The sequence below is a fragment of the Rhinatrema bivittatum genome, chromosome 19 (assembly GCF_901001135.1).
Source record: "Rhinatrema bivittatum chromosome 19, aRhiBiv1.1, whole genome shotgun sequence".
Classification (NCBI taxonomy): domain Eukaryota; kingdom Metazoa; phylum Chordata; class Amphibia; order Gymnophiona; family Rhinatrematidae; genus Rhinatrema; species Rhinatrema bivittatum.
In genome coordinates, this window is record NC_042633.1 from 26637445 (window position 1) to 26701080 (window position 63636).

Genomic DNA, 63636 nt, shown 5'->3' on the forward strand with positions numbered 1-63636 from the left:
TCTGCATCTTGTCATTCCTTGTGGCAGGTCTGAAAGGGCTGGGAACTGTCGGAGGACTGTTCAATAACCAACACCATGTGTTGGCCCCAGAAGCATGCAGGTCCGGCAGAGGGTCAGACCGTCCGTCTCCACCCATGCTGGGACACGCCTCGCCAACCCTCGGTGCTGCCTTGGAGTTCTCTGGTGTCGTGCCGAGGCCCAAGGGCACACAATCCCCTCAAGATGGGATTGCTCTCCTAGCGCTCCCCTTCTGTAACAGTTTCTCTGATTCTTATATTTCTCTCTTGTTCTCTCTCATGTTCTTGTGCTGCATCTGTTACTCTTGCTTTCCTTCACTTATTCTTCTTCTTCTCTCTTTCTCACTTGTTCTCATGCTGCATCTGTTTCTCTTGTTTTCTATCTTATCTTTCTCTCCCTTATATGTTCTCATGATACATCTGTTTCTCTTGTTCTCCATCACTGATTTTTATTTTTCTCTCTCATACTGCTTCTCTTTCTCTTTCTCTTGCTTTATATCACTGATTCTAATCTTTCTATCTCTCTCATACATGTTCTCATGCTGCATCTCTGTTTCTCTTGCCCTCTATCACTGATTATCTTTCTCTCATGCTCACATGTTCTCTTGCAGTATAACTTTTTATCTTGTTTTCTATCTTATCTTTTTCTCCCTCATTTGTGCTCATGCTCTATTTCTCTCATTTTCTATCACTAATTCTTCTCTTCCTTTCTCATGCTGCATCTGTTTCTCATATTTTCTATCACTGATTCCTAGACTTCTTTCTATCTCTCTTGTATGTTCTCATGCAGCATCTTTTTTTCTAGGTTTCTATCACTGATTCTTATCTTTCTTTCTCCTGCATGTTCTCATGATGCTTATCTGTTTCTTTTGCTTTCTACTAATGATTCTCAATTTTCTCTTTATCTCTCTTGTATGTTCTTATGCTGTCTCCGTTTCTCTTGTTTTCTATCATTGATTGTTATGTTTCTCTCTCATACATGTTCTCATTCTCCATCTCTGTTTCTTTTGCTTTCTAACACTGATTCTTATTTTTCTCTGTGTTGCATATTCTTGTACTGCATCTTTGTTTCTGTTTTCCATCACTATCTTTCTCTCTTGCATTTTCCCATGCTGTATCTTTTTTTCTCTTATTTTCTATCACTGATTCTTATTGCTCATAGAAACATAGAAATGACTGCAGGTAAGGAACAAATGGTCCATCCAGTCTGCACAGTAAGCTTATGGTAGTGTCTGCTGTGCCGTGTAGGTTACCTCATGCTTATCAGTTTCCCAGACCATAAAAGTCAGGATTCTTGTTGGTTGCTGTTTGAATCCAATTCTCTGTTATGCTTTGCCATTGAAGCAGAGAGCAATGTTTGAGTTGCATCAAAGTATCAGTCTTATTGGTTAAGGGTAATAACCACTGCATCAGCAAGTTACCCACATACTTGTTTCCCCAGACGGTAAAAGTTGGAGCCCTCATTGGTTGCTATACAAATCCAGTTCCCCTTTTCACCCTACTGTTGAAGCAGAGAGCAATGATGGAGTTGCATCAACAGTATTAAGGTTTATTGGTTAAGGGTAATAACCACCACACCATCAAGTTACCCCCATGCACTCTTTTCTTCATTTCCATCTTTTAGCCTTTACGGATTCACAGTATTTATCCCATGTCCTTTTGAATTCTTTCACTGTTTTTGTCTTCACCACCTCCTCCAGAAGGGCAATCCAGGCATCCACCACCCTCTCCATGAAGAAATATTTTCCAACGTTGGTTCTGAGACATCCTCCCTGGAGTTTCATTTCATTACCTCATGCTATATCTGTTTCTCTTTCTTTCTAACACAGATGATTATTGTTCTCTCTTTATCTCACATGTTTGCTGTATCTGGTTCTATTGTTTTCTATCACTGATTCTTTTCTTTCCCTCTCTCGCTCTCACAAGTTCTCATGCTGCATCTCTGTTTCTCTTGTTTTATATCACTGGTTCTTATAATCTTTCTCTCTCGCATGTTGTCATGCTGCATCTTGCTTCTTAAGTTTTACTCTTTCTTTTCGCACTTTTTCTTTGCTGCATCTTTAATTCTCTTGTTTTCTATTATTGATTCTTATCTTTATATCTCTCTAGCAACTTCTCATGCTGAATCTGTTTCTCTTGTTTTCTATCACTGATCTTATCTTTCTCTTTCACTCTCATTCTTATGCTGTATCTTTTTCTCTTGCTTTCTATTAATGATGTTACAGTCCCAGGCCGCACTCCAGTCCCCCTCCCTACCTCTGAGCCGCTCCGAACAGCCACGACATTCTTGAGGCCTGTTCAGGCCTGGCTGGCTCCTTCTTGTGGTGCTCCCTCTGTGAGGGAGACGCCACCGACGTTCTCCGGCGGGCCCTGCCCCCTAGGTGCGAGCGCGCATGCAGGGGCTTTACATTTAAAGGGGCCAGCGCGAGAAAGATGGCTCCACCCCCTGGAGGACATCAGATGCCGACAGGGATTTAAACCCTGCAGCTTGACTTACACCTTGCCTTGCAATGAGGTTCTCTCTTTCTGAGGTTGCTAGTTGCTGTCTTTGGTCCTTGATCCTGCGTGTCCCTCATTCCTGCTCCAGCCCATCCCTGCCTGCTCCTGTTCCTGGCTCCTGACTTCGGCTCATCCTCTGGTATCCTGCTTGCTGCCTGTCTCGACCCTTGGTTCATCATTGGTCTCTGCTGTCTTCCACCTGCCCTGTTCCACGTCCTGCCTGTCTGCTGCCTGTCTTGATCCGGACTGCTCTGTCTTCACTCCTTCTGGGAGACCTCGCCTAAGTCCAAGCGGCTCAGGTCCTCAAGGGCTCCTCCCGGGAGGATCTCGGGCTTCCAGTGGTGAAGATTCGGTTGTTCTCCTGACTTGATCCGCCTCCCGGCTATGACCTCCGCTGTGGGCCTTCTCACAGTGTGCCTTCATCATCCCAAGCCGGCTCAAGGGTCCACGAACTCAACAGTTTGCAAGGCCATGGACCCGACGGACCTTGCCGGCTTTCAGACCATCCCCGGTATCGCCCAACGGCTACAACAGCAGCAACTGCTTAGATGTCCTGACGGCGACAGTAGAGAGACTGGCAAGCCGTTTGGATTCCACACCCCCGGTAGCACCTCCTGCTTCCGTTTCGATGCCTAGCCCCGGACCTGCGGCCTCCATGCAGCTCCGCCCAGGTACTCTGGTGACACCAAACAGTGCCGTGGGCTCCTTAACCAATGTTACGTACGGTTTACATTACTACCAACACAGTTTCCGTCGGATCTGGTGAAAACCACCTGTATCATATCCTTGTTGGATGGGAAGGCTCTGGGCCTCGCCACTATGGGAACTTAGTGATCCTATCCTTGGAAACTTGCAACAATTTGTGTCTACATTTAAACAGATCTTCAATGAGCCAGCTCGTAAATCCACAGCAGTTGCCGAATTGTTGCGGCTACGCCAAGGCTCTCGTTCTCTTGCCGAATACGCGGTCGAATTCCGCACATTGGCAACCGAACTAGACTGGAGGGAGGGCAGTCTCCATGGTATATTCTTGGAAGGATTGTCCTCGCGCTTAAGGATGAGCTAGTGGCAAGGGACCTTCCAGATGACCTAGACGACATGATAGACCTGGCAGGAAGGGTCGACCGCCGACTCCAACAATGATTCTGAGAAGGGAGATCAGTCTGAAGACCAGTTAACCTAGCACCCACATTCTCTCTACCTATGTCTTCTTCCTCCACTTCTTCGGGCAGCCAAGGGGTGGAGCCTATGCAGTTGGGGCGAAGCTCTCTTTCTCAGGAGGAACGGAGACATCGACGCTCGCTAGGCCTCTGCGGGAACAAGGGGCACTTCCTAGCCCAATGTGGTGAATGGCCAGAAAACGCCAGGACCTAGGTATCATCGGGGAGCTGACCCTAGGTAGGTCCAATCCCGCTCCTCAATCTACCGTACCGGTTACCCTCGAATACCCTGGTAGTTCCTTCACCACGTTGGCTTTCCTTGACTCTGGAGCCAGAGGAAACTTTATTCTCGCCGACCTCGTTCGGCAATTACAGCTTGCCGTACTACCTCATTTCCCTCCACACCAAATCTCTTCAATTCACGGAACTCCCCTCCTGGGGAACATCTCTACCAGCACTAAGCCTCAAACTCTTCGCACTGGTCTCCTGCACACCAAAGAAATCTCATTCCTTGTACTAGAGAAGGCCATTCATCCTATTGTCTTGGGCCTACCTTCTGTCCAGAAACACTCTCCAGTTATCCACTGGGATACCCTCCAAATCGCATCCTGGAGCCCATCCTGTTTTGCTTCCTGCTTGGCCACTGTTCCGTGCCCCTGTGTCCCGCTCTTGTCCACATCTCTGACCATACCCAGACACTATCTGGACTACATGGACGTTTTCTCTAAAGAAAAGGCTGAACTCCTCCCAGAACATCGGCCCTTTGATTGCGCCATAGATTTGCTGCCGGTTATACACCCCCTAGGGGGCATGTATATCCCTTATCACTTCCTGAAACCCAAGCTATGTCCAACTACATCCAAGAAAACTTAGATCGTGGCTTCATCCGACCGTCCACGTCTTCCACTAGAGCCGGATTCTGCGAGGGAGATGTCGCCGACGTTCTCCGGTGGGCCCCGCCCCCTAGGCGAAAGGGACCAGTGTGGGAAAGATGGCACCGCCCCCGGAAGGACGTCAGACGCCGGCAGGGATTTAAACCCTGCAGCTTGACTTACACCTTGCCTTGCAACAAGGTTCTCTCTTTCTGAGTTTGCTAGTTGCTATCTTCGGTCCTTGATCCTGCGTGTCCCTCGTTCCTGCTCAGCCCATCCCTGCCTGCTCCTGTTCCTGGCTCGTCTTCCCGGCTCCTGACTTCGGCTCGTCCTCTGGTATCCTGCTTGCTGCCTGTCTCGACCCTTGGCTCGTCATTGGTCTCTGCTGTCTGCCGCCTGCCCTGACTCCTGGTCTGTTCCACATCCTGCCTGTCTGCTGCCTGTCTTGATCTGGACTGCTCCGTCTTCACTCCTTCCGGGAGACCTCGCCTAAGTCCAAGCGGCTCGGGTCCTCACGGGCTCCTCGTGGGGGGACCTCGGGCTTCTAGTGGTGAAGTTACTGTTGGTCCCTTGGCTCCAACCTCTCCTCTGCTTCACAACATCAGGACAACTCTTCGGACTCTCATCTTCAGGAGACCGCATATAAGTCCAAGCGGCTCGGATCCTGAAGGGCTCCTCCCAGGAGGATCTCGGGCTTCCAGTGGTGAAGATTCAGTTGTTCTCCTGACTTGATCCGCCTCCCGGCTACGACCTCCTCTGTGGGCCTTCTCACAGTGCGCCTTCATCATCCTTAGCCGGCTCAAGGGTCCACGAACTCAACAAATGATTCCTAATTTTCTCCCTCTCTCTCATATTTTCTCATGCTGCATCTGTTTCTCTTTTTTTTCTATCACTAATTCATATCTCTCTCACACATGAATGTATGATGCATTATTTATTTTATCTGAGTTCATGATTTTATTTTGAACATGTTTTTTTTTATGAATGTTTATGTTTTTTTTATTCATCGCCTAAGACCTTTTAAGTGTTAGGCGATTCATAGATTTTAATAAATGTAAATGTTCCCATTCTGCATGTTTCTCTTGTTTTATATCACTGACCCTTTACTTTCTCTCTCTCTCATGTTCTCATGCTGCATCTCTATTTATCTTTTTTTCTATCACTGACCCTTATCTTTCTCTCTCATGTACTCATACTGCATCTCCTCTTTTCTATCACTGATTTTTATCTTTTGCTCTCTCTCCCTCACTTGTTCTCATGCTGCATCTTTATCTTGCTATCACTGATTCTTATTTTTTCTCTCTCTCCCTCACATGTTCTCATGTTGCTTCTCTGTTTATCTCACTTTCTATCTTTGATTCTTATATTTCTCTCTTGTATGCTCTCATGCTGCAACTCTTTCTCTTGCTCTCTATCACTGAAATTTATCTTTGTTTCTCTTTTGTTCTCATGTAGTGTTATGGTTATCGATGTTTGGGTGGATCCTTGGACACTGTGGCAGCTGACCACGCCCAGGGGGGGCAGTCCTGTGAGGGACCACAGTGTCAGGCTAGACTCTGGACACACAAACACAGATTTGAATCTTTTATTAAATAGTTTTGGAAACCACCAAAGGTGGCAGTAGTGAGTAGTGGATGTTGAGCCCGGCTGGGCAGGTCTCCCACGGAACGCTGGAACAGCGAATCCTCTGCTAGGCTGTGCTGTAGTGGAAAGAGACTGAGAGTTATGAGTACACAATGAGAAGCATTCAGAGTCCCAGGTAGAATTAGGAGAAGCTCCAAGACAGGGAGAGTAGGCTCTCGAGGAGCAAGTACCTGATCCCTTAGAGCAGAGAGACTCAACTGTATTGTACTCGCGTAGCAGTAACAGAGATTCCACTAGACGAGAGGTCTGGCACCGGAACAGAGGGCAGGCCCTTGAGGAGTGAGTACCTGATCCCTTAGAGCAGGGAGACTCAACTGTATTGTACTCGCGTAGCAGTAACAGAGATTCCACTAGACGAGAGGTCTGGCACTGGAACAGAGCGCAGGCCCTTGAGGAGCGAGTACCTGGTTCCAGTGAAGCAGTACTGTGGAATAGATGGTAGTTGTATTCACAGATGAAACTGTTAGTGAAGTCTTCCGAGTAGAAAGGTTTGAAGATGCAGGCAGCGACTCAGGGAACATGGGCCCTCGGAGTGAGTACCGGTTTCCTGATAGCACCTGAAAGAAGCAGAAGAGGCCCCCGAGGAGCGGGTACCCCGTTAGCAACCCCGAAGGGTGTAAGAGTTCCAGATAGTGCTAGAGTGGCAGAGCAGCTTCGGGACGGACAGCGAATCCCATCCGTAAGGTTACAATTGCTAACTCGATGAGCTAGCAAATACTGTAGGCTTAAATATCCGGGCAGCGTGACGTCATATCAGGGGGACGCCCCTGAGGTTCGTGCCAATGTGGAAATAAAGATGAGGGCGGCGTGCGCGCGCACCCTAAGGTAGCTTGGAGGAGCATGGTGGGAGGCAGCACCAAAGCCGGTCCGGGGGCGCCAGAGAGGATGGCAAACAGACGCCGCGGCAGCTAGTAGTCCGAGGTGAGCGGGAGCCGCAAATCGTGAGAGGTAGGCGGGGCGAAGCAGTCGAAGACCGACGGTCGCAACATGTAGCACCAGTTTTACTTTTTCTATCACTGATTTCTCTCTCACATGTTCTCATGCATCATCTTTTTCTCTTCTTTTCTATCGCTGATTCTTATCTCTCACTTTCTCTCACATGTTCTCATGCTGCATCATTTTCTCCTGCCTTCTATCCGATTCCTAGCTTTCTTTTTCACATTTTGCTGCATCTTTTTCTCTTATTTTGTCACTGATTCTTATCTTTCTGTTTTGCATGTTCTCATGCTGCATCTCTGTTTCTATTGTTTTCTATCACTGATTCTTTCTCTTTTTTCTCTGCCACGTTCTAATGCTGCATTTGTTTCTCTTGTTTTCTATTTTCTCTCTCCCTCCCTCAAAAGTTCTCATGCTGCAACTGTTTCCCTTGCTTTATCACTGATTCTTATCTTGTTTTCTCTCACTTGTTCTCATATTGCATTGGTTTTACTTATTCTATCACTGATTTCTTTCTCTTGCATGTTCTCATTCTGCTTCTCTGTTTCTCTTGTTTTCTATCACCAATTATTCTTTCTCTTGAATATTCTCATACTGCATTTTTCTCTTGCTTCCTATCAATGATTCTTAACTTTCTGTCTCTCTCTCTCATCTGCTGAATCTCTTTCTCTTCCTTTCTATCACTGATTCTTATCATTCTCCCTTGTATGCTCTCATGTTACATCTCTATTTTTCTTGCTTTTTGATTATTTTTTTCTCTTGCATATTCTCATGCTGTATCTGTTTCTCTTGCTTTCTATCACAGATTCTTATCTTTCTCTCTCGCATATGTTCTCATGCTGAATCTTTTTTTCTTGCTTTCTATCACTGACTCTTATTTGTGTTTCTCACACTCCTTCAGGTTCTCATACTGCATCTTTTTCTCTTCCTATCACCGATACTTGTTTATTATCTGTCTCTCTCTCTCTCACGTTCTCATGTATTTATCTTGTTTTCTGTTACTGATTCTTATATTTCTCTTTCTCTATTGTATGTTTATTTATTTATTTATTATTTAAGTTTTTTATATACCAACATTCAAGACAGTGGTCCCATCATGCTGGTTCACAAGAAACAGGGGTGAAATTATAATAAACTTTACCATTTAAACAATAGTGCAGAAAAGCAGTTACATATAACAAGGAAAACAATAACTTGGAATGAGAAGGGAAATGAAGATTAGAAAGTTATATATATGTATAAATAACATTGTGAGAGGTGGCTATTAACGCTAATACTAGCGGAGCTTGTTGCATGAAGGGAGTTAGATGGGGTTGGAGTTAGGAAAGGCCTGCGTGAACAGCCACGTTTTGAGTCTTTTCTTGAATGTTGAGATGTTGGGTTCCATTCTAAGATCCGGGGGAATGGAGTTCCATAATGTTGGACCGGCTGTGGAGAATGCCCGATCTCTAAGCGTGATGTGTCTGGTAGTCTTGGCTGGAGGTACTTGAAGTGATCCTTTGTAAGCATCTCTTGTCGGTCTTGTGGAATGGTGTAATCGGAGGGGAATATGGAGATCGATTGGGGCTAATTGATGGATGTTTTTGAAAATGGTGAGAATGGCCTTGTAGATTATTCTGAAGTGGATGGGCAGCCAATGGAGGTCCATCAAGATAGGTGTTATGTGTTCTCTTCTCCTGGTGTTGGTGAGTATACGGGCGGAGGCGTTTTGTACCATTTGTAATGGTTTGGTGTGTGATGAAGGGAGACCAAGCATGATGGTGTTGCAATAGTCCAGCTTTGCGAAAATGATTGATTGTAGGATCGTTCTGAAGTCATGTGTGTGGAAGAGAGGTCGTATTCTTTTCAGCACTTGGAGCTTGTAAAAGCAGTCTCTAGCGGTTTTGTTGATGTTAGCTTTCAGGTTTAGGTGATTGTCAATTTGAACTCCTAGATCTCTCACTTGTGTAGTGCTTGGTACTGTAGGATGAGTGTATGTGATGGAGCTGTTTTCTGGAGTGATGAGTAGAAGTTCCGTTTTTGATGAATTTAGTATCAGGTTGAGACTTGTAAGAAGTTGTTTGATATTTTGGAGGCAGGATTCCCAGTGCAACATTGTTTTTGCGAGCGATTCTTCGATGGGGATCAGGACCTGAATATCGTCAGCGTAGAGAAAATGTTTGAGATTGAGGTCAGTGAGAAGTTTACATAAGGGTAACAGATAAATGTTAAACAAGGTAGGAGACAGGGATGAGCCCTGAGGGACTCCTACGGCTGCGGGGTGTAGAGAGGATTCTTTATTATGAATCTTGACCTTATAACCTCTGTTGCTGAGGAAGGTTCTGAACCATGATAGGGCAGTGCCTGAGATACCTATGGCTGATAATTGGTTGATGAGAAGGGAGTGATTGACTGTATCAAATGCAGACGAGAGGTCGAGTAGTATCAGAAGGAAGGCTTGTCCTTTGTCTAAGCCTAGGATGATGTGGTCAGTCATAGAGATGAGGAGGGCTTCCGTGCTTAAGGTTTTACGGAATCCGTATTGTGATGGAAATAGAAGGTTGTTGTCTTCAATGTGGTTTGAGAGTCGTGAGTTTACCAATTTTTCCATTATCTTGGCTATGAATGGGAGGTTAGCTATCGGTCTGAAATTGTTAGGATCGTTTGGGTCGAGATTTGGTTTTTTGAGAAGGGGTTTGAGTGAGGCAAGTTTGAGGTTGTCCAGATAGAGTCCTTGTGTGAGGGAGCAATTTATGATGTCTGCCAGGGATTTGGAGATAGATTCTGGAATTCCTAGTAGTAGTTTGGTTGGGATGTGATCCGAGGGGTGAGAGGATGGTTTCATTTTCCTTAGAATTCCTTGGATCTCAGCGGATGAAGTTGTGTCAAGTTCTTCTAACCGAGTGTAGTTGATTGAGGGTTGAGGAGTGGTTAGTGGAACGGTGGGGTTCGTGGGGAGCTGCGATAGGAGAGTATTGATTTTGTTGTTGAAGAAAAGAGCAAGTTCTTCTGCTTTTGATTGAGCTTGGTCATATGTAATCTCTTGTTGGTTTACTTGTGTGAGGTTGGCTACATAGCTGAAGAGGGCTTTGGCATCAAAAACAAGGTCGTGTATCTTCGAGGCGTAGTAGTCCCTCTTGGATCTTAGGGTGCTTGATTTGTATTGATGCAGAGATGATTTGTAGATTGAAAGGGTGATGGTTCCTGGGTTTTTGCGCCATTTAGCCTCATTTTGTCTTAGTTGGAGTTTGAGATTTCTTAATTCTGCTGAGAACCATGGCTGTCTTTTGGAGGAATTCTGGTGTGGTTTTTTTGTAATAAGAGGGCACAGCTTGTTGGCTATAGTTTCGGTGATTGTGTTCCATGATCGAAGTGCTGCGTTCGGATCTGTAAGGTCCAGTTGGTGGAGTAGTGGAGATAGGTGATTATTAAGGTCTTCTGGGGAGCAAGTTTTCCTGTATTTGAAGGAGGGCAAAGGAATGCAAGCCGGGTTGGTATCTTTTATAGAGAATGAAGTAGTTATGAGATAGTGATCTGACCACGGGACCTTTGTGCAATTAGGTATAGATACTGGCTTGATTGCAGTGTTAACGAAGATCAGGTCTAAAGTGTGGCCGGCTTTGTGGGTAGGTTTATTAACTATTTGAGTGAAGCCTCAACAGATATATCATGTTCTCATGATATATCTGTTTCTCTTCTTTGCTTTCACTGATTCTTATCTTTCTATCTCTCTCTAGTATATTCTGATGCATCTATTTCTTTTTTAATCACTGATTCTTATCTTTTTCTCTGTCTTGTATGTTCTAGTGCTCCATCTCTGTTTCCCTTGCCTTTCTCTCCCACACATGCTCTCATGCTGCATATCTGTTTTGTTTCTATCACTGATTCTTATATTTCTCTCTGTCACATGTTCTCATGCTGCATCTGTTTCTCTTGCTTTTTGTTACTCATTCTTAACTTTCTCTCTCTCTCTCATATTCTCATGGTGCAGTTCTATCACTGATTCTTATCTTTCTCTCTCTCATGTTCACATGCATGTATTTCTGTTTTCTATCACTGATTCTCTATTGCATGTTTTCATGCTGCATCTCTGTTCTCTTGTTTTTATTGATTCCTACCTTTCTATTTCTCACATATGTTCTTATGCTGCATATGTTTCCCATGCTTTCTATTAATGATTCTTAACTTTTTCTCTCTCACACACATGTTCTTATGCTGTTTCTGTTTCTATTGTTTTCTATCACTGATTCTTAAATGTCTTTCTCTCACATGTTTTCATGCTGTCAAGGTCACAGGGAATACCTCGGGTATTAATGACAGGCAGCCTCTTACCTTTTAAATCATTACCATTATAGCATAGAAGCATGCAGCCAGAAGCCTCTGAAATATATCCTGGTTTAACCACCAGTAACACACAGATAGCTAATAAAGAAATTATACATTTTCTTTGAAATTCACTGCTAGGAGACAAAGTGATATTTCCTCTATATTATAAGTCAACAGATAGAAAAGCTGGAAAACCCAGACAGCAGACCAAAATGGAATGTTTTTGTGAGTTGTTAGGTTATTATGGGTTACCAGAAAAGGAAAACAACAAGTTTAATGTTTACAAGTTCAGTGCTTGTAAACAATGAAGTTTTCTTTGTAAGCAAATTGTTATGATTTGTCATAATAGATAAGGCAACAATTTTAATGTTTATAAGTTCAGAACTTACAAACAATGTATGTTTGTAAGTCAGAACCCATAAACAAGGCTTGTTTATAAGTTAGAACTAATAAGAGAGTTTTTTATAAGCTGGAACTTATAAACAATTGCATGTAGCAAGATAGCCAGACAAGAAGTCTGGGCTTACAACCAGCTATGCACAACTAGACAATGTTAAAGATAAATACTAAGCCAATAAATGTAAATATCACACTCCAAAGGAGTAAATGCAAAAATGCAGATGAAAGTTATAATTTAAGGAGTCTTTGTTTATAAGTTTGTGAGTCTATAAGCCACTAAATTTGTACAAATTAAAAGGTGGACACATCAGGAGATAGCAGTCTGAGACCTGGTATTAGTCTGTATGGGTGAGTCTAACCATTTTATTTTCTTTCTGTATCCTTCTTAGAAATGACTTGATCAATTTTACTCATAAAGAATATATGAGCAATTTACTCATATATAATAATCAAGCTTATTATTTTACTTATTCTTTTGTCTGATTACTGTGTTTCTCTGTCTTTATAAATAATTATTGTTCTCACTAATACATTATCTCTTAGGAGCAATGATGTGTTACTCTTATATGACATGGGGTTCTGGGGAGAGGGAGTGACCTAAAGGTATACTCCCTGTTAATGATTGCCTCACTCAGAACTACCTGACAGAGTATGAACCCGATGCAATTGGCACCCCAGATGGGACAACTCAATTACCAGACAAATTAAGGGGCTCTCTTTTACAAAAACCTTAGGTACATAAATAGGGTAAGACTAAGCCCTACACAATTGCACAAGCATTTAGGGGTTGTCAAGCTTTCCAAGTAGAAGCAATTATGCAGGGTTATCCAGTAATAGCAGATGGAGAGAATGTTACTTTTAGAATCCAACATGGGGGGTGAGGTCCAGGTGAATGATATTTAACTATTGAAGTACGTACCTTTAATACCAATCAACAACACCCCATCCAATTACCAATATCAACTTGGAGGATAGTTGATGTAGCAATAAATAGGCATGTTTCCAAAATTATTACTGCTATAGCACTGGCTGTATCAGGCTGGATAGGAGGAACTTTAGATTTTTCTGCTTTTATCAATAGGCAACCAATCTATGAGGATTTGCCAGGGAACCCTGGACACCAGGGGATTCCTTTCCAGAAGAATATTCCCCAGGTACAATAGTGGAGGTAGCTAATTTGAATGCTATCCAATGCAGAATTGAAATTGCATTAATTAGAAGTCTTATAGGAGATATGATGAGGGCCACTCCTACAGCCACAATGAGACCCACTTCTGGACTGGCTGTAATAGCTACATTATCAATAACACAGATAAGGGCTGTGATTGGATCAACACCCATTAATGTTAGGGATATTGCTTATGGCTAAGAAGGAAAATTGCTGAAATTAAAGGAGTGGTGAGTGAAAATAATCCAGATATAAAGCAGAGAATGGTCAATGTACTGGTTCCCAACTCATGTGTACTGTCTCTAGTAGAGGCTGCTACATGGGAAACAGCAATGTCAGCCCTATATATCAAGTCAATGGGTGCAGGCCCTATTTCCAGGCTTGAGGACATGTTGAGAACAATATATCAGAAGAATGGGCTGGTCATAGCCTTCAATATGAGCCTAATATTTACCCATGGAAGCTTTGGAATAGTTTGGGATATACTTGGAAGTATTATAACTTCTTTGCATTAGTGGCAGAGGTGAACAGGAGAGTAGAGGAAAGCAGAATATACCGAACAGATCCTTGCAGAAGTAGTCTGTATTTTAGGCTTTGATCCTTTGGGCCATACCTATGGTAAAGGATCTGGGGATGAGCAAGGAAATAATAGGGGACATACTAATCAGCGTAGAAGGTGGAATCAGTGGCAGAGTGTAAGGCAGAATGAGCCTAGTGACCTATAGCTTAGCGATGCCTGACCTAGAGAGAGCAGACCACAAGGAGAGGGTACATCTGAAATGAAACCAATACAGAGGTATGATCTTCACTCTAGAGTGTGTGCCCCTCAGCGGTATGGCGGAGATCCTGGGTACCAGCCTTCACCATACAGGCATTATCCAGATAGTCATCCCCCAGAAAACCAATTTAGTTTTCAACAGCCAGCTTCTTCAGGTCCAAGTCAAACCAAACCATCCCCGAAGATAGGCCCAAAGATAACCCCAAAGACTGACGGTGAAGAATAATAGATTGTGCTATGAACATGCTTATTTGTAAATATGGGAGCCACTTGGCCTCAGGACATTATGATACAATGGAAGAAATTACTTGTTTTCCCCATCATTGGCTTAAAGAAGAGACCCCAGTGGAATATCTCCACCATAAATGGGACACAATTGACAGATGTATATTTGTTCACGTGTCACCTAGATGGATAGAAAAGGTATATTTAGATGATAGATATAGATGAAGAAGAACCTCTTATTTCCTTTCAAGATGTCCTGTGGTACAAAATGCAGAAGGTACCTTCGTTACAACTCACTATTCATATTAATGTTGAAGAACAAATCAAAAGACTGATTAATAACTCTGATTTTTCTTCTAATGCCCAGCAGAGCCGGAAAGAGCTATTATACTTATATACGGACTTGTTATAATCCTGGGAACATCAGGTAGGACATTGAAAGATCAAACGTATTCATATAGTCACAGCAACAGAGTTACCTAAGAAACAAAACCAATTTAAAGTGAATCACTAAGCCATACCTGTTATACAAAACATTATTGATGATTTAATCACACAGGGGGTCTTGATCCAAAAATTCAGCCCTATGAATACTAGTTTCTTTCCAGTTCCCAAGCCAGATGGGCCCTGAAGATTGGTTTTAGATTATCGAGAAGTAAAGAGGGTAACACCTTTGATAAGTGCAAAAAATTGTCATTCCAATAGTATTTTGTTGCAGCTGCCATAGTATACCTACAAAACTACACTGGACTAGTCTAACTGGTTTTGGGCCATACCAATTACAGTTGAAAGTCAGTGGTTAACAGCCTTTACTTGGGGAGGGGCTCAATATGTTTGGATGTGTTTGCTTTAGGGGGGGGCGGGGTTTAACTCCCCAGCTATTTTTTCAGCAGACCTGGCAAACCCATTGAAGCACCTTCCTAACATTCTCTTTATGTAGATGATAACTATATTATTGATCACATTGAAAATTAACATTTGAACTCTTTAATGAAGGTATGATCAATTTTAAGAGAGGCTGGATATATTGTCTTCCTTAAGAAATCTTCCATAGGGAAACATATGGTAGAGTTTCTGGGCTTTACCGTTTCAGAGGAAGGTCCTGGTCTCCCACTGGATTTAAAGAGAAATTACTTCAACTTAAATCTCCTACTACAATGAAGCAATTAAAATCTATAGTAGGAGTTTTAAAGTTTGGTAGAAGTTTTGTACAAGATTTTTCAGAAAAGAGTGCACCTCTCTATAAAATTTTAACAGATGCTAAGCAAGGACCACTAATTAAATGGACTTTCAAAAGTGCAAGCATGTTTTAATTCCCTGATAGATGATTTAAATCAGGTGGCTGTGCTCTCTGAACATGATCCTTCCCAAGCATTACATATGGTAGCATATATCTCAGGCACAGCTGTATATATACGTTTCCAGACCCATGATACTGAATCACTGGTGCAATTTGCTTCATGGTTATTTACACTAGCTGAGAAAAAGTTTACCCTGGTAGAGAAACTAACGGCTGCAATTTTTAAAGGAATCTTGAAGGGAAGAGATCAAGCACATGGACAGAAGATATTTATCTATTCTCTCTTAGTCTCCTACCTGTTTGCAATGCCAACGAACCTGAGACCAAAACATAGAAATGACGGCAGAAGAAGACCAAATGGCCCATCCAGTCTGCCCAGTAAGCCACGCACTTTATCTATTTTTTTTCCCTTTTTCTCTCTCCCATCTGTTACTATTGGCTTCCAGTACCCTCCAGCCCTAACTCCCCTCCACCCTACCACCAATCTAGAGAGCAGCTCCGTATCTGCATCCAAGTGACATCCAGCTCAATTAGGGGAAGCAACTGCTGCAACAAGCAGGCCACACCCTTGCCCCAAACTCTTACCCACCCCTGTTTTTATTTTTTTGTTTGTTTATTTATTTATTTATTTTGAGATAGCAGCCCTCCATCCTTCCGCTCCGTGAAGGTGGAACACTAACTACTGGCCACTGGCATCCTGCTCCGTGAATGCCTCTGTGGCTACTGCCGCTCCGTGCAGTGTTGAATGCCTCTGTGGCTACTGCCGCTTCGTGCAGTGTTTGAATGCCTCTGTGGCTACTGCCGCTCCGTGCAGTGTTTTGCTGTCTCCACTTTATTCACGCCCTCTAGACTTGATGGATCCACAGTGTTTATCCCATGCCCCTTTGAAGTCATTCACAGTTTTAGACTTCACCACTTCCTCCGGAAGGGCATTCCAGGCATCCACCACCCTTTCCGTGAAGAAATACTTCCTGACAATGGTTCTTAGTCTTCCTCCCTGGAGCCTCAGCTCGTGACCTCTGGTTCTGCTGATTTTTTTCTGACGGAAAAGGTTTGTCGTTGTCTTTGGATCATTAAAGTTTTTCAAGTATCTGAAAGTCTGAATCATATCTCCCCTGCTCCTCCTTTCCTCCAGGGATAGTACATATTTAGATTCTTCAATCTCTCCTCGTATGTCATCCGATGAAGACCCTCCACCTTCCTGGTCGCCCTTCTCTGTACCGCTTCCATCTTGTCCTTGTCTCTTTGTAGATACGGTCTCCAGAACCGTATCTACAAGGCCAAAAGGCCTTGCAAAATCAGTGGTTGAAGTGGTTAGCTCTCTTTGAAGATCCACAACTGGTTTTTCATTATGATCCCTCTTAACCTGATTTGCAGTCACTCCCTGAGGCTATAGAAGAAGCAGTGGGGGATAAGCATTTAATACCTCTCAGACCACTAACACAGACCACTAACAGAGTATCAGTCAGTGTTCTATACTGATGGCTCAGCTGTCCAGTCCAATGATTCTAGTAAAAAGAATGCTGCTGAAATAGGTAGTATACAGTAGAAACCCGTAGTTGGAGCTGAAAAATCGAATCCAGTCACAATATAATTATTCAGCTGAGAAAGAAACTCTTATGAGATGTGTTATGCAACCTTCATAAATAGCCACAGTAATTTTTGGCTTATTGGATGAAGCCTGTATGATTCTGGGCTTTGAATGCTATGCTGGCAGGTGTCAACGTTGGAAGTGCACCGCACAGATCACTGCTGATTTAAATTTCACACGACTGACCAAAAAAACGCTGAAAATACATAAAAGGTTTGGTTATACCTGAAGGTCCCTGAGGAAGGAGTGACATACTCCGAAACACCACGGTGTCGGAGACTACGCTTCAGGACTATCTACCACCTTTTCCTGCATTCAACCGAGCGAAAGATAAGTGCACGCACTAGCGATATCAATTTCCCAGTGATTGTGCCATACCTATAGCGCTGGTCAGCGCATACTTAAGTGTTTAAGCAACCCATGATTATAACAGCCCAGAATCATACAGGCTTCATCCAATAAGCCAAAAATTACTGTGGCTATTTATGAAGGTTGCATAACACATCTCATAAGAGTTTCTTTCTCAGCTGAATAATTATATTGTGGCTGAAATAGGTAGAGCAGGGGTCGGGAACCTATGGCTCGCGAGCCAGATGTGGCTCTTTTGATGGCTGCATCTGGCTCGCAGACAAATCTTTAATAAAAAAGTAAAAATCTAACAAAACCCCCCACCCTCCTGATGCCCCCCAAGACCTCCAAAATTAATTTACTACAACCCCCCACCCTCCTGACCCCCCCTAAGACCTGCTAAAAGTCCTGGTGGTCCAGCGGGGGTCCAGGAGTGGTCCGGGAGCGATCTCCTGGACTTGGGCTGTCGGCTGCCAGTAATCAAAATGGCGTCGACGGCCCTTTGCCCTTACTATGTCACAGGGGCTACCGCCGCCATTGGTCGACCCGTTCCTTGCCTATTGGTAAATCCAAATACATGACCAAAAGTATACCTTTCCCCACCATGTGCCTCTAATCCTTGTGACTGAATTTACATTGATCATATAGTACCATTGCCACCATCTCAAGGGAAACATCATGTGTTGGTATGTGTTGACCATTGCACTGGGGGTTTTTTTTTTGTTATATCCCATTAAGACTATCTTGGCTGTGAAGCTCTCAATTTGTTAGTTGCAATTGCCAGTCCAAAAATCCTGCACTCTGACCAAGGACCTGCTTTATACCTCACAAATATATTGGTCCTGGGCAGAAGTGTTAGGTATCACTTTGGAATACACTTTGGAATGCTCTGTACCATCCCTAAAGTAGTGGCAAGGTGGAATGGAAAAATGCTGATGTAAAACAAGCTCTCACTAAATTATGTGAATGAGACTTGCAGTAGCTTTCATTAATCCATGTGGTGCAATTTGGTCTAAACAATCTACCCAGCCTCGAGGGTGGTTACACCGTATATGAAAATGTTTGGGGTAGATGTAAATACTGCTTTGGATTTCTTGCCTTCCTTTTAGCACCCTGAGGATCGTCTGTCTCTCTTATAGGAGTTGTGGACTTCCTTGACTAATGATAATGCTTCACCACCCCCTCTACACTAATTCCTAGCCTTCTTGTCCAGAACAGGGTATCTACTCTTTGACCGCTATGCCCACGTTGGCACAAGGCCATTCCTATTTTTAAAATTATAAATCCAAGAATGGTTGTGATATTGGACAAGAAAAGATAATATCAATTGATGATTTGAAAATTACTCCATTTCAACAGCAGAGTGATCAGGATGGCAATGACAATCCAAGAATGGATGTGTTTGCAAAAAAGACAGGAACAAAAGGAAATGAATCCAGTATATCCTGAAGTTCCTTTAATAGAACCCTGTTCCATACTTGTTGAAATGTCTATGCCTCCAGAAGCTTTGACAGTGAGCTACACAATAAATCAATGGGTGAAGTACCATTTGTACTGTCTATGCATTATGGTACATATAATTATTTTGTTAATAACAATCCTGGGTTTACCCTTGATTATAATCTGTGGTATAATATTAGAGGTGATATTTAAACTACAATGGAAGGCTGGAGCAGCTTACTGACTGGTCATATAAACATAAGATCAATACATAACCACCTACACATAGACAAAACAGAGAATTACATATGGAACAGGTACCTATAGATATTAAGATCTCACCTATATTGCAAGGACTGATATTCCATCCTTTTCAATACCTTATAGTGGTTAAAGAAATAATTCTGGCCATATCAACAATAATTTTAGTAGATGCTGAAGCATTAGGTCATACTTTAGGGATGCGGACCCATAGAGGCCTTGAACAATTACAACAGGAAGTAAATAAGGAGTTAAGAGATTTACAGAACACAGTATTATAGAAATGATGTCAGAAAAGGACCAAATGGTCCATCCAGTCTGCCCAGTACGCTTATGGTAGCATCTGCCGTGCCATACAGGTCATCCCCATACTTAAGAACATAAGAACATGCCTATACTGGGTCAGACCAAGGGTCCATCAAGCCCGGCATCCTGTTTCCAACAGAGGCCAATCCAGGCCACAAGTACCTCTCATGATTTTAAACACCTCTATCATATCCCCCCCTCAGCCGTCTCTTCTCCAAGCTGAAAAGTCCTAACCTCTTTAGTCTTTCCTCATAGGGGAGCTGTTCCATTCCCTTTATCATTTTGGTCACCCTTCTCTGTACTTTCTCCATTGCAATTATATCTTTTTTGAGATGTGGCGACCAGAATTGTACACTGTATTCAAAGTGCGGTCTCACCATGGAGCGATACAGAGGCATTATGACATTTTCCGTTTTATTCACCATTCCCTTTCTAATAATTCCCAACATACTGTTTGCTTTTTTGACTGCCGCAGCACACTGAACTGATGATTTCAATGTGTTATCCACTATGACGCCTAGATCGTTTTCTTGGGTGGTAGCTCCTAATATGGAACCTAACATTTTGTAACTATAGCATGGGTTATTTTTCCCTATCTGCATCACCTTGCACTTATCCACATTAAATTTCATCTTCCATTTCAATGCCCAATTTTCCAGTCTCACAAGGTCTTCCTGCAATTTATCACAATCTGCTTGTGATTCAACTACTCTGAACATTTTGTATCATCTGCAAATGTGCTTACCTCACTTGTTGTATTTCTTTCCAGATCATTTATAAATATATTGAAAATTACAGGTCCCAATACAGATCCCCGAGGCACTCCACTGCCCACTGCCTTCCACTGAGAAAATTGTCCATTTAATCCTACTCTCTGTTTCCTGTCTTCTAGCCAGTTTGTAATCCACGAAAGGACATCGCCTCCTATCCCATGACTTTTTAGTTTTCTTAGAAGCCTCTCATGAGGGACTTTGTCAAATGCCTTCTGAAAATCCAAATACACTACATCTACTGGTTCACCTTTATCCACGTTTATTAACCCCTTCAAAAAAATGAAGCAGATTTGTGAGGCAAGACTTCCCATGAGTAAAGGTCATGAAGGTCGGTATAGAAAATGTTAAATAAATAAATCTATGTTGACTGTGTTCCATTAAACCATGTCTTTCTATATGCTCTACGACTTTGATCTTTAGAATAGTTTCCACTATTTTTCCTGGCACTGAAGTAAGGCTCACTGGTCTATAGTTTCCAGGATCGCCCCTGGAGCCCTTTTTAAATATTGGGGTTACATTGGCAACTCCCCAGTCTTTTAACTAATAGATCAGAAATTTCATTTTTTAGTTCCTTCAGTACCCTAGGATGCATACCATCCGGTCCAGGTGATTTGCTACTCTTTAGTTTCCCAGCCCATCAAAGTCAGGGCCCTTGTTGGTTGCTGTTTGAGTTCAATTCCCCATTACCCCTTGTCATTGAAGCAGAGAACAATGTTGGCGTTGCATCAAAAGTATCAGGCTTATTAGTTAAGGGTAGTAACAGCCAGATCAACAAGTTACCTCCATACTTATTTGTTTTCCCAGACCATAAAATTCCATGTTCTTGTTGTTTGCTGTACAAACCCAATTCCCCTTTTCCTCTTTTGCCCCTGCCGTTGAAGCAGAGAGCAATAATGGAGTTGCATCAACAGTATAAAGGCTTATTGGTTAAATGTAGTAACTGCCACACCAGCAAGTTATGCCCATGCACTCCTTTTCTTCATTTTCATCCTCTAACCTTTAGGGATCCACAATAACTTTAAAACCAAGGTTTCAACTCAGTTTTGATGCATTGGCTGGGAATTGAGCTCTGGTCAACTGCTTGGAAGGCGGCCATGCTCACCACTATATTGCTAAAAAAAAAAAGCTTATTCACTGCATTTATTTGTTCTAGAGGGAAAGGTAATTTTGCCTTTAATAATCCCTGAGTGGGAAAGTTCAGCCCCACTTACCTGGATCAGGGCCCATTGCTCTGACCACTAGGCTACTAGACCCTTTTTATAATCATGTTACATAGTGGGGCGGATTTTCAGAGCCCTGCTCGCGTAAATCCGCCCAAAACCGGGCGGATTTACCCGAGCAGGGCCCTGCGCGCCGGGAAGCCTATTTTACATAGGCCTCCCGGCGCGCGCAGAGCCCCGGGACTCGCGTAAGTCCCGGGGTTCTCGGAGGGGGGCGTGTCGGGGGGCGGGCCCGGTCGTCGCGGCGTTCCGGGGGCGTGTCGGCAGCGTTTTGGGGGCGGGTACGGGGGCGTGGCTATGGCCCGGGGGCGTGGCCGCGCCCTCCGTACCCGCCCCCAGGTCGCGGCCCGGCGCGCAGCAGGCCCGCTGGCGCGCGGGGATTTACGTCTCCCTCCGGGAGGCGTAAATCCCCCGACAAAGGTAAGGGGGGGGGTGTAGACAGGGCCGGGTGGGTGGGTTAGGTAGGGGAAGGGAGGGTAAGGTGAGGGGAGGGCAAAGGAAAGTTCCCTCCGAGGCCGCTCCGATTTCGGAGCGGCCTTGGAGGGAACGGGGGGAGGCAGCGCGGCTCGGCGCGCGCAGGCTATACAAAATCGATAGCCTTGCGCGCGCCGATCCAGGATTTTAGTGGATACGCGCGGCTCCGCGCGTATCTACTAAAATCCAGCGTACTTTTGCTTGAGTCTGATGCGCAAGCAAAAGTAGGCTGATCGCGCTTCTTTTAAAATCTACCCCAGTGTGAATTAGCATGTTAACAAGAGTTTGCACACTTGCATTATGGCGTTTGACCAGCCCAGAAATTGGCCAGCAGGGACAGTAGTAGCAGATTACTGTCCAATTTTCAATCCTTATTTAGGTGAAAATAGTCCTTTGAGCTATAAACAATTTCCTAATCAGGGCTATATTTATAATCTTTCTAATCCCTTAAATCATAACAGTTCCTATAGATCAGGAGACTATCAGATTCCTATCTGGGCTCAGAATGTCACTAACATTATATTTTGTGACCATTCTTTCCACGGAAATTGGTGGCATCATGATGGAATATATACCCATAATAAAGAACTCCTTTTACTGAAATGGATGAAAATAATAAAGAAAAGGAATTAAATAAATTGGAAAGGCCTCGTCTGACAAACTTCAGCAGATACCTTTTGCACATATCCTGAGTGGGTGATGATGACTAACACCATGAAGGTGATTGTGGTTTGCTCGCAAAGCATTCAACATAAAGTGTCAGGATGTGAAAAAACTATTAAATCTCCCTCCTGCACATCCATATGCATGTCTCTTCTGGAAGGAGATTATAATGCTAAATGGATGAATGGCAATGAAAATCCGGATTTTGGTTGGTTGAGATATACTAATTACTTTCCTGGTCCTGTGAGCATTAAACAGTATAATATAAGAATATTAATAAAGTATATAGCTTGTATTTACAGTTGAAGGATACTAACCTGACTGGATCTTTTGAAAGTAATCTACAACAAATGAGGACTAAGTACTTTAAAATTAAAAATGGACCATGCAGCACTGTTGGAGCCAGAAGAAGTATTTGCCCTTTCAGCAAGAATGGCAAAGCAACCAAGATCAGTACTACAAGGAATCAAAGATCTGCTATAAATTCTGACCTCTGTGATCTACAGCTAACAAGGAAGGGATAAACATTAAAATCTAGCAGCTATATAAGTAACTGGGGCAACTCAGAAAAGAGTGACTGAGAAAACAATTGAAGCCTTACAGCAGATTACAAAGATTTCTGACCTAACTGATATAGCATTAGCACAAGATATTGAGGAAGTAAAAAAGCTGTATTGTATCTCTCTGTTTAGTATAATGCAGTGTAGTGTAATATAGTTCACTTTAGCTTGTAATGTTCTTTCCTGATTTATGCTATGCTTAGTATGCTTGCTATGAGCAAAGCAGCTACTGTTTAGATTATAAAAAGAATGCAAAATATGTAAACAAATTGTAAAGGTTGTAGATCAGTAGACTTTTTGGCTCCATGGATAAGATAAAAGATCATTAATAATCATAATTGGTAGAAAACAGATATAATAATGTGTGACCTTTTCCTGTTGTAACAAAATGTGATGTGTTTATAAGTATTGTTGGGTTTGTAAGTAATTGCAAATAGAACCTAGGTCCTGATTAGTCAAGACCTAAAACCTATGGTATTTGAAGAAAATAGAAATGTAACTGTAATTGGTCAAGTTAAGATAAAATTCTTCTAAAGTTTTCTTTATCATGCTGACTTTGTGTTTAGAAACAGTCTATAAGCCTGATTGTGTGTATTGGATTTGAGAACATACGCTGAGAGTATGTCCCTCATGTAATATATATTACATTAATAAATGTGGTTACTTATACTGCAAAAGAGATTTGTTTACTTTTTATTGTGGAGCAAGTTAGAGGGAATAATCTTTTAATTATCCACAGTATGTACATCCCACAGGATCACTTTCTACAAGTATATGAAGCCACACTTCATAATGTAGAAAGACTATGATTTTGGAAGACTCCAGGCAGTCAGAACTAGACTTGGTTTTATGAAAATCCTCAGAAATTTGTAATCAATATTCCAGTCCTACAGCTACAATTGCCACATCTTGTGGGAATGATCACATGTCTTAGAAAAACAGCTGTACTCTACATGGGATTAAGAACATAAGAACAGATCCATGAAGTTCTTAAAGATATAAAGATAGAACTCCTAGGTTGCGTCTACATAAAGGAGATTTGCTAAGGTCGTTAGACCAGCTAGGAGAAGCTCTTCAGTGGAAAAAGGTAAACAGTGGTGTGCCACAGGGACTGGTGCTTTTCAATAATGCCTCTGTATCGCTCCATGGTGAGACCGCACCTTGAATACTGTGTACAATTCTGGTCGCCGCATCTCAAAAAAGATATAATTGCAATGGAGAAGATATGAGAAAGGTGATGAAAATGATAAAGGGGATGGAACAGCTCCCCTATGAGGGAAAGACTAAAGAGGTTAGGGCTGTTCAGCTTGGAGAAGAGACGGCTGAGGGGGGATATGATAGAGATCTTTAAAATAATGAGAGGCCTAGAACGGGTAGATGCGAATCGGTTGTTTACACTTTCGGATAATAGAAGGACGAGGGGGCACTCCATGAAGTTAGCAAGTAGCACATTTAAGACTAATTGGAGAAAATTCTCTCTCACTCAATGCACAATAAAGCTCTGGAATTTGTTGCCAGAGGATGTGGTTAGTGCAGTTAGGGTAGCTGGGTTTAAAAAAGGTTTGCATAAGTTCTTTGAGGAGAAGTCCATTAACTGCTATTAATCAAGTTTACTTAGGGAATAGCCACTGCTATTAATTGCATCAGTAGCATGGGATCTTCTTAGTGTTTGGGTACTTGCCAGGTTCGGCCTCTGTTGGGCTTGATGGACTCTTGGTCTGACCCAGCATAGCAATTATTTATTTATTTATTTATTTATTTGAGGTTCTTTATATACCGCCATTCGTTTAGTAACATCATGACGGTTCACATACAACAAAGTTTCAGCAGCAGTGCTAGAACAATTAGAAAATAGCAACAGTGCTTTACAATTAACGTTCAACTAAAGAAGGACCATTAGAATAATATAACAATGCTAAACTAGAGCAACTGAAAGAAGGTATATGGCAAAGTAAAACAGTAGTAATAGTAATAAAATAATTACAATAGGTTGATGCATGGATTATATACAAATAGTACAATATTTATAAAGGGTAATAGGGTAAAAGGGTAGTAGGGTGAGGGTAGTAGGGTATAGGGTAAAAGGGTAGTAGGGTAGCAGGAGCTACCCTACTACCCTATTACCCTTTTACCTATTACCCTTTAACCTATTACCCATTACTGCATTGCTCCTGATAAATTATGTTTTTATCAGGAGCAATGCAGGAGAGGGTCACTGTGTAGGGGTGGCAGCAATGGGGCTGGAGATGCAGGGTACAGAAGAAACAGATTCAGATGATATCTTGTAGTTGCAGGTGAGATCTTCTTCAGTGGCAGTGAGTGGAGGGCAGTTAGATGCCAGAGAAGACAGTAAGATGACATATTGGGACTGAAGGTGTTGTGCAGGGATGTGACGGCTGTGACAGAGGTGGCAGAGGTTACAGGTTCTGTGTGAGATGAGGCCACATGAGATGGTGACAGCAGATTAGAGAACTCGCCTCAGTGGCAGTTCCTATTTGTAGTCTTTCAGGCGATAATTTTGAAAAGATTTTTCCTGAATAACTAAACAAATACCCATGTACAAGCGGGCTCTGAAAACTGAGCTCACCCTCCCTAGGACAGAAGTAGAGTCAGAGGAAAAGTGGGGCTGGCTAGAACGTGTGGGGATTTCTGTCTGAAGTAAGAGCATGTGCTCTATGGGGCGGCCTTTATACCTGCAGCAACACCAGCCCCTCTATTTTCAATGGGAAACTTTGTGAGGACTTTACCTTTTCAAAATTAGCAATTTCCCCATAAGTACAATCATTCCCTGTCCCAGAAAGCTTACAGTCTAAGTTAATACTACTCAGCCTTACTCCTTCCTCAGAGGACAATGTGTACAGTGTGTGTGCCCTCTGATTGCAAAAATCCCCCAGAAAAATGTACAAGAGGAGTAAGGAGCAAATATAAAACAGATTTTATTATTAATATTCCCGTTATCATGACTGCAGCATCATGAACATCATTTACCGCAAATTACATACAAGTACAATGAGTCCCTGTCCCCAGGAGCTTACAATCTTTTTACTCATGAAGATTTTGATCTAATTTCTCACATTCACAGACTCTAGACCCATGTCTTTCACTCCTATGATGTGCTATTTTCATAAACTTATTTTATCATTTTTGTAACACTGGAAGTCCTGTGGTTTATGTCCGCTGGGAGAGAAAGAAAGGAAAATTGGTTCTTACCTGCTAATTTTCGTTCCTGTAGTACCAAGGATCAGTCCAGACTGCTGGGTTGTGTCTCCCTTCCAGCAGAGGGAGTCAGAGAAAAAAAAACTGAAAAGGCACCTCTCTTAACCTGGTGTGCCACCTGCGATCCCTCAGTATATACGATATCAAAGCAGAATAACCAATAAAGGAGAACAAATCCCCAAACATAACAACCGGTGGCTACAACAATACGCGCGGTAAAAGAAACAAACCGTACCGCCGCATAATATATCAATCAAGAACATTCCTTCCCCTGCCTGTAAAGAACTCTGCCGAGGTAAGAAGAATGATCTGGAAAGGAATACGACGAGTGAGGTTATCAAATTTGCGGATGATACAAAATTATTCAGAGTAGTTAAATCACAAGCAGATTGTGATACATTACAGGAGTACCTTGCAAGACTGGAAGATTGGGCATCCAAATGGCAGATGAAATTTAATGTGGACAAGTGCAAGGTGTTGCATATAGGGAAAAATAACCCATGCTATAGTTACACAATGTTAGTTTCCATATTAGAAGCTACCACCCAGGAAAAAGATCTAGGCATCATAGTGGATAATACATTGAAATCGTCGGTTCAGTGTGCTGCGGCAGTCAAAAAACAAACAGAATGTTAGGAATTATTAGGAAGGGAATGGTTAATAGAACGGAAAATGTCATAAAGCCTCTGTATTGCTCCATGGTGAGACCGCACCTTGAATACTGTGTACAATTCTGGTCGCTACATCTCAAAAAAGATATAGTTGTGATAGAGAAGGGCAACCAAAATGATAAAGGGGATGGAACAGCTCCCCTAGGAGGAAAGGCTGAAGAGGTTAGGACTTTTCAGCTTGGAGAAGAGACGGCTGAGGGGGGATATGATAGAGGTCTTTTAAGATCATGAGAGGTCTTGAATGAGTAGATGTGACTCTGTTATTTACACTTTCGAATAATAGAAGGACTAGGGGGCACTCCATGAAGTTAGCAAGTAGCACATTTAAGACTAATCGGCGAAAATTCTTTTTCACTCAACGCACAATAAAGCTCTGGAATTTGTTGCCAGAGGATGTGGTTAGTGCAGTTAGGGGCGGATTTTAAAACCCCTGCGCGTGCCGGCGCACCTATTTTGCATAGGCCGCCAGCACGTGTAAAGCCCTGGGACGCGCGTAAGTCCCGGGGCTTTCGAAACGGGGAGGGAGGGGGCGTGTCCGGGGGCGTTCCCGAAAAGACGCTGCATTTTGGGGGCGGGCCCGGGGGCGTGGTCGAGGCCTCCGGACCACGCCCCCGGGACCGGAGGACAGAGCGGGGCTGCCGGCGACGTGCGCAAAGGTAAGGGGGGGGTTTAGATAGGGCCGGTGAAGGGAGGGGAAGGTGGGGGGAGGGCGAAGAAAAGTTCCCTCAGAGGCCGCTCCGAAATCGGAGCGGCCTCTGAGGGAACAGGCAGGCCGCGCTGGGCTCGGCGCGCGCAGGTTGCACAAATGTGCACCCCCTTGCGCGCGCCGACCCCGGATTTTATAGGCTACGCGCGTATCTTATAAAATCTGGTGTACTTTTGTTCGCGCCGGTGGCGCGAACAAAAGTACCGGCACGCGTATTGTTTTAAAATCCGCCCCTTAGTGTAGATGGGTTCAAAAAAGGTTTGGATAAGTTCTTGGAGGAGAAGTCCATTAATGGCTATTAATCAATTATACTTAGGGAATAGCCACTGCTATTAATTGCATCAGTAGCATGGGTTCTTCTTAGTGTTTGGGTAATTGCCAGGTTCTTGTGACCTGGTTTTGGCCTCTGTTGGAAACAGGATGCTGGGCTTGATGGACCCTTGGTCTGACCCAGCATGGCAATTTCTTATGTTCTTATGTTCTTAAGAAAACATACAGAAAAAACGGACTCTCCAAAATACCCAAGGGCGGGCATCTGGACTGATCCTTGGTACTACAGGAACGAAAATTAGCAGGTAAGAACCAGTTTTCCTTTCCCTGTACGTACCAGGATCAGTCCAGACTGCTGGGATGTACCAGAGCTGCCCTAATTGGGGTGGGATCTGGAGAGTCCCGCACGAAGAACACTGCTGCCAAAACAGTCGACCTCCGGATCCCGGACGTCCACACGATGATGTTTCGCAAAAGTATGCAAGGATTGCCAAGTGGCTGCTCTACAAATCTCCTGCGGCGAGACCGGCTGGCTCTCCGCCCAAGAGGCCGCTTGAGACCTGGTAGAGTGCGCTTTCAAGCCTTCTGGTATGGCCCGCCCAACGCAAAGATAAGTGGAGGAAATGGCCTCCTTCAACCACCTAGCAACCGTAGCTTTGGATGCCTTGTGTCCCTGACTAGGACAAGTCGATAAGACAAACAAATGATCTGATAATCGAAAAGCATTTGTCACCTCTAGATAGTGAAGGAGAACCAGGCGCACATCCAACTTATGCAGATCCTTATCCGTCGCAGAAGTCGGATCCAAATTCGGGAAGGCCGGTAACTCTACAGTCTGATCGACATGAAAAGCGATACCACCTTGGGCAAGAAGGAGGGAACGGTCCGCAGCGAAACTCCGGAATCTGAAATACGAAGATACGGATCCCGACACGACAAAGCTTGAAGCTCTGAAATTCGTCGTGCGGAGGTAATGGCTACCAAAAAAACAGTTTTGAATGACAAATCCTTCAACGTAGCCCACCGGAGGGGCTCAAAAGGAAGACCACATAAGCCCTTAAGAACTAAATTCAAGCTCCAGGCAGGACAAATTTGTCATACTGGCGGGCGCAAATGCTTGGCCCCCTTCAAAAAACGGGACACATCTGGATGAGCTGCCAGCGAAAAGCCATCAATCTTGCCCCGCAGGCAACCCAGTGCCGCGACCTGCACCCGGAGAGAACTGCAAGCTAGACCTTTCTTCAGTCCCTCCTGCAGGAAGGATAGGATGTGTGCCACCGAAGCCAGACATGGGGGGACGTTCAAACCTTGGCACCAAGAGTCAAAAACTCTCCAAACACGAATATAGGCCAATGACGTGGACAATTTCCGTGCTTGCAAGAGGGTAGAAATAACCAAATCCAAATATCCCCTCTTCCTCAATTGCCTCCTCTCATAAGCCAGGCTGCTAGACAAAAGCGATCCGCTCAATCTAAAAATACTGGACCTTGTCGAAGAAGATTCGGAAGGTGGGTGAGATGCACCGGACCGTCGATCGCCAACGAGATCAGATCCGCAAACCATGGCCTTCGGGGCCACTCTGGGGCTACCAGAATGACAGACCTCACGTGGTTCTCTATCCGATGCATGATCTTGCCCACTAGTGGCCAAGGCGGAAACACATACAGTAGTATGCCGCGAGGCCACGGAAGAACAAGAGCATCTACTCCTTCCGACCCGTGGTCTCTCCGAAAAAAACCGGGGTGCCTTTGCATTTGTCCGAATTGCCATCAGGTCGAGGTGTGGAACCCCCCAACGACGAGTGATCAGCCGGAAAGCTGCGTCGGACAATTTCCACTCGCCGGGATCTAGATGCTGACGGCTGAGAAAGTCTGCCTGCAGATTGTCCACCCCGGCTATGTGTGAGGCCGCCAACCGGACTAGATATCGCTCTGCCCACGTCATGAGCCTTTCGGCCTCCCAGGCCACCAACCGGCTCCTGGTTCCCCCTTGGCGGTTTATGTAGGCTACCGTCGTCGCATTGTCTGACAAGACTCGCTCCGCACACTGGGCTACCAGAGGGAATACCGCCCTGGTTTCCAATCGATTGATTGACCACGTCGCCTGATAACTTGTCCAACGACCCTGAGCGGATTGTGACTGGAAAACTGCTCCCCAACCAGTGAAGTTAGCGTGTGGCACATTTAAAACTAATCGGAGAAAGTTCTTTTTCACTCAACGAACAATTAAACTCTGGAATTTGTTGCCAGAGGATGTGATTAGTGCAGTTAGTATAGCTGTGTTTAAAAAAGGATTGGATAAGCATTTGAATGCTATGCTGGCAGGTGTTAACGCTAGAAGTGCACCGCACAGCTTTGCCGATTCAAATATAATATGACTGATCAAAAAGACGCTGAAAACATATAGAAGGTTCGGTTATACCTGAAGGTCCCTGAGGAAGGCGTGACACACTCCGAAACACCAAGGTGTCGGAGACTACACTTCAGGACTATTTACCACCTTTTCCTGCGTTCAACAAAGAAAAAGATAAGTGCACACACTAGCGATATCAATTACACAGTGATTGTGCCATATCTATAGCGCTGGTCAGCGCATACACAAGTGTTACAGCAACCCATGATTATATCAGCCCAGAATAATACAGGCTTCACCAAATAAGCCACAAATTTACTGAGGCTATTTATGAAGGTTGCATAACACAATTTTATAAGAGTTTCTTTTCCAGCTGAATATCTATATTGTAACTGGATTCTTCTTTTCAGCTGCAACTACGGGTTTCTACTGTATACTCCTTTAAATTTAATGCAGGAACCTTTGTGAGGCACTTAAGGCTCTCCAACCTCCGAGGATCCAGGAGACCATATACTGTACAGAGAAGCTAGTAATAGTGTAATTTGGCATGGAGGGACAGGATCCTGGCACTGCTTCCTGTTCTGGACAAATCTCAAACCAGCTCGCTCCTGTTTCCACATTGTAGATTGTACAGGGGTATGCTGGGATTTGAAGTCCCTTGTACTGCCTTAGAGCCATGCAGGGCTTTTGTGAACCATGGCTGACTCTTGCCAACAGAAGTTCTCATGGAGTAAGGATCCACTGCTTTTTATGTGCTCAACTTTAGAAAATTTACCTGTGAGAACTCCCACAGCAGTGATCGTCACTGGGATCTGGCACAGACACAGTCCCCATCAGAAGACAGGCATGAAAGAGCATCAGCTCCCTTCCTTCCTAGCAGCTCTCTCTTCTCTCTGCCGCTCCTTTTAACTCACTCTCCATGGTACTTCCATTCCTGCATCTCTGGGCTCTCCATCCCTCTCTCTGCTCTGTATCTCAGTCTCTCCTCCTTTCTATGCCTCCCAGCCTCACTCCCTCTGCGCTCTCTCCCCCTGCTCTCCATCCCTCACTCTGCTCTGTATCCCACTCTCTCCTCTCTCCCTACTTTCTACGCCCCACAGACTCTAATCCCATCTCTGTCATGCTCACCGTGCCACGGCGACCTCTCCTCACATTCACAGCTCTAATCCCATCTCTGTCACTCTCACCGTGTCACCCAGACCTCTCCTCACATTCACAGCTCTAATCCCATCTCTGTCACTCTCACCGTGCTACTGCGACCTCTCCTCACATGCACAGCTCCAATCCCATCTCTCACTCTCACTGTACCACCGCGACCTCTCATCACATTCACAGCTCTAATCTCATGTCACTCGCCGTGCCACCGCGACCTCTCCTCACATGCACAGCTCCAATCCCATCTCTCACTCTCACCGTACCACCGCGACCTCTCATCACATTCACAGCTCTAATCCCATCTCTGTCACTCTCACTGTGCTACCGCTGCCTTTCCTCACATTCACAGCTCCAATCCCATCTCTGTCACTTTCACCGTGCTACTGCGACCTCTCCTCACATGCACAGCTCCAATCCCATCTCTCACTCTCACTGTACCACCGCGACCTCTCATCACATTCACAGCTCTAATCTCATGTCATTCGCCGTGCCACCGCGACCTCTCCTCACATGCACAGCTCCAATCCCATCTCTCACTCTCACCGTACCACCGCGACCTCTCATCACATTCACAGTTCTAATCCCATCTCTGTCACTCATTGTGCCACCGCGACCTCTCCTCACATTCAGAGCTCTAATCCCATCTCTGTCACTCTCACCGTGTCACTCAGACCTCTCCTCACATTCACAGCTCTAATCTCATGTCACTCGCCGTGCCACCGCGACCTCTCCTCACATGCACAGCTCCAATCCCATCTCTCTCTCACCGTACCACCGCGACCTCTCATCACATTCACAGCTCTAATCCCATCTCTGTCACTCTCACCGTGCTACTGCGACCTCTCCTCACATTCACAGCTCTAATCTCATGTCACTCGCCGTGCCACAGCGACCTCTCCTCACATGCACAGCTCCAATCCCATCTCTCTCTCACCGTACCACCGCGACCTCTCATCACATTCACAGCTCTAATCCCATCTCTGTCACTCTCATCGTGCCACCGCGACCTCTCCTCACATTCACAGGTCTAATCCCATCTCTGTCACTCTCACCGTGCTACTGCGACCTCTCCTCACATTCACAGCTCTAATCCCATCTCTGTCACTCTCACCGTGCCAATGCGACCTCTGCTCACATTCACAGCTCTAAACCCATCTGCCACTCTCACCGTGCCAACGTGACCTATCCTCACATTCACAGCTCTAATCTCATGTCACTCACCGTGCCACCGCGACCTCTCCTCACATGCACAGCTCCAATCCCATCTCTCACTCTCACCGTACCACCGCGACCTCTCCTCACATTCACAGCTCTAATCCCATCTCTGTCACTCTCACAGTGCCACCGCGACCTCTCCTCACATTCACAGCTCTAATCCCATCTCTGTCACTCTCACAGTGCCACCGCGACCTCTCCTCCCATTCACAGCTCTAATCTCATCTCTGTCACTCTCATCATGTCACCGAGACCCCTCCTCACATTCACAGGCTTTAATCTCTCTCTTGTCACTCTCTTAGAGCCACCTGATACTTATGCTATTTTCTTTTCATGTCTCCTAAATGATTTTTAAATTGTGATTCTTTAATTGCTGCAATAGTACATTTCCTTCACTAGATGAGCCCAGCTCTAGAAATCCCATCACATATTACATACAATAAATCTGATCTTTACAGCTCACATGCAGCACTCTTTAATCCATCAAACGCTTTCATGCAGATCTGCACATTAATCATCTCCCAGACCTCACATCACAGCCCCGAGCCTGGCTCTCTCATTCCCATTCTCAGACTGGGCGGATTCTCAGAGCTCCGGCATTTTTACCTCCTTTGTTGAGACCTGGACTGAAAAAGGGCCGGAGCGTCTCAGTGAAGGTGTGGGTGAAGGTGAAGAGATGAGATTTCTCATCTGCATTGTAAAATGAGACCTTTCCTGCCCTGTAGTCCAGGAAGATCCCCACTACCCGGGGTCTCACTCTCAGGCGGAGTCGGGACCAGGAGGAGGTGCAGGCCTCGTATTCTCCATCCCTCAGCCACACTGCCCAGTATCCATCCTCAGGTGATAGTGTGATCCCTCCCTTCCTGCTCAAAGAATCTTTACAAACCCCCAAATCCCACTCAGTCTTGTCTCCCACCTCCACCTCCCAGTAATGTCTCCCCGAGGTGAAGCCCTCACGCCCCAGCACAGAGACACAAGGATCAAATCTCTGGGGAGTGTCAGGCAGGTTCTGTCTTGTGCTTCCGAGTTTGACGCTTTTCCCATCCTCAGACAGGATGAGCTCAGGATGAGCAGTCTCAGGATCCAGAGTCACATCCACTGCAGGGAGGAGACACATTAATAAACATGAGCACACACTTCTCATTGGCTCCTCACACACCCACCTCGAACCCTCATTCAATGCTTCCTCACTCACGTTCATTAAGAGAAGCTCTACTATTGGCTATCACTCACTGACAGATTTGCAGAAAACAACACTCTTATTGGCAAATAGATCTGTCCTCCATCCTATTGGTCTCACAGCTCTGCTGAGTGACTGCATGAAAGAAAGATTCTAATTGGCTCATTCATGCCCAGGCTGCATAAAACAAGTTTCCTCATTGGCTCCCCATAGCACAGTGCAATAAGCTCAGCCTCTTACTGATCCCTGTAGGGCTGCAGTGCTCCTGTAACTGAGTGATTAGCAATGGGCTCCACTGTGCAATTAATTACCCAGGCTCATTGCCCAGTGGATTTCTTTTTAAACTTTTTCATCTTCAGAGGAGCCCTGAGCAACTCCTGTAATCCTGGAGCTCTTCAACAATAAAGGAAGGATAGATCCAGTTTTAGTCACTCACTGCAGAATCTGAACAGAATGCAAAGCTCGGGATGTGTCTATCTGTAACTGATGCCACCAAGCAATTAGTAAAGATCATCAGTAATCAGTGAGTTTCCAAAGAAAGGATTATATCACCTAAGGGGTGAACCCACCCTGAGCTTTGTAGGTCATTTTCCCTCTGCAGTAACTGATTCTATAGAAAAAGAATTTTAACCTGGGAATAACAAGACAACCACATGCAGCTGAGCTGAAGAGGTTGGATTTGTGAACCCTCAGGGCCCTATTGCTGGGCTGAAGGGACTCTACAATGAAAGAAGTCTCCATAATGTAGGTACACAGGCTGCAGCCTCCTCATGCTCTGTGAGAGCAATCCCTGAACATTATCCAGGAACCCTGTCTGAGTGTATTGTGACCATTAGCTTTACTTTGAAATTAAAATCATTTCCCATTTCGTCAAAAGAAGTCAGAAGGGCAGACATTTCCTGGTTTTATAGACTTGCATTTAGGCCCAGCGTGCCGATTCTGAAGGCAGCAAATAATCAGGCTGAAGAGGAGCCTGCTCCTGTTTGCTTTAGGGAGGGACCCTGCAGTGACACGCTATCCTCTCCCACCTCCAGCAGGTCCTGCCTCTGGGCACCAAAATCTGGCCCTGGTTTCAGGCTGCAGTATTCAGCCAGTAACATAACCCCACATACTGTGGCCCTGTCTCTTTCATTTCTCAGGGCTCTGTCTGTGACCATAAAAACCTGGAACTGCTGTTTCTGTAAGGGAAACAGGAGCCTTTCCAAAGCAGAGATGCACTTTAAATAGTTTTGGTTTTTTTATAAATGTAAGAGAGAGAAACAGAAGAAAGCTTACCTAGTTCTGCAGAAAGTTTGCCTAAAAGAAAATGAAAAGATAAACAATTAAACTGAGAAATGGTAAAAATTTAAAATGAAGCTTTATTTTTGCAATAGACTTACAGCCTGATATTCAGCTGCGGGGAGTGTGCTGAACTTACCCAGATAAGTCTCTATAACACCACTAAAATCCATCCCTTCCTTTCTGAGCACGCTACCAAATGCTCAGCGTCTCTTATCACCTCCTCCTCAGACATCTACAACTTGCTTTCTGCAGACCTCCCGCTCTACTGCAATCTATTCCAAATTCAGCTGCACCTCTTCTCCTCCTTCAGTGCTGCAATGCACATCTAACCCCTCTTCTCAAGCTGCTACATCGCCTCCCTGTCTGCTTCTCTTACTCGCCTGTAAATGCACTCGCTCTGCAGCTCCTCACTACCTGTCTTCTCCTCTCTCTCCCTGCATCCTTCCTCATAAAGCCCATTCATCGGTCAGGTCACTCTGATCTGTGCCCTTCTCCTCCACCACAACTCCACCGTGCTGCACCGAATGACTGGAATAGGTTTCCCGAGCCTGTCCATTATGCTCCCTCTCTGGCCATGTTCAAATCCAGTTTAAAAAACTCACATTTCTGAAGCTGCTTACTTAAGCCAGGGCTTCCCAAACTGTGGGTCGGGACCCCAGCACCTTCAGCTGTGGTCACAAGTGCCTCAAATGCACCAGCAGCAGCAGCAGCAGCACTATTAGTAGTGGGAGTCAGCGTAGGGCCTGTGAGCTTGCTCGTGCTCACAGGCCCTGTGGGGGCACTGCCCTTGCATGAGTTTCCGTGGTAACAGGAAGCCCTGCACAAGAGGGGACAGGGCCGCTGCAGAGCCTCTGAGCCTGCACTAACCCACAGGCCCTGTGCTGCTGCTACTGCTTGCAGATCACTGTCAGACCTGGGAGCAGCCATGAGGGGAGGGGAGGGGAGGGCAGGGCTGAGTGTGTATGGATCAGTGCAGATTACCACTGCTCCTCTCTCCTCACCCACCACTGAACCTGCCCTCTCGTCCCACCCGTTGTCAGCCACCTTTTGGCCCAGGCCCAAAGGAAAATGTTGCAGCTGAGCCTGGCCAGGGGATGGTTGCAGGAGGGTCTATTTGAAAGGAGGGATGAGATGCAGGAGAGGTTAGAGGGTTGGATAAGGTGGAAGGTGAGGGGTAATGACAGAAGATGAACCGAGAGATGTAAAAGGAGTTGGAGTGTGGCTGAGGGCAATGTAAGGAAAGGCAGGAGGGGAGGAGATGAGGATGGGAGGTGAGAGAGGGAATGCAGGATTAGTGAGAAGGGATGGAGAATGGGGTGAGAGGGAAGGGATGACAGAGGATCAGTCGAGGGTTATAAGAACATCTTGCAGAGGGGATGTGAAGATGGATGGAGGGGGTGAGAGAGAGGAGAAGAGGCTGGGAGGTGAGAAAGGGAATGGGGGATTGGGTGAGAGGGAAGAGGATGGGATGGGCTAAGGAGGTGAGAGGAGTGGAGGTAGAAAAAGGGGCTCAGCTTGAATACCAGAAGGGTGAGAAGGAATGATTGAAGGAGGGGGACCAGACCCCTGGGAATTAGTTTGGGTCATTCTCTGGGGTCATGTGAATTTTCAAATGCTAAAATGGGGTCACATTGGCAATAGGTTTGGGAAGCCCTGCCCTGATAGTCAGTGAGTGGCGTTACGTTTCTGGGGAACTTAGCCGGATAAGTAGCAATATTCAGCCTTATCCATTTAAGATAACCAGATAAGTCAGGCTTGGACCATAGCAGGTCTAAAGTTAGCCGGAGAAGCTTATCCTGCTTACTTTAATACTTATCTGAATATCCAGAGTAAGTGAGCTGGATAAGTCTTCTCCGGCTAACTCGCAGAGCTGGATATATTTTAATATTGGGCCTCCCCTAAATTTTAAAGCACTACTAGACATTCAGCTCCACCGAATCACAACTGCCCGCTAGCCCTGAGAATGAAACGGCTCTTTACCTCGGTGTTTGGCGAGCACATCTTTCAGAACAAAATACTGCCGGAGGAAGCTGAGGTGGGAACATGTTCCCTCTCCCACAGGAGCAGCCTCTGGTGTTGGAAACTTCATGGCCTGCCACCTGAGATTAAGAGAGAGACGGGGATTATTCTGGGAGTCTGGGACAGAGATCTTCTAACCGTGCGCTGGGGAAAGGGAGGAGAAGTTCTGCTGATTGCTGACAGAAGGAGAAAACAGAAAATATTCTCCCACAATGCTGCCCTTATTCCTTCATTTAATGATTTATATTTACTCTTCACCGCTCTGAACGAGGGATGAAGAACTCGCTGGAACTGAGGGTCTCATAATCCAGGATCCTTCGGTTTTCTGGCAATTAAGGTGAAGACTATTCCGACTCTCCCAATCTAAGACCTTATTCAAGACAGCATTCAGTTGGGCCAATGACGTTTTCCAATCCTTCCCCAATGGATGCAGCAATGGACACTGTCTGCATGCACAGATTAACTCCCTTTCAGCTCTCACAGCAATAAGGTCAGAGGACAAACAGAGATGTTAAAAAGGGCAGGAGACAACACCACTCATCTTCTAAGGAGGAGAGGTCCTGACTCCTGCCCTAACAAAAAGAACAAAGCCATCATAAGCTCTGTCTGCAATGCCCAGTCCTGCCGTCAGTCTCAGAGAGCTCCATGATCAGGGGCATTCAGTGCAGGTAATAATTTATAATAAGCTCCGCCTGCAATGCCCAGTCCTGCCCGTCAGTCTCAGAGAGCTCCATGATCAGGGGCATTCAGTGCTGGTAATAATTTATAATAAGCTCCGCCTGCAATGCCCAGTCCTGCCCGTCAGTCTCAGAGAGCTCCATGATCAGGGGCATTCAGTGCTGGTAATAATTTATAATAAGCTCCGCCTGCAATGCCCAGTCCTGCCCGTCAGTCTCAGAGAGCTCCATGATCAGGGCATTCAGTGCAGGTAATAATTTATAATAAGCTCCACCTGCAATGCCCAGTCCTGCCCGTCAGTCTCAGAGAGCTCCATGATCAGAGCATTCAGTGCTGGTAATAATTTATAATAAGCTCCGCCTGCAATGCCCAGTCCTGCCCGTCAGTCTCAGAGAGCTCCATGATCAGAGGCATTCAGTGCAGGTAATAATTTATAATAAGCTCCGCCTGCAATGCCCAGTCCTGCCCGTCAGTCTCAGAGAGCGCCATGATCAGGGGCATTCACTCTCCACGAGTTTTCTCTCTCTAATGTTATGGAGAGTGAGGATAGTGGGTTGAGGTGAATAGGAAAGTGGGTGAGACCCCAGCACAAGGAGTGTGAGATTCAGGTCTTTGTCCCATCCTCCGCTCACCGACTGGGGAGGGGCAGGTCCCACAGTGCATTACAGAGCTGCTATTTCAAACAGAATGAGAGCAATCAGAAAAGAGCCGTACCTGCTCAGGGTGGCCTTTGCATCCTGAAGAGAAAAGAGAAAGAGATTATTACCGTTTATATTATATGGATTATACAGCATTCATTATAAACACTACAACTTCAGGCACACGGCTCTGCGCAGCCTAGTTCCAGGTTGTTTGCTGAGAGAAAATAAGTATTGTTTCCATTTCATCCTGCTACACCAGTCCAGTCGAGACAAGTGGGTTATGTCCCCCTGCCAGCAGATGGAGACAGAGCGCACAGCTTGCCTTTGTGACATTATCGCCACTTTACGGAGGAGGATCAGCATAGTGAAAAGCCAGTAATCTCTGCCCCCAGCAGATGGTGGTGCAGCAGGATTTCTCCAGGCACTGATGGATTCTCGGGCCTGCTCCCTGGTTTGCACAGGACTGCGAGCCCATTGAAGGTGTCTTGGGGCAGGCTCCTGCTACACCAGGAGAGCGAGGCCATCCTGCGGGTTCCCAGTCCCAGAGGGGACATGGTAGAGCCTGGGGGGAGAGAGACTTCCCATAGAAAAATACCCAGGGAAGCTTTAAGGCAGAATCTTCAGCTTTACAATGAGGATGCTCACTGCCCGCATGCCCTCCTCCATTCTCTGCTCCAGAACTGGTTAAAGCAAAGAAAGAAATGGGGCTTTTTAATCAGAGCAAGTACATCCAGACTTCGGGTAAGTACCCGCTGGGGGACTTTGTTTTTCAGCCGGATTCGAGCGTGTGAAAATTTGAGCATGGCTGCTGGGCCTGCAGTGGCAGATGGACCGAATCTACCGTGGGAATGCACATGTCATTTGAAGGCTATTTCTAGTGGATCCCCCAAGGAATTTGAGCTTTTCTCTTGCTGCGAGGAAGGAGCCATGGCCTGCACCACGAGAAGCGGCTTATCACTGAAAGGGGGATTTCAGACTCCCTCCAGCTCTGGTTCCCTTGAAGGCTGCAGTTTTCAAAGAGTTTCCTTTCTGTCAGACTCTGGTTTCTAAACAATTTCTTTGGATCTCTTTCTATCTTTCAACTGGCTTTCAGTGACTTGCAGAAGCCTGAGGCCATGGGGAGGCCTTCCATTGGCTCGGTTTCACTTACAGATCCCAGTCAGGCAATCAGGTTCCCTTTAAGTAGAAGCAAATAAAACTTGCTGTGGTTTTCGGTTTGTTTGCCTGGGAGGAGCCTGAGCTTCAGCCTGATTCAGTTATCTGTTTTTCTTAGTGGTGCCCTCAGTGGAAAGTGTGGTTATTCACCTTTTATCATGAGGATGACAGCATGGCTTTAGTTGAACAGGCGCTCTCTTTGCTTCGGGTAGCAGAGGCTAGGATTGAGGCCTGGTTGGGGTCCTATTATTACAGTGGCTCATACGTCCACTCATTTGAAGGAATTGGTGCTTGGGATGTTGTTCCCAAGGAGTGGCTTGTCAGGTGTAACTTTGGCAACTTGTGCATTCTTTCTCAGGAAGCAGCTCAGTGCTTATTCTAGAAGCCCTGGTTAAAAATTCTCTCTCTCAGCGGCTAGTAGGCATACCCCTGTACCAATAGACAGCGCTGTTCTCCTGGGAGTCCTCAGGATGGGCAGACTGAGCTCCCAGTAATCCTTGTGCTTTTCTTCAGTCCAAATTTATTTTGTGGCAGGCTAATGCCATGAGCGCTTTTCCGCAGATGAGGTGTTTCACATGACATTGGCATTCTTTTTGGATGTCCTTTATGAATTTTCAGTGGTTTCAGCCTGAGTGTCCAGAGTACTTCTCTGGTTCTGCAACCGGAGGGTAGCTCTTGGTTTAAATATTGACTGCGCAAGCTCCCTGTTCTAGAAACTGTCTATTTGGGAAAGAGCTGAAGCTGCTGGTCAAGAATTATGGAGGTATAAAGCTGCTAAGGCTTCCTAGGTTCAGGTGGATTGTCCTCATATTCCTTCCTAGCTAAGGGTAAGAATCAGTCTTTTGTGGTTTGAAAAAGGGGAAGGGCCTGGTTCCGCCAGTTCCTCTGTATCCATTCTCACTTCACAGTTAGGTGCAGCCAGTTCATTTCCTGGGACCTCTGGTAGACTCTGGCTTGCAACATTTTAGGACTGCGCTTGCCGCCTTGTCCACAGCAGTTGGGAATGGAGGGTAAATGCCAGTGACCCTAAGCAGAATGTGCATCATGAACCTGAGGCCTACTGCTATGCACACAGACTGAGTAAACATACAGGCCTAATGCAATGCAGACATGGAGTTTGTAGCCATCTGATGATTTTGGCAACTTTATATGAGACTGCTTTTCACACAGAGGAGAAAAGAAGGAAAATTGGTTCTTACCTGCTAATTTTCGTTCCTGTAGTACCAACGGATCAGTCTAGACCGCTGGGTTATGCCTCCCTTCCAGCAGATGGAGTCAGAGAACAAACTGAAAAGGCACCCCCTGATAACCCAGTGTGCCATCTGTGATCCTTCAGTATAATCAATATCCAAGCAGAAAGAAAACACAATGTAACCACTTAACAATTTAACAGCCAATGACTAGACCAAAAAACCAATAACAAATGGTCCCAACTTGTTGAACTATGCAGCTGTAAGGAGTATAGATTCTTAAATTCCTTACTAACTAACCAACATCTTCGCATCTTCAAATCTCCTGTGCAGGAAGAAAAAAGAAAGAAAACCAACAGACTTACCAGACTATCTGGGCGGGCGTCTGGACTGATCCGTGGTACTACAGGAACGAAAATTAGCAGCTAGGAACCAATTTTCCTTTCCCTGTACGTACCCGGATCAGTCCAGACTGCTGGGATGTACCCAAACCGCCTCAACTAGGGTGGAACCTGGTAAGTCCCGCTCGGAGCACTCCGCTACCAAAACAATCGGTATCCGGAGCTCGGACGTCCAAACGATAATGCTGAGCAAATGTGTGCAAAGATTTCCAAGTCGCCGCTCGACAAATCTCCTGAGGAGAAACACATTGACTCTCTGCCCGTCTGAGATCTGATAGAATGTGCTTTAAGACCCTCCGGTACCTGTCGGCCCTTACAGATGTACACCGATGCAATGGATTCTTTTAACCAGCGAGCAATAGTAGCCTTGGATGCATTCTGTCCCTTCTTAGGACCACTCCATAATACAAAAAGATGATCTGACAAACGAAAGGCATTAGTCACTTCCAAATATCTGAGAAGAATCCGACGAACGTCCAATTTTCGCAACTTCTGAGCTTGAGGAGAATCGCGATCCAAATCCGAAAAGGACGGTAACTCCACGGACTGATTCATATGAAAGGCCTACACCACCTTCGGAAGGAAGGACGGCACCGTTCGAAGCTAAACGCCGGAGTTTGAGAACCGTAGAAACGGCTCCTGGCAAGACAACGCTTGAATCTCTGATATCCGCCTTGCCAAACAAATAGCTACGAGAAACACCATTTTAAGTGTCAAATCCTTCAGCGTAGCCCTCTTAAGAGGCTCAAAGGGCATGTTGCATAGCGCCCATAGGACCAGGTTCAAACTCCACGAGGAGCAGACAGGTCGTACTGGTGGGTTCAAATGTTTGGCTCCCTTCAGAAAACGTGCCAAATCCGGATGATCCGCAAGGGAAGTGCCGTCCACTGTACCTCGCAAGCAGCCCAAAGCCGCTACCTGAACACGAAGCGAACTGTACGCTAAACCTTTCTTCAGGCCTTTCTGTAAGAACGCGAGAATGTGAACTACTGTGGCCCTTCGCGGGGAAACCTGAAAACCGCCACACCAGGAATCAAAAACCTTCCAAACCCGTGCACAAGTAAGCGACGTGGAAGTCTTAGGAGCGCGAAGCAGAGTAGAAATCACCGCCTCAGGGTACCCTTTTTTCCTCAGCTGGCTCCTCTCATAAGCCAAGCCGCTAGACAGAAGCGATCCGCCTGATCAAAAAATACTGGACCCTGACGGAGAAGGTTCGGAAGGTGCCCGAGACGCAAGGGACCGTCGACCGCCAAGTTGATTAGGTCCGCGAACCACGGTCTCCGCGGCCACTCTGGAGCTACAAGAACTACCTGTCCGCAGTGCGACTCTATTCATCTGAGCACTTTGCCCACCAGAGGCCAAGGAGAAAACACATAGAGAAGCACGTCGCTGGGCCAGGGAAGGACTAGAGCATCTACCCCTTCTGCTCCGTGCTCTCTTCTGTGGCTAAAAAACCATACCGCTTTTGCGTTCAATCGTGTCGCCATCAAGTCGAGGTGGGGAACACCCCACCGCTGGATCAAGAGCTGCATTGCCTCCTCGGATAGCTCCCACTCCCCAAGGTCTAACTGTTGACGACTGAGAAAGTCTGCTTGGACGTTGTCGACCTCGGCTATGTGAGATGCTGCCAGATGACGCAGATTGCGCTTCACCCATACCATAAGCTTGTTCGCTTCGACGGCCACCAGCCGACTCCGTGTTCCTCTCTGTCGGTTGATGTAGGCCACCGTGGTGGCATTGTTGGATAGGATCCTTACCGACTGATGGCGGACCAGGGGAAGAGAGCTGCGCAATGCCAGACGAACCGCTCTGGTTTCCAAACGATTGATGAACCACTTTGACTCTGGAACTGACCACTGACCTTGAGCAGAGTGCAACTGGCAAACTACTCCCCCAATCAGAAAGGTTGGCATCCGTTGTCACAATCAGCCACTGTGGATTCTCCAAATCCATCCCCTGCTGTAAGTGCTCCGGTACTAGCCACCACTGGGGACTGCTCCTGGCTGGATCCAGGAGAGACAATTGAAGGTAAAACTCCTCGGTCTTGGGATCCCAGCAGGAAAGCAAGGCCCTCTGTAAAGGCCGCCCATGAGACCAATTCCAGAGTAGAAGCCATAGAACCAAGAACTTGTAAATAGTCCCAAACAATGGGCAATGGGAGAGCCAGCTGCCGCCGAACCTGAGACATCAGCTTGGCCATTCTCTGCACGGGAAAGAAAACCTTGCCCACCACCGTGTCGAATCGGGCTCCTAGAAATTCCAACTCTTGTGACGGAACCAGCTGGCTCTTGGGAAGGTGGACCACCCAGCCGAGTGACTGAACCCGCAGCAACACCAACTGAACTGCCTGTTCGCAGAGGTGTTGTGTCTTCGCCTGAATGAGCCAGTCGTCCAAATAGGGATGAACCAGAATTCCCTCTTTACGCAGAGACGCTGCTACCACTAACATGACCTTGGTGAATACACGTGGCGCCGTTGCCAGACCGAACGGTAGCGCTTGAAACTGGTAATCTTCTCCTAGCACCATGAACCGGAGAAACCTTTGATGATGCTCCTGTATGCCGATGTGCAGATAAGCCTCTGTCAGATCCAAAGAGGCCAAATATTCTCCTTTGTGTATGGCCGCAATGACGGATCTCAAGGTTTCCATGCGAAAACGGGGAACCCGAAGGGCTCGTTGACCTTCTTCAAGTCCAGGATGGGACGGAATGAGCCCTCTGTTTTGGGAACTACAAAGTAAATGGAATACCTGCCTGTCTGGAACTCCCCCGGCGGGACTGGAATGATCGCTCCCAGGTCCTTTAAATGAGCCAGGGTCTGGCGTATCACTTGCCTTTTCACTCAAGACCCGCAAGGAGACACCAAGAAAAGGTCCCGCAGTGGGAGAGCAAAATCTAAAGCGTAACCTTGACTTACAATGTCTAAGACCCATTGATCCGACGTGATCTTGAGCCATTCCTCTCGAAAAAGAGAGAGACGGCTCCCTATCACCGGAATGGAGGAATGGGCCGGCGCACCTTCATTGTGCCAACTTAGTGTTGGAGAATCCCTGGGAAGTTCCATCTCGGGGAGGCCTCCTGCCTCGAAAGGAACGTGCCCAAGTTCGCGACCTCGACGGAGCCTGCCGAGAAGGAAAGGGCAGAGCCCTAGCTGAGCGAAAATGCTGCTGGCATTGGAAACAACCCCTATAGGAATTGAAAGGACGAATAGACCTGGGCTTGTCCTCCGGCAATTTGTAAATCTTGTTCTCCCCCAAATCCTTGATAAGCTGTTCCAGATTGTCTCCAAATAGAAGCTTTCCTTTAAAAGGGAAGGATCCCAACTGAGATTTGGAAGAAGAATCTGCTGACCAATGGCACAGCCAAAATAATCTCCTCGCTGCCACCACGGAGAACATTGCTCGGGAGAAGGTGCTCAGGAGATCATATAGAGCATCCACCATATAAGAGACGGCTGCTTCCAGGCAGTCTGCCTGTTCCGCCTCTGCCAGGGGTAGCTCCTGTGCTGTAAGCATTTGCTGAATCCATCGAAGGGTGGCTCTGCAAGAAACTACTGCAGACCGCCGCCCTAACTCCGAGAGCCGACACTTCAAAAAATCTTTTAACAAGGATCTCAAGTTTTCTGACTTGCAGATCTTTGAGGGCAGTGCCGCCCGTCACTGGAATGGTAGTGTGCTTGGCAATGGCCGCTATGGCGGAATCTACTTTAGGAATCTTAAGAAGGTCCAAATATTCATCTGGAAGTGGGTAGAGCTTCTCCATGGCTCAGCAGGAACATCCCAGTCCCGAGTCATGAGCTGCAAGAGGCTTGGGTGGAATGGAAAAGATCGAGGAAGAGCGCAAAAACCAGACAACATCGGATCCTCCAGGTGTCGATCAGTCACTGATTGTGGAACTGGCAAATCCAGCTCCGTAAGCACATGTCGAATTAGAGGATCTAGCTCTTCCCTCCTAAACAGGCGAAGCACCCGCGGATCATCCCCTTCAACCGGAGTGGCAGAATCCACGTCATCGCCCAGATCCTGATCTGGGTCCTGGGGCACGGGGTCAGCCAACAGATCTGGCAGTGTCCCTGCATCAGGGACTGGCCGAGGTAACGGAGCCCAAGGTGCCTCCTGAGGGTCAGCACACCTGGGTCTCTTCGATGGTGGAGGTTGCTGTGAAATATCAGCCTCTGCCTCCATATAAGCTTTGTGTAAGAGCAGCACAAATTGTGATGAAAAAGGGTGCTGTCGTTTTAAGGGCCCCCCCCCCCCGGTCGGAGCGGAGGAAGGGGGAGGCGGCGGAGGCTCGCATGCGTCATCGGGAGGTGGTACAGGGCTTAAACGAGGAGGTGGAGGAAAGTCTCCTCCATCGGAGCCCTGAATATCCTCTGAGTGAGAATCACTCAAAATGGCCGCCGTTCCCGCGCTTCGCGGGGATGGAGCCGGCTAACAGGAAACATCCAGCCCCCGTTTGGCAATCCCTCGCGGCCGCAGGAGAGCTCTGCTGCCTGGCAGAGGCAGCTGAGAAGGGCCCTCGCCCCCAGGCAAGCAGCGCGAACACAATCCGTCGCGGGATAGTCGGGCTGCCGACTCTCCACATGCCGAGCACTGCACTCCCTGCGGCATGGCAGATAGCACCGCGAAAAAATTAACTGCCTGGGTAGAAGTCCACCCCTTCTGGAGGCCCGGGAAGGAAGCAGGCTGTCTCGTTTTTTTGGGGGGTTTTTTTTAAACGAGCAGGGGAATGGAAACGTCCCTGAACACAGAGGAATGAAATTTCTCTGACACATAGGGGAGAGGGACCGGCCCACCGGTAAATCTCCCCTACTCACCGGGCTGCCACTGATTCTCCAGGTAAATAAGCTGAAAGGCCACAAGGCTCAGCTATGCCTGCATTGAGAAGAAAACTGTATACTGCAAGTAAATAGGAGAATCTAAACTACCTAGCACTGAAAAAGTCTTTTTTTTTTTATACTCACTACCCTGTTGATCTAGTCATTAGGCCACCAAAGTATAGAAAGAAAGTACTCTTGAATAAATAAGAATTAATTTAGTAAGACCAGGACCACAGGTTATGCTGTCTTCCACCTGCTGGAGTCAGAGAAATACTGAAGGATCACAGATGGCACACTGGGTTATCAGGGGGTGCCTTTTCAGTTTGTTCTCTGACTCCACCTGCTGGAAGGGAGGCATAACCCAGCAGTCTGGACTGATCCGGGTACGTACAGGGAACTGTGTTTGTTTCTTCATATCAGAAAATTGCTATGGCCTCCTAAATGAGAACCTTGGACCAGAACTGAGAACATGTCCTTGGTAAAACTTTGTATCCACCCTGAGACCAGCTACGATATGGGTATTCTTCTAACACCTATTTTGCTGATGGACTCTAATGAGTATATGAGAATCTTCGTATCTATCGGGACCCAGAAGTCATCATTTGCATCCCACCAATGCTGTGTCTATAGGAGGTGGCAATATACAATCTGGATCAACGTTGGACCCTTATGAAACTGAATATTCAAGAGAGACTCAGTTACTCAGACAGACTTGGATGTCTGATATTATCTAAATGGACATTATCCTGGGGACATTATCCCAAACAGCCTTTGCTAAGGGCTTTTCCACAGATTCCCCAAGCTCTGCCAAGAGAGCTTTGTTAACAGCACTGCTGCAGTAAACCTGCAAGCTAAACTGAGTTTTAGGTACTCAGTGCTGTCTGCTCCGTAACCAAGAAGCAGCTGTTCTTGCTAAATACTCCCTTGAAAGACTTTTGGCCAATTTAGCCCTTTTCTGCTGTCACATCTCATGGATATGTCTGTGAGACTTTTAGGTTTTATCTGTCATCCACTAAAAGGGATTTCGTTGGATTAACCCTTTAGTGTCCAGGCAGACTCCTGGTCTTCTGCAGTACCATAGAAGGTGAGAACATTGGTTTAATTACCTTTCAGTTGGACTAATCTAGTTTGTCAATTGCTTAATTTTTACGTGCAAAGTTGAGCTTAACAATAACATTTATTTTCTGCTTATCTTAAATGACAGTGTAAAACTAAAACTGTAACAAACAAAAACCAAAGAGAGAAAAGAAATAATTGTACCATAAACATTGTTTTACCATATGCTGCTAATAAATTAATTGACTACCTCACAAAAAGTGTCTTTACCTGCTCCCTAAAACTAATGAATTCATATCATACGGTTATTGGTTAAAACTGATAATCTAAACCATTTCTAAAAACTCATCCACTCCATAGCCACCTGAGTCTTTCATCCTGCAATGATGTCTGCAGTGCGATTCTCTTTACTAACTTGGACTAGCAGTGAGGAGAGAGGGGAGCAGCAGCAGAGGGAAGGATTTAGCGACTGCCTGCTGGGTCTCAGGAATGACGGAGGGGCAGGAGGTGAGCGAGCATCCTTCCTGCCAAACCCCCACGGAAAGGAGTAGGTAGGGGCAGGTTTCTGACCCCAGAATCTATTTGGAGATGGGCAGAAGGACCTGGGGAGCTCCTGGACTCTTGCAGCATATTGTGCAGAGGTCCCTTGGATCAGTGATAGAAGTTTGGTTTGTATTTTGTTTTTTGGGGGGGGGGGGGTGGTTTGGCATAATTTCTTTCAAAATAAAAAGGCAAAGAAAACCAATAAAAATTCATTGTGTTTTGTTCTGAAACGAAATGAAATAGGAAATGTCAGCGACATTTCCTATTGCATTTCAAACAAATGCACGTCCCTAATGCAAATCGGGCAAAGTGGGGCCCAGTCCATACTGGAGTCTGGGGATTTGTAATTCCGTCTCACCTTCAGTAACTCCGCGGCGGGCTGCTGGCACTTCTCCTCTATCTCTGAGATCAGTTTCTGGAGAGAGGAGCTTTGCTCTTCTAGCTGGCTCACATTATCCCTGATTTTCTTTATAATCTCCTTCTCTTCCTCTTCCAGCCTTGAGAGATGGATCCGCTGCTCCTCATTCAGGAACTGGTGCAGCTCCTCAAACTCAGACAGGATTTTCCCTCTCTTGATCGCTGTCTCACACTACATTCAACAGATAAGAGCAAAGAGAGAAAAATAATCACCGACACTGACAATATTTTTTATTGCATGCAACAGTGAAGCCTGTCCCTGCAATAAAGAGAGACACAGTCTGTGCCGAGTGCCTCACGGTCCTCGGCCTGCGGAGAGCTGGCTTCGCGGCTCTTCCGCACAGGCCTGTGTTCCCGGTGCCTCCCTGGTGAGGAGGGGACATTGGGCATGGACAGGGGAACAGCGGCTAAGACCCGCAGTGCGGGCGAACAGTCAGACAGGCAAGAGATTGCGGAAACAGCGGCCATTTTAAGTTCTTTTGCTGCCGCATCGGATAGAGCAGCAGGGGGAGGGGATCTCACCCTTCTCCTGCTGATTTGAGCCCTGGGTGTCCTCAGGGCTCGTTTCCGGATTGCTTTGATGATGACCCCGAACCCCTGGTAGGGGATGTTAGGGGCCAACCTGCCTTTACTGTGGACTTTGTGCTATTGATGCACAAAGCCTATCTGGCGAGCCAGTCTCAGCAGGGCAGGGTATCACTGTGCAGGCCAACGGACAGTCCTCCGACCTCAAAGGTCCCCAGGTTGCTGGAGCCACAGGAGGCAGTTAGGCTTTGGAAGATCCGGGGCCCCTGTGAACCCCCTCGGGGGGATTCGGGCTCCTTAGAACATCCAGGGCCTGATACTTCCGTGCCTCGCCCCCCCCCCCTTCACCGGGGTTGATCAGGGTGAGGATCCAGAGAAGGCCTTGCCGTTGGATGGCGACAATCCGAGGGTCGTTCGCTTATTTCAGAGGGATGAGCTTGACCCGCTAATTCCACGTCCTAGCCGAGCTGGGGATTTCGCTTCCTCAGGATGTCCCAGGCCACGATACAGTGGCCGTGGGACCCTGTTCTGGCCAGGCTGCGTGGTCCAGCTACGACGTTCTCCTTTCATCCTATGCTCCAACAACTGATGATCCGAGAGTGGGATACTCCGGAATCGAGCCTGCAAGTGGGACGAGCTATGGACAAGCTCTATCCGCTGCCTGAGGACTCCCTGGAACTCCTGAAGGTTCCTAAGGTGGACGCTTCGGTGTCAGCTGTCACCAAAAGGACAACTATTTTGGTGGCAGGAGCAGCGGCTCTTAAGGATATTCAGGATAGAAAGCGCGAGGTCCATCTCAAAAGAATCTTCAAGGTGTCGGCACTCAGTGTTAGGGCTGCTGTCTGCAGTAGTCTTATGCAGTGAGCTAGCCTGAGGCGGGTTCAACAACTCCTCCATGCTAGAGATCTTTCTCCTCAGGAGGCGGAGCATTTCGAGGCAGCAGTGGTGTTTGGCACAGATGCCTTATATTGCAGTACAGTACGGAAGTCATTAAGGTGTAGGAGTGGTCTGAGTTTCTTAAGGGTATTTAGTTTAAAATAGCAATCTTTCATCGTAGAGCCAATGAATTTTTTTAGGTTGAAGTGGTTATCAATGATGATACCAAGGTCTCGTACTTGCTGTGAGAAGGTAATTGCTTGGGGTTTTGTGGTGGCACGATGTTAATAAGTTCTGTTTTTGAGGTATTAAGGGCCAGGTTCAGGCTGGTGAGGAGGCTGTTGATCGATGATAGGGCGTTTTCCCAGGTTATGAGGGTGTTGGTTAAGGAGTCTGTGATGGGGATGAGGATTTGGACGTCGTCCGCATAAACAAAGTATGTGAGGCCTAAATCTGAGAGAAGTTGACAGAGTGGCAGCAAGTAGATATTGAAGAGGGTAGAGGAGAGGGCAGAGCCTTGAAGAACACCCCTGGATAGGTGTATAGGTTTTGATTCTTCGTTGTCTATTCTAACCTTGTATATTCTGTTGTTTAGATAGGATTCAAACCAGTGTAGGGGGGTTCCAGTGATGCCTATTTCTTTGAGATGGGTAAGGAGGATGTTGTGGTTTACGGTGTCAAAGGCAGAGGATATGTCAAGTAGGGCGAGTAAGTATGATTGTCCTTTGTCGAAACCTTTTAGAATGACATCGGTGAGGGAAAATAGGAGTGTCTCGGTATTGAAGAATCTATGGAAGCCGAATTGAGAAGGGAAGAGGATATTATGTTTTTCCAAGTGGTCTGAAAGTGACCTCCTCCGTACCTCGGCCAGAAGGCTCTTGTGGCTGCGCAATTGGTCTGCCGATGTTTCTTCTAAGTCTCAGCTGGGGGCGCTCCCCTTTAAGGGCCAATTCCTGTTTTGGGAGGACGTGGAGCAACTGATCAAGTCCTTAGGTGAGATTAAGGTGCATAAGCTCCCTGAGGACAAGCCTAGGGGACATAGGAGTTTTCTCCCTCCCCGCTCTCGCTTTCAGGGTCAGAGATGTTTCCGTCAGAGCAGGGCACTCCCCTTGGGACAGAGGCAATCAGCGGGGAGATCTCAATCTTTGTCTCACTACTTTCGAAGACGCAAATCGAACTGTGACGGAGTCAATCAAGGATCTTTGGGACCCAAATCCTCTCAATGAGATAACACCAACCCATTCCTCCGTTCCAATCACAGGTGGATGGCTGTCCCTGTTTTATGAGGAGTGGGTCAAAATAACATCGGACCAGTGGGTTCTAAACATCAAAGAACACAGCTATGCTTTAGAATTTGTTCGGCTTCTGCGTGACCTGTTTCTGATCTCTCCCTGCGCGTCACCGGTAAAGAAGCAGATTATGAATCAGACCCTTAACCAGCTGGAAGGTCTTAGAGTCATCATTCCTGTTACCCCAGACAATTGGTTTTATCACTGCTTGCTTTAAACCTTGAGGTGTGATTCCTTCTGACAGGGATGTGATTGTTGGAGTGATAACTTGGTGAACTTGTTTTAATGAACTTGCTGGTATAGGGTCACGTGGGTGAGTGGCAGGTTTAATTATATTGATGATTGGACTAGTTTTCAGTTTTGATATTCTGTCAAATGTGGACCATTTGGCTGTGTCCTTTCAGCCTTCAGGTGTGTTTGTTGTGGAACAGACTGTGAATTGTTTTTTCAGCTTATCGATTTTGTCTAAGAGTGCAGTGGCACATTCATTGCAAGAGGCCTTTGCAAAGTTATAGTTTCTTGATATGTACCTTGTTGGGTCTTTAATTAGATGTTACTGTCTTGAAGAGAAGTTTAGAATTAAATATAGCCCTGTGAATCTGTTTGGCATAGTAATCTTTTTTGGCTTTATTGGTTAGTGTTCAGTATTTTGCAAGGCAAGATTTGTATTTTCCTAGAGATTCAGTAGAACGACATTTCCGCCATTGTTTCTCTAGTTTCCTAAGGTTCTGTTTTGTGGTTCTTAGTTCATCATTGTACCAGGGTTTCTTTTGTTTGGAGTTATTGTTATCATTGTTAATGGTTTTCATCTGAACAGGGCTTAGGTTTTCAGCTCTGTCATTGACTATGCTGTCCCAGGAGTCAAAAGCTGTTGTGTTGTTGCTTAGATTTAGTTCATGTATCTTAGAAGAACTAGAGGAAGCAATAGAAACTATCTCTATCTTTTTTCTGAAGTTAAATGTATGCTTATTGTCCATACTATTGCAGATTTGGTTGGTGAAGCCTATTTCTGCTTTTATTAATTGGTGATCAGACCATGACACTATCGTATGCGAGGTATTGGCCCTACATAAACCATCTCAGAGGGAGACACAGACACTCACCATCAGCTCCTCAGCTTTCTTCTCTTCACTGGATTTAAACTTCTGAATCTCTTTCAGCTTCTTTCTCATTGGCTCCAGGTGGTTTTCATATTTTTCCTGTGAATATTAAGCAGATCTAATTAAAAAATGTGAACACTGCATTTCATTTTCTAATTCAGGATTATATGTCTCTCAGATACTCCTGTCTTATACTTTAGTTAGCCCAAGTGTGACACATCAAGATGAACATTGTACCTAGGGTGAGACTCGTCCTTGAGTCCTGAGTCCTGGCATCACAGGCTGTGGATTTGTCTCATTCAGCCCCTCCCCAGGATGACAGGGAATAAGACTAGAGCACAGGACACAGCAGAAGAGAGAAGAAATTGCTCTGCTCCTGTTTGTCCCCACATGCTGCCTGCAGAGACTAACAGACAAATCAAGCAACCATATGTGCAAGAAACACCATATTTTAGATTAACAGACTGGATGAGACCTCATACTTATGGGATTGCAAACTTCTGTACATCACTAATGGTGGTGAAACTCAACTCCACTTGGAAACGCCAAGACGCAGATTTAAATTTGTCGTTGCCTCATCCTTTAATTAACCGAGACATGTAGAGAAAATTGCCCTATTAGCCCCTGAGAAAGGAGATCTTCCGAAACACTGGTCGTGTCGGGTACAAAAGTTAAATAGTAACACGGGCAGAAAGTTTTCAGTTAAGTGTCCTTGGTTTATACTGATCCAACAAACATAATAAGGTTTTTCATATTCAAAACAAAGGCAAAATGAAAACAGAAAAACGGAGGACCTATGATTACATAGTGGATGCAATATCACATATGTGGAATCTCAAAGTGAAGTTCCTACAGTAAGGCTTTCCTTGAGTTTAATCACCATTAGTAAAGTATAAAAGTTTGCAATCCCATAAGTATGAGGTCTCATCCGGTCTGTTAATCTAAAATATGGTGTTTCTTGCATGTATGGTTGCTTGATTTGTTTGTTAAGATATACCGTACAATAGTCTGTTTTGGACATTAATTGCCTGCAGAGACTAGCCAAAACTTGTATCTTCACCACATTCCCCCAGGTAAAGACCCTAAGCTATTGGGCAACTTTGGGAAGAAAGTTTTCCAAAGCTCCATGCTGAATGCTCACATTGCAGCCCATCAACTCAACATGGTTCAGTACTTACACGACTGTGTGGAGAAACCGCTGCTCTCCTCCCTGGAAAGGGAGCAAGAAAGATATCATCAGGCTCTCCTGGATTCAGAAGAGCATCAGCATCAACTCATTTGGTCAGTGTACAATGCCTTCAACACAGCCACTAGATCCTCAGAGTTGGCCATCTGAGCATGCTGGATGGCCAGGCTCATAGCCAGCAGTCTGCGGGAGGATGTCCACAAAAAAGTAGTAGATGTTCCCTGTTCGGGGAACAGTTTCTTTGTGGAAAACTTCAGAGAAATGGTCACCCAGATTAAGGAACAGCACACTGCCATCCAGTCGCTTTCTGGAGTGATGGAACAAGCATCTGGGCCAAGATACCAGTTTTCTCCTTTTTTCAGAGATGCCCCTTCTGCTCCTTCCAGTGTTATCAAATTCTGTTCACTTTACTGCAACAGCAGCTTCTGGCATGAGGATGCCCTTGTGAGAGATGTCAACCAAAGGCACAACAGCAAACCCAGCCAAAGCTTGGCCCCAGTTTTTGACAGGCCCTTCCCCTCAGAATGTGACCCTATCAGTATGGGGGGAGATCCATAGGTTTGTGACCGAGTGGAGAAAGATTGCCAAGGACTGCTGGGGCCTCAAAACTGTGGATGTGGATACTGCTTGAGTTTCTCTCAAACTCTACTTCTCAACATCCAGTCTTCAATCCAGATCTGTCTCATGCAACTCAGCTACCCCTTGTGTTCGTCACTTCTCCATCAGTGGGTGACAGAGCAGGTTCTGGCTAAGGAATATGGCTAGAGGTTCTATTCCCGCTGTTTCCTTATCCCCAAGAAGTCGGGGAGGATGGGAAGGTTTGAGGCCTATCCTGGATTTATGAAAACCAAACAATAGCTCACTTCGGGAGAAGTTCAAGATGAATGCCCTCCACACCATTCTCCCCGTTATTTAACCTGAGGATTGGATGCATGCTCTGAACTTAAAGGATGTGTATGCTCTCATCCCTAGCCAACCTTTGCATTGGAAATTCCTCAGATTTGTGGGAGACAAGACTCAGTATCAATACAAGGTCCTTCTGTTCAGTCTCTCAGTAGCCCCGAGAGTTTTCATGAAGTGTTTGGTTTTAGTGGCGGCATACCTATATCACAAAAGGATCTATCTTCCCATACTTAGATGACCGACTGGTGATGGAGCCTTCCCAAGAGGTAGCGGACTCCTGGGACAGGACAATTCACCTTCTACAATTCTTGGGATTACTCATCAATTATCCCAAATCGAACTTGGCCCCTACTCAAAGGATAAAATTCAGTGTGGCTTGGATAGACTCTCTGGAGGAAAGACTGCTCCCTCCATTTGAAAAAGCCCTTCATCTACAAGCATTGACTCGGAATCCTCGCAATATCCTCAAGCTCCAGCTCAACTGATTCTGGTGGTCTTTGGCCACATGGCTGTGATAGTTCCTCTCGTCCGTCTCAATATGAGACCTCTTCAGTGGGGCCTTGGTTCACAATGGGACCGGTTAATTCAGCCACTATCTTTATCAGTGGTGATAACTAGCATGATGTGGCAAAATCCTGTCCTAAAAGTGTGATCCGCCCTTTGACCTTTATCCTATTAAGTGACTTTAGTCACCAATGCATCTATCAAGGGCTAGGGCACCCACAATGGTTCCTCTCAGACTCCAGGAACATGGTCCATGTCAGAATATACTTTTTCTTCAGATTAATCTGTTAGTTACGGGTCATTCAACATGTCCTAAGAGTTACTTACCCAGGCTTAAGGGGGTATGCAGTTTTAAATATGATTATTTTATTACTTGTCATTGTATAACATAGATCTCATTTGATAGCTAGAAAATGTTTGTTTTATGCAATTTTAATTTGTTTTCTCAGAGAACGAGATTAAGATTCCAGGATGGACAAACTCTCCTCACTGGAGGGCGCAAATTCTTAACTCCCTGAAGAAACCTAACCACATCAAGATGAGAGGACAAAGTGCAACCCTCAACTCTACCATGTAAACAAGCCAGAGCTGCTACCTGAACTCTGAGGGAGTTGAAAGAAAGGCCTTTGGTCAAACCTTCTTGAAGGAAAGACAAAATCTGAGACACCGAGGACTGTAAGGCTTGTACACCTTTAGTTATACATCATGCCTTAAAGACCTTCCACACTTGGACATATGACAACAAAGTAGACGTCCGTCTAGCTTGCAGAAGAGTAGTAATGACTGCCTCTGGATACCCTCTTTGTCTCAAACACTGTCTCTCAAAAGCCAGGCTGCTTGACAGAAGTGATCTGCCTGGTCTGAAAATATAGGCCCTGCCAAAGAAGACGAGGAAGATGATTGAAGGGTAACGGTCCATCCACTGCCATGTTGACCAGATCCGTGAACCACAGCCGACAAGGCCACTCTGGGGCTACCAACACCATCCCGGGTGTTTCTCTATCCGACGCAACACCTTGCCTATTAGAGGCCAAGGGGAAAATATGTAAAGTAGAACCCCCAGAGGCCAGGGTATTACCAGAGCATCAACCCCTTTGGCCCCGTATTCCCATCTTCGACTGAAAAGACAAAATGCCTTTGCTCTGAGACGCATCGCCATTAGATCCACATGGGGACAGCCCCACCTCTCTCGGATGAGCTGCATCACTGCCTCAGACAACTCCCACTCCCCTGGATCTAACGTTGTGCAACTTAGAAAATCCACTTGGACGTTTTCGACCCCTGCAATATGAGACGCTGCTATCTGAATCAAGTGCTGTTCCACCCAAAGAATTAACTCCTGGGCCACCGCATGACTCTTGGTTTTTCCCTGCTGACTGATATATGGCACAGCTGTCACATTGTCTGACAAGACCCTCACTGAGCGGCCTTGAACCAAAGGTAGAAAAACAAGCAATGCTAAACGCACTGCTCTGGTCTCTAAGCGACTGATAGACCAAGAGGCTTCTTCCACCGACCAAACGCCCTGGGCTGATTGTTACTGGCATACTGCCCCCCAACCAGAAAGACTGGCATCAGTAGTAATAATTACCCAATCCGGGAGTTCCAGATTGACCCCACGGACTAGATTGGACAACTGCAGCTACCAATTCAGAATGTCCCGCTCATGACCATCGAGCAAGACTGGCATATGAAACTCCTCTAACAATGGATTCCACTATGCCACAAAGCTCTCTGTAGCGGTCTCGTATGCGCAAAAGCTCACGGCACCAACTCCAGCATCAAGGCCATCGAGCCTAGAACCTGCAAACAACCAGACTCTGGGAACCTGCAAAAGCAACAGACGCCGGATTTGCATCTGTAACTTGCAGACTCTCTCCTCCGAGAGAAACACCTTGCCTTTCAGCATGTCTGAGAAGGGATCAGTTGGCTCTTCACCAAATTCACCACCCAGCCTAGAGTTTCCAGGCTATTGATTACCTTCTGGACCGCTGAGCCAATCATCTAGATAAGGGTGCACCAGTATCCCCTCACGCCTCAACATCACCGCCACCACCACCATTACTTTGGTGAATGTGCGCAGTGCTATGGCCAGTCCAAAAGGGAGAGCCTGAAAGTGGAAATGCTGACCCAGCACCATAAACCTCAGGAACCGCTGGTGATCCGGACGAATGGGGATATGTAGGTAGGCCTCCATCAGATCCAAAGAAGCCAGGAACTCGTCCTTGCTACTGTTGCGATTACCAACCGTAAAGTTTCCATCCAAAACCTCGGGACCTTTAGCACCACATTTTCTTGTTTTAAATCCAGAATGGGGCAAAAAAGCCTTCCTTCTTTGGAACTACGAAGCAGATGGAATACCAACCTTTGCCCCATTCGCTCTGTGGGACCGGGACCACTGCTCCTAAGTCCCGTAGCCTGTCTAATGTCACCCGAACTGCACGTTGCTTTTCCAATGACCCGCAGGGGGAAACCACAAGCAAGTTGCCGGAATAGCGTGGAGGGGCTGGCAGCGGAATTACCGGGCAAGTGGGTTCCTGCATCCCAAGAAGAGTCGGTGCTGGTGGAGGGATTGCATGAGCCGCGATCACCGAATCCAAATGGGCATTGAGCCGCTCCATGGAGGACGCCAAGGACTCTAATACCCGCTGTTGCTCCAGAATCTTCTGCCAAGCCTGGAATGGCTTGCAGGGCTGACGCCTCCGCCGAATCCATGGCCTTGGTTTACTGTTATGCTTCAGAGAGGTGGATCCCTTGTCCGAGGCAGAGTTGGCGTTACCTGTGAGAGTAAGCACCCTCAGCCCTTACCGTCAGAAGGCGCGGCTGAACTGATGCAGGGGCCGGTTGGAGCTTCGCCAATACCAACCCCGTTCCCGGCGGGTTGAGCCCTTGAGTGTGTGGGGCCGGCTGGTCTTAGGTGGGCCCCTGAGAGGTCAGTGGAATCACAGCTGGAAGCAGTGATGAGAATCAGTCCAAGGTCAGAAGACAGAGAGTCGCCCATAGCCAGTCCAGGGTCAGAAGCCAGAGTGTCGCCAATAGCCAGTTTGGGGTCAGAAGCCAGAGAGTTGCAGATAGCCAATCCAGGGTCAGAAGCCAGAAGAATCACCGAAGCCAGTCTGAGGTCAGAAGCCAGAAGATCCGTCCGAAGGAACTGGAGGATGGGGACAGGAGCAGGAACGGGACTCGGAAGGCAGGAACAGGACTCAGAAGACAGGAACCGGGAAAACGGACCAAGAGCCAAGAAACCAAGGCAAGGTCTGAGGAGCAGACCTGGCCTTAAATGGAGACAAGCCAGGAGGGGCCCCAGGGAGGGACTGCGCCAATTTCATGTCGTGGTCCCTTTAAATGAAGGAGAGAGGCCACATGCGCGGCTCTAGGAAGGTCCAGCGGGGGAGGAGCCAGCGTCCAGAGAGGAAGGTAGGCCAGAGACGCGGCCAAGCTCAGCGGCGGTGGCTGGGACGGCCGCGAGGAGTGACGTTGGGGACGGCTGCCTGTTGCTGCCAGCTCCCCTGGAGCGGCCCATCAATACCGGTAAGTGGCCGGCGACAATCGCGGACCGCTGCGGCCGGCGGCCATAACAACACTCACCTTGTATCCCGGCACAGCCTCCTCTATGGGGATCAGGGTATGAGATCTGTGACCCCTGGACACACTGTGATAATAAAGATACTGACACTCACCTTGTATTCCTGCACAGCCTCCTCTATGGGGATCAGGAAGTGAGATCTGTGACCCCGGGACACACTGTGATAATAAAGATACTGACACTCACCTTGTATTCCCTCACAGCCTCCTCTATGGGGATCAGGGTGTGAGATCTGTGACCCCGGGACACACTGTGATAATAAAGATACTGACACTCACCTTGTATTCCTGCACAGCCTCCTCTATGGGGATCACACTGTGAGATCTGTGACCCCGGGACACACTGTGATAATAAAGATACTGACACTCACCTTGTATTCCTGCACAGCCTCCTCTATGGGGATCAGGGTGTGAGATCTGTGACCCCGGGACACACTGTGATAATAAAGATACTGACACTCACCTTGTATTCCTGCACAGCCTCCTCTATGGGGATCAGGGAGTGAGAGCTGTAACCTGGGACACACTGTGATAATAAAGATACTGACACTCACCTTGTATTCCTGCACAGCCTCCTCTATGGGGGATCAGGGAGTGAGATCTGTGACCCCGGGACACACTGTGATAATAAAGATACTGACACTCATCTTGTATTCCTGCACTGCCTCCTCTATGCGGGTCACAGTGTGAGATCTGTGACCCTGGGACACATTGTGATAATAAAGTTACTGACACTCACCTTGTATTCCTGCACAGCCTCCTCTATGGGGATCAGGGAGTGAGATCTGTGACCTGGGACACACTGTGATAATAAAGATACTGACACTCACCTTGTATTCCTGCACTGCCTCCTCTATGGGGATCAGGGAGTGAGATCTGTGACCCCGGGACACACTGTGATAATAAAGATACTGACACTCACCTTGTATTCCTGCACAGCCTCCTCTATGGGGATCAGGGAGTGAGATCTGTGACCCCGGGACACACTGTGATAATAAAGATACTGACACTCACCTTGTATTCCTGCACAGCCTCCTCTATGGGGATCACACTGTGAGATCTGTGACCCCTGGACACACTGTGATAATAAAGATACTGACACTCTCCTTGTATTCCTGCACTGCCTCCTCTATGGGGATCAGGGTGTGAGATCTGTGACCCTGGGACACACTGTGATAATAAAGATACTGACACTCACCTTGTATTCCTGCACAGCCTCCTCTATGGGGATCACACTGTGAGATCTGTGACCCCGGGACACACTGTGATAATAAAGTTACTGACACTCACCTTGTATTCCTGCACAGCCTCCTCTATGGGGATCACACTGTGAGATCTGTGACCCCGGGACACACTGTGATAATAAAGTTACTGACACTCACCTTGTATTCCTGCACTGCCTCCTCTATGGGGATCAGGGAGTGAGATCTGTGACCCCTGGACACACTGTGATAATAAAGATACTGACACTCACCTTGTATTCCTGCACAGCCTCCTCTATGGGGATCACACTGTGAGATCTGTGACCCCGGGACACACTGTGATAATAAAGTTACTGACACTCACCTTGTATTCCTGCACAGCCTCCTCTATGGGGATCACACTGTGAGATCTGTGACCCCGGGACACACTGTGATAATAAAGATACTGACACTCACCTTGTATTCCTGCACAGCCTCCTCTATGGGGATCAGGGAGTGAGATCTGTGACCCCGGGACACACTGTGATAATAAAGATACTGACACTCACCTTGTATTCCTGCACTGCCTCCTCTATGGGGATCAGGGTGTGAGATCTGTGACCCTGGGACACACTGTGATAATAAAGATACTGACACTCACCTTGTATTCCTGCACAGCCTCCTCTATGGGGATCACACTGTGAGATCTGTGACCCCGGGACACACTGTGATAATAAAGTTACTGACACTCACCTTGTATTCCTGCACAGCCTCCTCTATGGGGATCAGGGAGTGAGATCTGTGACCCCGGGACACACTGTGATAATAAAGATACTGACACTCACCTTGTATTCCTGCACTGCCTCCTCTATGGGGATCACACTGTGAGATCTGTGACCCCGGGACACACTGTGATAATAAAGATACTGACACTCACCTTGTATTCCTGCACTGCCTCCTCTATGGGGATCACACTGTGAGATCTGTGATCCTGGGATCTGTCACACACCACGCAGATTGCTTTCCAGTCATCTGTGCAGAACAATTTTAATTTCTCTTCATGCTTCTGGCACAGAGTTTCCTCTCCTTTTTTCTCTGACAGCTTTTTCACCGTTTCTGTCATATTCCCCAGCTCCCTGTTAGGCCTGAGTTTCCTCTGCTGAGACGCTTCTCTGCACTTGGGACAGGGGAAGTTTGTATCTAAGCCCTCCCAGGCCCGAGTGATGCAGGAGCGGCAGAAGTTGTGGCCACAGTCTATGGTCACCGGGTCTGTAAAATAATCCAAGCAGATGGAACAAGAAGCTTCCTCCCGCAAAGTATCCATGCTGCTCCCTGCAGCCACGTTCCTGAGAGGAAAAGTGCAGACTCTACTTTCACTTTCAGTTCCTCTCTAGCAGCCTCCCAGAAAGGGCGGGTCTCTCTCTCTCTGGAGTGTGCTCTATCGAAACTATTTTTCAAGCTGTGTTTCTAATGTTACTAAGTATCAAATTTCCAAAAACCTTGTTCCCCTTTCACCACGAAAACTATTTGGGGTGAGCTGAGCACTCTGCACCAATGAAGGCAATTTGCACATTATCAGTCTGGTTACAATCTTCACGGACCTCATTCTCCCTCTTTCTATATGTATTGCCACGTGGAACTGGGCAGGAGAGGAGCTCTGAGTAAATCCCTGCCACCATGCCAGCTAATACCAAGAACAAGAAGCTGAAAAACACATGAGGATCCTTCAATCTCCACTCTGTCTTATTTAAATATCTCAAAACCACTTTAGCACCAAATCCATCTGATTCAAATGGAGATAGACATGAGAGAATGTGAAATCTTGAAAATAAGCTTGGTAGCTTTATAAGGATGTTCTAGAGACTGCTCTGTAGAGATTAACACAAGCGCACATGAGGTTTATGGTTTAGGATTTCTTTTATTACCATTTGTGATTTCCCATTAGCTGCTACAGAATGACTTTATATCCTGATGAGTTGTGATTTCCTGCACATACAGGCCGTTGGAGCGCACTGTTAACCCGCGTTTGGACGCATGTTTTCGACGCGCTAGCTTTACCCCTTATTCAGTAAGAGGCCGAAAACGCGCATCCAACCCCCCGAACCTAATTGCGCCCGCAACATACAAATGCATGTTGATGGCCCTATTAGGTATTCCCGCGTGATACAGAAAGTAAAATGTGCAGCCAAGCCGCACATTTTACTTTAAGAAATTAGCGCCTACCCAAAGGTCGACGTTAATTTCTCTCGGCACCGGGAAAGTGTACAGAAAAGCAGGAAAAACTGCTTTTCTGTACACCCTCCGACTTAATATCATGACGATATTAAGTCAGAGGTCCCAAAAGATAAAAATTTAAATTTAAAAAAAAATTTAAAATCGGCCCCGTGGGTTGAAAACCGGACGCTCAATTTTCCCGGTGTCCGGTTTCCGAACCCGTGGCTGTCAGCAGGTTTGAGAACTAACGCCGGCAAAATTGAGCGTCGGCTGTCAAACTCGCTGACAGCCGCCGCTCCTGTCCAAAAAGAGGCGCTAGGGATGTGCTAGTGTCCCTAGCGCCTCTTTTTACCGCGGGCCCTAATTTGAATCTTTTTTTTTTCTGAATCGCGTGCACAGGAGAGTACCCTAGGCGCTCGCCCGCTCTCCCGCGATTTTTACTGTATCGGCCTGTTAGTCTCTGTTGTTCATGTATAGAAACATAGAAATGACTGCAAAAAGCACCAGATGGTCCATTCAATCTGCCCAGCAAGTAGTAGTATCTGTAGTATCTGCTGCACTGTGCAGTTTACCCCATGCTTATCAGTTTCCCAGACTGTAAATGTCAGGGCCCTTGTTGGTTGCTGTTTGAGTCCAATTCTCCTTTTCCCCCCGCCGTTGAAGCAGAGAGCAATAATGGAGTTGCATCAACAGTATGAAGGCTTATTGGTTAAGAGTAGTGACCGCCGCACCAGGAAGTTGCTTCCATGCACTCTTTTCATTTCCATCTTCTAGCCTTTAGGGATCCACAGTGTTTATCCCATGCCCCTTTGAATTCTTTCAGTTTTCATCTTCACCGCCTCCTCTGGACGGGCATTCCAGGCGTCCACCACCCTCTCTGTGAAGAAATATTTCTTGACGTTGGTTCTGAGTCGTCCTAACTTGAGTTTCATTTTGTGACCCCAAGTTCTACTGATTTCTTTCCAGCATAAGGTTTGTTGAATGTGCATCTAAAGGTCTGTATCATATATCTTCCAGGATATACATATTCATATCCTTCAGCCTCTCCTCGTAGGTCTTCTCATACAGACACCACACCATTTTGGTTGCCCTTCTCTGGACCATCTCCATCCTCTCTTTGTCCATTTTGAGATACGGTCTCCACAAATGAACACAATACTCCAGGTGAGGCCTCACCAAGGACCTGTACAATGGGATTATCACCTCCTTTTTCTTACTGGTTATTCCTCTCTCTATGCAGCCCAGCATTCTTCTGGCTTTAGCTATCACCATGTCACATTGCTTCGCCATCTTCAGATCTCCAGACACTGTTACCACAAGAACCCTCTCTTGGTCTGGGCACATCAGTATTTCACCCCCCCCCCCCCCCCCCCATAGCATACAACTCTTTTGGATTGCTGCACCCCATATGCATGACTCTGCCCTTCTTGCCATTGAACGCCAACCACTCTTCCAGCTTTCCTAAATCTCTTTTCATTCTCTCTACTCCTTCAGGCGTGCCCACACTATTGCAGATCTTAGCTTCTTCTGCAAATAGATAAATTCTACCTTCTATCCCTTCCGCAATGTTGCTCATAAAGATATTGAACAGAGCCAATTCCAAAACTGAACCCTGTGGCACTACACTTAAGATGGTTTTCTCTTCAGAAGAGGTTCCATTTACTATTACACTCTGTCTCCTATCAGTCAACCAGTTTGTAATCCATGCCACCACCTTGGCACTCACTTCCAAGCTTCTCATTTTATTCACAAACCTCATATGTGGGACCGTATCAAAAGCTTTGCTGAAATCCAAATAGATCACATCAAGCACTCTTCCTCGATCCAATTCTCTAGTCACATAATCAAAAAAATCAATCAGATTTGTCTGACAGGACCTTCCTCTGGTGAATCCATGCTGCCCTGGGTCCAGTAACCCACTGGATTGTAGATAGTTCACGTTGCTTTCCTACAGCCATTAATTTTCACACCACCAAAGTGAGGCTAACCGGCCTGTAATTTCCAGCCTCCTCCCTACTACTCTTATGAAGCAGGACCACCACCACTCTTCTCCAGTCCTGCGGCACCACTCCCGTTTCCAGGGATCTATTGAATAGGTGTTTCACTGGACCCGCCAGCACATCTCTGAGCTCTCTCAGAATCCTGGGATGTACCTCATCCAGCCCCCATGGCCTTGTCCTAGCTCCTCCCATACATTCTCTTCTGTAAACGGAGTCTTGTCTACTCCATCCCTATCTACGATCTTGTTAACCAGCAAGGGTCCTTCTCCAGGGTCTTCTTTAGTGAATGCCGAACTGAAGTATTTGTTTACTATTTCTGCCATTTCTTTGTTACTCTCTACACATTGATCCTTGTCACCTTTCAATTTCA

General features: G+C 46.2%; 2 protein-coding genes across 2 annotated transcripts in view; one reads left to right on the plus strand and one right to left on the minus strand.

Annotated features, from left to right (window-relative positions):
* Window positions 1-633, plus strand: part of LOC115080308 — an 8489-nt gene extending 7856 nt beyond the window's left edge. Inside the window, exon 3 of the mRNA XM_029584459.1 lies at window positions 629-633. Coding sequence (XP_029440319.1) covers window positions 629-633 — 5 coding nt within the window. The remainder of the gene's footprint in view (window positions 1-628) is intronic.
* Window positions 634-27915: 27282 nt separating this feature from the next.
* LOC115080636 (E3 ubiquitin-protein ligase TRIM39-like) lies at window positions 27916-60471 on the minus strand. The gene is made up of 7 exons (XM_029584943.1): window positions 59990-60471; window positions 51697-51792; window positions 47845-48075; window positions 38397-38419; window positions 36966-37084; window positions 34980-35000; window positions 27916-33622 (listed from the first exon to the last, which is right to left on the minus strand). Exons 1-7 carry the CDS (start codon window positions 60374-60376, stop codon window positions 33093-33095), a joined length of 1407 nt encoding a protein of 468 aa, XP_029440803.1. The 5' UTR covers window positions 60377-60471; the 3' UTR covers window positions 27916-33092.
* Window positions 60472-63636: the final 3165 nt, after the last annotated feature.

Coding starts and splice junctions, on each gene's coding strand:
- LOC115080636 (XM_029584943.1), bottom strand. CDS start 60,376: ATGGATACTTTGCGGGAGGAAGCTTCTTGTTCCATCTGCTTGGATTAT. Junction 48,076..51,696: donor AGAAAGCTGAGGAGCTGATG/GTGAGTGTCTGT, acceptor TGTTGAATGTAG/TGTGAGACAGCGATCAAGAG. Junction 38,420..47,844: donor CCGCCGCGGAGTTACTGAAG/GTGAGACGGAAT, acceptor TTTTCTCTTCAG/GATGCAAAGGCCACCCTGAG.